We start from the raw sequence: 72,089 nt of genomic DNA, 5'->3' as shown, positions 1-72,089 counted from the left end.
TACTGAAACATTTTTTCTGCCTCCAATAAAACATGTCAGAGTCGATTAAGGACATTTTTCAATGAGGTATAATTCACAGATTTTAGTAGTGAATTCAAGAGCACTGAAGTATTAAAGAGGCTGTGAATACTTAATTACGGATACGTTGCCATCCTACCTTTTGCCTGAATTCCCTTAACGCTTTGGAGCTCTGCCTGAAAAGGCGCGTTTTGTCTGATGGCCGGGTCGGAGGAGCGGCAGGTACGATGGCCGGGGATGTGTCACATTGTATCTGGTGACAGGGCCATGAAAGATACGGCGGCTCAGAGCGTTTGGCGCTGCTTATCTGGTACATGAGTGCACATTACTTCCCAAAGCCCGGGATCGCTTTGGACAGTATCATTAAATGCCACGTCATTACCTGTTATGGAGGAGTGCTTTAGCTTCAAGGGCCTCTCGGGACCCGTGCAACAGTCGGAAGAATGATGGGCAAAGATGGAGCCGGCATTAAATTTTCAATGGAAGCAGTATTGGCTTTGACTTTTCAGAAGCCTTATCTGTTAGATGGTGTTTGTCACTGGGCCGCGGAGCTGTGGATGTTCGTCAGTTGGAAGTTGCCGGCAGTTGAACGATATGGACAGGTGAAGGCTCCGTGGGGACCGGCCCGGCTCGCGGAGAGCTGGAGGGGGTAAATTGAAGGTTTATTTATCCCATTCGCTGTCAAGGTCAGCTTGCTAGAGAGCTGTCCTATGGATGCTTACAAATGCCAAAATCCTGGCAAATTGTCGGAAAGAGGCTCTGAATCTCTGACCTTTGTACAGCTCCCATCAACGTGCCTGTGTCTCTGAGCAGGGTCCTTCGAGGGAGTTAAATGGTTGGTAAAATGAGGCTTATGCTGTTGCTGTAATGTCAACCGAGTGCTATATGTTTTTTATTTTTGTGTTTTCAGCAACAAGAATGGAGTTAAAGATAGGACTGATGAAAGAGGGAGGAGGAACTCTGCAAAATAATTACACGAGTGTGGGTTTCGGCAAACGAGCAGATCTGGAGTTCCACATTTGCGTGTATTTCGAGCTTCGAGGCTGAGGCATTTCAGTGTCTCCATTGTTGTGCTCCTTGTTGCAGAGGGAGATTTCACGGTTCCTTTTGTTCTCCCTGCTGCCCACCTAGGGTGCCTGATGTTGCCATAGGCTCTCACGGGCTGGCCGTTCTCAGTGATGGGTTCTCCCGCCGTCACTTCTGGTCTGACTTTGCCATGATGGCTAATTTAAGGAAGCAGGACAGAGCCGATCGGTTCTCTTCTTTCCATTTTGTTGAGAGTGGAAATTTACTAAGCAACATTTTGGTGACAGTTAACCAAGTGTAGAGGTAATCGCCTGGCGATCGGGGAACACTCACACCGTGGAATATTATGCATCCGTTAAAAAGAACGCAGTAGGGCTGTACCTGTTGACTTGGAGAGATACCCATGGGGTCCTAAGAGGGAAGAGTGAATACTGTGATCAGATTTTATAAAAGAATAAAACCAGCCTCTGCTCAGAGGTGCCAGATAAAATATAGGATGCTCAATAAATTTGAATTTCAGACAAACAGTAAATAATTTGAAAATGTTTAAAAAATAATTTGTCGTTTGAAACTCAAATTTCACTAGATTTTCTGTATTTTTATTTGTTAAATCTGGCAACTCTCTCCCCTCCTCCAGATATGTAATATGCGTGTCATGATGTATGCGTCTGTATGTACGTATGCATGTATGCTTGAGCGTGTGTATTTGTCTGTGGTTCCATAGGCATGGAGTGGATAAAGAAGAACACATCCTCGATAATTCACGGGGATTTTCAGGAGGGGCTGCACAGGGGTTGATACGAGGCCGTGATGGAGGGAGAGGTGGAGGGGAGAACGAAAGGGTGAGGGAAAGAGGACAAGCCACAGGCGGTGGCTCGTTCATTCAGCTGTTCACTCAACCAAAGGTTGTCTAGATTTCCTGCGTCAGGGTCTGGGACAGACCCCTAGGATTCCGAGAGGCTGTGGCCAGGGCCCCCCCTGAGGAGCTCTCCTTCCAGTGAGGAGGGCAGACAGCGAATAGGCTGTCGTGTGTGTGGTCCTGGCGAGGCCTGCCAGGGGCCTGGTGGGGCTCCCAGAGGGGCTCTGCCCCGGCTGCACAGTCAGCAGTTCCTCTTACGTTGCTGGTTTGGAATAAAAAATGGAAGGTTGCACCTCATTGGGCCTGTTTTCACTCTCTAGGAATTCCTTCTCATCGAGTCTTTCTCCTGAGCCCCCCGTGAGCTCAGGAATGATAAAGATGGCCTCCCCGTGTGCATTCAGGGATTTGGTGGGGTTGGGGGGCCGCCCCGGGGGAATACTGCGTTCCGTCTCTCGCTGTTCAATGCAGACGGCAGTCACGGTGGAGGCCCGTGCATCCAGTATTTACAAGACCATTCAAAACTCTCGTTCTTATTTCCAAATTCAATTAAAGAGCCGTTAATACGTCCCAGGTTTGTTGTAATGAGCCCATAACTGAAACTGACATCATTATCAATTTAAAGAACACACAGATGCTTCATCTTCTGCTTCCTCAGGGAAACCCCAGCTTCCCCGAGCCCGGCCCCTCCCTGGCCAGGGGGACGCTGGGAGCCTCGCCTGTATGTTCTGCGGAGGGCCCTCTCTCCCCACTCCACCCTACTCCCTTTGGTCAAAAGAGACTTAGATGATAGTGGTTCTGGAACGTTCTTTCTACAGCCGACGTCTCTTTTCAGATCCCCTTCAGGAGACGAGCAACCACATGAAGACTGGTGACTGGGAATTGTCTGCGTCCTAGTGTGGACAAGGCCCTGCTGTCCTGTGGCCCCGAACGTCAGCTCCCACGATGCAGACTTTGCAAGTCTCGTCATCCACTCTTCCAGAATGCGGACGAACCGGGCGGAGAACCCCACCCACGCAGGCATGCAGAGAGAGGGGGAGCCTGGGCTGGGGGTGGTGAGGGGCCAGGACAGAGGGCAGAGTGGGTGACCCGGGGATCGCCGGCCTTCAGCTGGGGCAGGACGTGTCCAGCTGTGTTCCTCCGTCAGACCCAGGACGCACTGGGTTTCGGTTGGACGGGGCACAGAGAGAGGCACAGCGGCGTTAGGGAGAAGCGGTGCGAAGAGACATGAATAGCACAAACCAAGGGCTGGGAATGGCCCCCGGCGTGGGGGCATGTTTGCCTTGTCTCAGTCGCTCAACAATCCTCAGACGGAGGCAGGGACAGCCTCGGAGTGTTAGATTAGGGCGGTGGGTCACTGAGGGGTCATGTCATTTGCCCAGGCTCACAAAACACTACTGGGTGGTTGAAACTGATCTCAGAGATCTTGTCTTTAAAGCTCTCTCTGGGCAGCTGAGAGGCGGGCGTACCTATAGACTCATTGCCCATGAGGGCCTCCTGGGAGCCATGAGCTCCTCCACTGGGGACCCAGGGCCCCCACTGCTGTCGCGTGAGGCAACCCCTCCTCTGGCCTCCTGGGCCTCAGCAGCTTAAACACAGAACGTGGCTTCTCCCGTAATGTCCTCTGCATCCTGAACAGCCTCCTCTTCTGAAGGGGCCCCATGGCACAGTCTCTCTGGAAGCTCTCGCGTGCACAGGAGTGCTGTCCCCTGGTGCTCACACTGGTGTGGGGTGTATGCCAGGTCTGAAGAGGCTGTGTGTCTGAGCCTGACCACGCTGAGATCCCACGTGCCGTGTGCCACAGGGCTGGTGCAATGGCCGGCAGCATGCCTCGGCCCTGGCTGCAGCCTGCCCTGCAAAACCACTGCACAACCTCCTTCTAATGCCTGTTTTCCAGAAGGACCCAGTGCCTGGAGCCCTGGCTGAAGACCCCACCTTCGATGCCCGGGCCGAGCGTTCTGCAGCCGTGTGCTGGAGGGAGCGTGGATTCCCTCTCCTTCCCGCCTAGCCGCCGGTGTGGGTCTGGAGGCCTCCAGTGTGGCTGACCAGTCCAAACCGGAGAATGACCAGTGCCTGCTGCACAGAGCCCCTTGCCTTTGCCCCGGTGGCTCCAAGCTCCCTGAGCTATGTTTCTCATGCTGCTTCCCAATAGAAAGGACGGACAGCCACAGATTCTAGTGATTGGTGCCCAGTCCATGAAGAGGCAAGCTACGCCTTTCCCTTCCTCACTCGCCTGGTAGTTCTTTAGCTATTGAGCGTTTACTGTCAGCAGACTCTGTCCCGCTCTGAAGATCGTGGACAAAACAGACAAGGTAGCTGCCTTCATGGAGTCGTGTTCTTTGGAGAAGCAGAAGATGAACAAGTAAACAAACAGGATAATTTCAGAGAGCAGGAAGTGCTATAAAGAAAATACCCCCGGTGAATATGATGGTCAGCTTTATTTAGGCTTTTGAGATCTGAAAGTCCGAGGGAGCCAACCAAGAGAAGGCCTTACAAAAGAGCCTTCCCGATACTGGGAAAGTCATGTGCAAAGGCCCTGGGGTAAGAGAAGCTGGTGTGACAGAAGCTTAGAGAACACAGAGGCACGTGGTTGGAGACGGGTTGGAGGGGTAGGCAGAACTGTGTCATGCAGGCCTTTGCCCCTGGAGCTAATGAGCGGGTTTTATTCTCAGCTCAGCCTCTCTTGGAGTGTCAGAAGAGTATGACTTCCTGTTGTCTCTGCAACTTTGCTTGTGCTGCTCCCTTCCTGGGGAGGTCTTCCCTTCTCTGCCTACTGAGCCGTCACTCGTCTGAGATGCCCCCTCTCACACATGGGATCCATCTCCCTCTCCCCCAGGCCCCCGTTGGACGTAGCACCCAGCCTGCAGCACTTCCGTGGTTTCCTCACGTTTCTGAGCCCTCGGGCCAGGTCGTGTGGACCCACAGGAGCTGGAGCACGCACGCCAGCAGGTGCCTTGCTCAGGAATGAGTCCCTGCCCTGGGAGTGGGGGGCCAGAGCCAGGCGTCCCACGTCCCTTCCAGCACTTTGGGGAGGCCCTGGGCTGGGGACCGGGGACCTGTTAGACATCTGCGCCTGTGTTTTAGGTTTGGGTGAGCTGCTGTGCGAGTGGTGGCTCAGACTGGTGAGCGAGGGGAGGAGGTTGTGGGCGGCAGCAATGTCCCAGGGTCCCGGGCTGTGGAACAGCATCTCAGGGACTGCCCAACAGGGCTTCAGAGACCAGGGCTGTCATAGACCAGCCAACGGTGAGATGTGTCTTTCTCAGCAAGGGCAATAAAAATTCATTAGTATTTGATCAGGAGTTGCTGGTGGAGGCAAGTTCCTGCAGGTCGGCACGGTTGTGGAGCGCTCTGTCCCCACCGACAGTGCCCAGCCCCCTGAGCAGACCCTTGGTCTGTGGTAGAATTTCTGCAGGGTGCAAGTTCTCTTTGAGTGCTGGCTGGTCTGGGTCATCTCTAAGCCGGGGGATGTTCCACACAGGGGCTGCATGGTGTGGTCTTTCTGTGAGAGCCACTCCACTTACCAGGTGCCCTTCCTGAGATGGGGGCTGGCTGGAATTTCCCCTGTGGGACCCCCTCCTTACCTCCAATGCCCTCACTGTGGACAGGCTCAGCTTCAGTCCGTAGGGAGGTGGCACATGGATTCACCATGTGGCATTTATTCTGCCAGAGCCACTGAGCACACGGCCTACTCTGATCGCTGGGCCATATGAGAACAGCGAGGTAGCACGCTCAGCCCCTCCTAAAGTCTGAGAGCACCGCGTCGTCCTGGGAGCGCCCTGCCTCTCTCGGGTTCCAGGGTCAGCCTCCTTCTCTGCCCACTCCCACCCCAGCCCACTGTCCCCTGGGCAGGAGGCAAGGACCAATGAGGCCCTCTTCCAGCCTATCCTATTATTGCCCACAGCTCTTTTCTCCCTCCAGAGACAAGGAGACTGTCTTCTCCCCAGGTGGCTTCCTTCTCCTGCACCTATTTTTGGCAGCAGGTGCAGTTAAATCAAATGACAGAGAACACATTATGGTTACAACTGTATGCCCTTAACTCATCTTGGACCAACAGCTAACAAATTGCCCCTGTGGATGATGGGTGCCCTTCCGCCCATGGTGAGGGGTGGGGCGGGGGTATTTGTCTCAGCTCCAGGTGTGGAATAATCATGCCATGTCCTCTCTCTGTTCCAGTGACTGACTCCTAATGGTGGCTGACCATTAGGACCAGGGTCCGGCAGCTCCAGCCAGCTCTGAAACCCTGAGCCGAGCACAGAGCCTGGCTCTGCGTCATTGCTGAAAGGACATGTGATTCTGTGGCTTTTGAGAGGAAATGTTCTCTGTCAGTAGCTGACTTTGCTGAGGGAAGTGAAATTGTGACCTTGACCTTGAGGCAGTGTCATTGTCAACAGAGCCGCCAGTCTGTGCTCTGGGCCGCCTATCTATGCCATGCCAAGTCGCAAAAAGTCCCAGGAATATTTACAGTTGGTCTTTAAACAGCAGTGGATAGGAATAAAAGAGCAATATCTCACATCATTAGTCCATAAATATGCAGTTTAGTTTTATTTGTCAAATAAAATAACCTCAGATTGAACTGCCTAGTTGAAAGACACGGACCTACATACACTGTCGCCTTGCCCTGCCCCCTTTCCGTCCTGCAGCCCCTCAGGCATGTTCTTTCCCTGGCTGTGTCCTCTCCCCTCTCTTTCCAGCGTCCCAGGGAGGAATCATTCGGTGGGTTTTCCTGCCCCTCCCTCTTGAGGGAAGCTGATCGATTGCCCGGACTGCCATTGAGGGCACCGGCTCAAGCTCCTCAGGGAAGGGACAGCTGGGACCCCCTCCCCTGCTTTCCTTCCTTAAGGGAGGCCGCTTTCATTCTGTAAAAGGCTTGCAGCCTGTGCTGGGCTGAGTGTTGGCTGGTTGTGGGGGACTGTGCTGTGCTCGAGTGGGGGGACTCTGCTGCAGCCCAGCCTGGAGTTCACGCTGTCCCTCCCACTCCAGACGGGGGTGTGTAAGCTGGCCAGGGTCCTGGGATGTGAGCAGGAGGGCAGGAACACACAGTCCCGGGGATCCGGACTTCAGACTGTAGAGTGAAGTTGCACCAGCCCCGTGTGCCCTGTTTCTGTCTGGCTCTGGGGGGGCAGGTGTGCACCAGGGTTTGGCTGGTGGAGCGGGCCCCTGTCCAGAGCTAGGTGTTGCAGAGGAATGAGCAGGGTGGGCTGGGTGGGGCCGGGACACCTGGTTGGGGGATGTGGCTGGGTGACGTGGCCCCGCTCTTGACAACGCTGCCTGCAGGTCATGAATCTCTTAAGAGGGGACTTGCACTCTATCTAACTTGGGTTCTGCTCAGCCAGGGGAAAAAACGTGTTCTGATCTGAACTTTCACAGTTGTTGGTAAGTTTTAAAGCAGAAATATTAAAGGCAGCTTCTCCTGTCAACACACAGAATCACCAAGACTCAGTATATTAAGTCTGAACTTTACCTCAGACTGTTAGCTCTTTTGCAAAAAGGACTTTGACTTTCAAATTAATGTTCACCTTGTAAGCTCAGAGGCTGCGCTCCATCAGGGAGCCTAAGGGACGGGATAGTGAAGCACGAGGGTCTTAGGTGGACCCAGCGACTGCCTAGTGCCCGCTCGCCCAATTCAAGGGGCCGCGGGGTCCACGCTGTTCATTTCACTTGTGTTCTCCTCATACCTTTTGCTTCTCCTCGTATTCTGATGGCGACTGTGGTAAAGTAGTCAAACATAGATCACACACTGCTATGTCATCAGCACCCTCTAAAAATGTAGGGCTCTGGTACGCAAATAAGTCACATTTTTCAGTGAATGGGACTTTTTCTGATTGTGTCTTTTTAAGAAATGTGTGTTTGTAGATGCCACCATGTTTTATTAAACTAAACTGTTCTATGTTTAGAAGGAAGTTGGTCACGTAATGAAATTCAAAACCATTGTATTTTTTCCCATCAAAATGCTCTCTCCAAAAGGTGCTCAAGAGGCATAAGGCTTTTCTGCTACCCACTAATAAAAGTGATCCCCTGAACTGAGCATTCGGTCTTCTTAGGGATCCAGAAGCAAACAGAATTTTTTAAATGATGAAAAGAAGAGAAAAGAACAAGGTCATACTGGGTCTGGCTGACCCAGGAGGTTAACCGTGGCCTTGGCCCGTGAGACGTGTGGAGCCGTCCATCCTCGCCCTGGGCCGGTGGTTGGTGTGGGCCGGGGGAAGATTATTAACACAGGACACTTCTGACGGGATTTGCAGGGTGGTCTTTGGGACGAGGAGGGGCTGGCTTTTCTACTGCGCGTCTCCCATGAAATCTTACTCTTTCGATGTCCTTGGGAGTTTCATCTGTTTAAGTGATGGTCATTTTCTTGGTGCCAAGATGCTGTTTCTGCGCTTGAGCAGTTGTCAGAAATTGTGACATAAGACAGAAACTTAGACTACTTGCCACGAACAAAAAGGAATGTGTCTTGTTAGCGGCACGGGCAGCGTACACAGCCCAGGCCGGTGGCTTTTATTGCTTTTCACAGGAGAGGAAAATATCCAGTTCATTGATGCTATATCCTTGAAGAAACAGGCAGGCTTTAACCGAAGCACCAGAACAATGGGTTTCTGATGGCCCGTCATGCCGACCCTGGACACGCGGTGCTGGGGAGCGTGCTCACTCTCGGAGTGAAGTCAACAGCCCCTGCGCTTTGTGGTGCCAGGTGTTCTATCCAGGGCTGAGGTCTTTCAAGCGCCATCCCCAGTGTAGCCCACTCAGTGAAGCCACTTTCAAGGCCAGGTCCACCCTGAGTTCTTCCTTCTGGGCTGGAACAGGCCTTGTTCACATTGGGCACTTAGGGAAGGGGCTACCATTGACGGTCAGACAGCTGCCTGAACGAAAATGATCTGGTATTCATTTCCTTGTTTCTCTAAGACACTGCGAGAGCGCTTTTCCTCCAATGCTTAGTCTGGGCTCACTCGCAGCACAGTGGGTTTGTCTGTCAGGAGAATAGCTAAATAGAAGTTCTGGGAAAGGATGCTCAAAAGCGGATGTTGACAATAAGTGAAAGTGCAGTAGAAGGTTTAAAACACAGACCTCCTCTCACCTGGGTTTGTCGTCCATAAGGCCCCTTCGGGGCAACTGACCTGTGTCCCCACCCCCAGTGGACAGGGGGCCCTTTCCCGGCAGGGAGCCAGGGCCTGTAACCAGCCCTGCTCCCTACAGGCCAGAGCCCAGGGCTGGCGTCGCAGAGAGAACAGAAGGATCGGTTCCTGGGAGGAGGGGGCCGGCGTCGCCTTTGAAGGATGCATTTAAAACATTTATAAAACATCCTTCAGCTTCTTCCAGGAACGAAAGTTTTAAATGAGGGAAAGAGCCTCGGCTATTCCAGGTCTTGGCTTTGTTCCCTTTCTGGCGGTCGTGAACAGCCCTGTGGACTGTGACGCTCCCTCGGACATGGAGGAGGATGGTTTCGGCCAGTGTGCAAAGAGTCCACGGGTGTGAACCCCTTTAGCCACTTTGAGGTAAAGCCCTTCTTCATAGGAGGCGAGCAGATGTGGTCCGATGGTGCTGGTCCAGCGCGGTGCATAGCGGTCTGCTGCGTCGGTTCCTACTGTGGCAGGCATTTAGGAAAGAGACCCCATAAAAATACGAGGGCCCACACTTGTCACCTGTGTTCTCCACCGTCCTGTGCTCCTCATAAGTTCCTCTTAGCATTCAGTACTTCCAGAATGACCACACAGTTAATATCTCTTGACCGTTCTGAGAGCTCCTTGAGAGCAGGCCGGTATCTTATTTTTGCATCTCCAGCCAATAGCTGGAGTGCTTGGCAATAAAAGTTGATTGATAGATGCTGATTGATTATTTGGTTTACATTTAGTTGGCTACCCCTTCCCTCTCCCCATCCCCCACAACAACACCGTGCAAAGATAGATGGGAGATACTGATGGTCGTTTCAAGAGCACCGAGCGTAATTTTCATGAGAACATCAGTGCTTTCTTCTCCTGTTTTCTGAGCAAGCTTCCCACGACGACTGCACTGCTGCGCGTGCCTTAATCTAGAGCCCGAATCGTGACCACCTGCTCTGGGAAGCCCTGTCTGTGGCCTGCAGGGTGCAGTCCATGCCAGGCTTAGTGCCACGACAGCCACGACAGACACGGCAGGAAGGAGACTGGTAGGGTGGGTCTGAAAAAGAGAGATGTGGGCGGCTGGAGGAAACGGCTAAGGGTTGGAGCAGCGTGTCTGTGGCAGAGTGGAAGGAGTACTCCATTCTGGAAAGACCAGTGGTGGTAAGTCGAGGGAAGAGCAGCGACAAGGAAAACGTCCTTGACGACTGAATTCCGGGATTACAGCCCCAAGTCTTCCGTGACCGGGGCAGCCAAGGCAGTGGGCTTACGGGTATCAGGCAGTTAAACTAGGAGCGAAGCTTCAAAGGAGAGTTGTTCCAGTAAATACTCAACAAGCTCAGGGCTGACTTTGAGGATGCGTGTGCAATCACAACAAAGCAAGTTTTTTCTGGGCTAAATTCTTTCAGTTCTTGGTGGGTGAGTGTTTGGCAGCAGGACAAACACTTAGTCCCTAAAGTTTGCACTTTTTCCCTAAAGATAGAGCCTGGAGTCACAGACAGCTCCTCTTGGAGAGAGAGAGTCACTGTCATGAAGCGGGAGGGCCAGGCCGGCGGGAGGACCTGGAGGAGGGGCCTCGGAGGGAGGGCGGCAGCTGGGTTAGGGGCTGTGCGAGCCACCAGTGCTGCATTCAAGATCTCCTTCTCTATGACGGAGAACGTCATCACGCGCACACAACTGGGCCAGAGAACAGGAGCAACCTCTCGACCACCAACACTGTCAAGTCTCAGTGAACCTTAGCTGGTTTTGGTTGAAGAGCAGAGTAATAAAAGCAAAGACGTCAGATACTATTGACAATGATAATAATACCAGAAGAACGCTCCACGCCGTGATTGGGTTCCCAGAGGACAACGTCTGCTGACGCAATCAACAACGCACTGTCATTCCAACAATTTCCTTTTTGTTCCAGAGACAGACAAAAAAGAGAAAAGAATCACGAACTGCCTATCCTCTGATAACACAAACACAACTGCAAATAAACATATCAGTTTCTACAGACAATGCGCATTTATGCAGAATCCATACTCTTAGCCATTCTTTAGTTATCTAGTAAAATGTCCTCTTGCGCCTAAGAGATGGTGCTGTTACTTCAGTCTTGGGGTTTGGGGTAAAGTTTGACTGTGAATAAAAAGGTGAGGCTAATTAAGGCGTTCACTGAGGGTTTGGAAAAAGAGAGGCTTCTTGTGGGAAGGTAATTATATCTTCATTGACCCTCACGTGGTTTCCCCAGCTTGGCGTCGGGGGCTCTCTGCCTGGCGATGTGACATCTCCTTTTGAGATGAGCTGCCGTCCCCTTGCCAAGGCCCCCTCTCCCGGATGCATTTTCTAATCACTTCACATGATTGAGCTTCCACCAAGTGATGCTTTACCTAATTCCTTTCCGCCTGTAGGGTGTGAGGCTTGGAGGCCCTCTCGTCAAAACTTCGGAGGGCTCTGTCAGTTTGAAAAGAACATGACCTTTAAATTGTATCAGTATGTTTGCTGGTGCATAAGGGAAAGGAAAAGGTTCGTCCTGATGGAAAACCACTGGGAGACCAAGGAGTAATTCAGAGGGAACCGGCCCAGGAAGTTAATTTGTTTATACATAATTCGCTAAGTGGGGCGAGATGGGGTCCCTGCACCTGCTGGCCACACAGGGCTGATAGTCCGAGTCTGGGGACACTCAGCCCATCTTAGGGTGTTTTTCTTTCCACTGCTTCTCCCGTCTGAGTCACAGATGTTGTTCTCAGAACAGGCAAGCCAGTAAACTCCTGTGAGTGCAATTGAGGGACAGCCTTTAAGAAAGAATTTTCTTCTCTACCACTGTCAGCTCTGGAGCTGAATTATTAACTTCCAGTGGCATTAGCAAGGGCCATCCTGGTTCTGTGCAACCGCAGCAGGAAGGTGAGGACTGGTTTTGAAAAAGTTCATTAAAAACTGCTTTGTAGAGATTGAGATCTGATTTTATTTTGAAAGTTTTATTAGAATAGAAAGAGTTCAGGAAGCCCATCTGTTTTACACACACACACAGACACACACACACACACACACGTGTGTATATCCTTTCTGTGTATTGTATATAATTTTCATTACGTTGATTTGTGTAATTTTCTTTTAAGTTGCATGGGTTTGAATTTAGAAAACCTTAAACTATGACCCTTCGTGTCAAGGTTTGTTACTACTCCTTTTGTCTAGTTAAAATATTTTGATTTATAATGCAGAAAAAAAGAAAGGTTAAGATAATGGACATTTCCTGGTTTAAGGAGGTGAACAAAAATAACAATTTGAACCTGGAGCAGACATACACTTACTTTTAATTTTTCGAATTTGTAACACATTTCTCTTTCAGAATCAACTGCCCACGTCATTCCTCCGCACTGAGGGGCGAAACGGCCCACACGGTGGAGTGGAGAGAGTCCACGTGGAGATGGGGAGCCAGGAAACGCACGTTTCCAGTTTGCTTGGCTACCACACTCGGAGAGAGCACTTTGCTTTCTTGTGGAAGGTTGTGTTGTTTCCAGGAATTAATAATTTTGGAGACAAAAAGGTGGTTTCCTGCAAAGTCACTCACGTTAGGAGCAACACGCATGGTGGTCTCTTTATATAAACATGTTGTGACTAGACGATATATTTGCTCTTTGCAGAGCGAAAGTTCCTGACTCGGAGTCCCATTCATCCTCGTGCTGTGAAGCCTACGCATTTGTCAGCTTAGGTGAAGCCCCTGTGCCGACCGCAAGCAGCGGTGCTGTGAAGTATTGACTGAGTCTGGGTTCCTAATGCAAAATGCAGAATGGGAATTGAAACATCCTTGATGGAATTAAAACATTAGTATTGGCTTTCAGCTCTCGGGTCTCTGGCTCCCGTAATAAATGCAGGGCATCTTAAAAATAAAAGCCAACAAAGCAACAGAAAACAGCAGATGCCTTTGCAAGACAGAGGAGGCACAAAGGCTCGCTGCGAGATTTGCGAATTGATTTTCTCCAGAGTGGACTCCAGCAACTGTTTCCTCTCTAACTTTGACATATACTTTTCATTTATTTTAAGTGGAATGCTTGTATTTTTACTATGGGTATAAGAAGACACTGCGACATGTCAGATAAATGAGATAATCCCAATGACCACATTAAGCCATATATAGGGAATCTTAGAAAGAAAGTGCCATAGAAAATCTAACATGTATGCGTTTACCCTCATATCCGTTTATAAGCCTGTGCATGCGCTGGGCCTCTCCACAACGGGGCAGCTTGGGGTTTGGTGTCTGCTTCCTTCCGAGGAAGGAAGGCGGGTTCCGTGGGGAATTCAGCATGAGACAGCCTCCTACAGTACATGGATCTGGGTGTGGGCCCTTGGAATCCTGTCCGTTATCAAATAGATTCAATATTCATGAAAATGGCAAGAACCACCGTGTGCAGTTGTCCCGCTCTGCTCCTGGAGGATGTTGAGGTCCATATTTAATCCCAGATCTTGGGATTCTGAGTATACTATGATGAACAGGCTTCTATGCCCCAATTAATCCAGGTCCAGGGCTTTAATGTCATTTCCTCAAGGCTTTGGGGAAATTTGTGTTTGGGTACTGCCCTGACGTTTACCAAGGGGTAGCATGCTTGGGATAGGGAAGTAAAATGCCCCAAAGGGCCAGGTCTGGGTTCCAGGCAAATCCACTCACTTACGCTTTTGACGTTTCCAGCAATCTCAACTGAAAGCCGAGAACGCCTCGGTAATATTTTCTAAAGGTCTTCCTTCTTCTCTCCATCTCAGAACCTGGTGTTGCAGCATCTGTCTGGCTTGGGGTCACTGGTCGTCAGTCTTGATTCCTGCTGCTCCGGTCCAGTGGATCCCCAGTCCTGGGAAGGTGAGAGGGGAATGGAGGAAGGTTAAGGGACAATGGAAACCTTCCTCTAGTCTGATCCATCTCTCAGCTACTAGTCATTGTTGGAAGCCTCTGGGGAGCCACCACTGCCCCAGTCCCCACCTCCCATGGTCTCAGGCTGGCTTGGGGATGGCTTATCCTGAGGTAAGCCAACGTCTTCTGGTTCCCTGTCATGTCACAAGTCTCTGTTGCACTGGTAGGCTGCCCCTCTGGGGAGCTGAAGGATTACACTGCTGGATTTGCTCTTTTGAATCAACACAATTTGCTTGACCTCAGAGTCTCATTCATTCCAGGCCCTGAACCCCCAAGTTTCCTGGATTGCATTTGGCGCCCCAGCCATCTCTCTCCAGAGTTTATTTCAAGGGCGTTGCAGGTGAAGCATGCAGGACGAGGAGGCCCTCTGACCTTGGCCTGCAGTTTCTTTAGTCGGAAGAGCTCAGGATAATTTCTGATGATTTCCCCACCAAGCGGTGGGGGCGGTGTGGGCTCCCGGGTTGGTGTCTGCAGGGGTTGGTGAGTGCATCCTTCTTTGAGTCCACAGTGAGCAGCTTGGCCTATCAAACAGAGAATATTGTCTTGGGGTCTGAAACTTTCTTGAGACTTAGGCCCGTTTGGGCGAGGTAAATCTGTGACTCTGCAGACACATTTTGAGTGAATTGGTTTCAGCTTTCACGTAATGCTAATGTTGATATTGTTTACGTCTGGTCTCATTGTTTCTCACTTTAAAATTACAGCTTTAGTACATTAAGCTAATTTCATAATACTGTATTAACTTAATATTCCATAAATCACACATGTCAGATTGCATTGTTACGGATGCACAAAACCCAAATTTACTACTCGGGCTCTCCAAACACATGTATTCATAATTTGGTCCGGCGAGCCCTGTGCCACCATATAGGGTTAAGGAATTACACATTCCAACGCCAGGCACAGATCAGGCTGCTCTCTCTCTCAATGCAATTGTTCTCCATACAAATTGAAACAATATATTTCCAGCCATTTTCATAGTTGTAATTACTAGCAAAAATCGTAATTCTGCGAACATATTTCAAACACCTGCGCTTTTGGTCCAACTCATTTTTTTTTAGCTGAGCGTTTCCGTTTGAATAAGGTTGAGAAAGCTCACCGGTGGTAGCAATCGGTGGCTGTGTTTTTTCTGGGGGAAGATTATAACTTTTGACTTAGAAGGAAGAGGTACCGAGACCGGTGGCAGGCACTCGGCTGGCACCCTCTCTCTCTGTTCCCCTCTCCTCTCTCTCTTTCTTTTCACCTTGGCTAAAGGGATTAGTTCTAGCTGGGCTGGCTTTTACATGCTGCCTGGCCCTCTTGCAAGAGTGCAAAGTTCTGTTCTGAAGCCTGGCTGGCTGGTTCCGGGAACAAAGGGACGCTCTCCGTGGGGGCATGGCGGTGGGCTGGGGCCGCGGAGGAGCCTCTGCAGGTTTTTAAGCACACACTGTCTAATCGGGCTCTGACAAGTCCATTGTAAATCAAAGGTCTGGTAAGTGGGGATGCCAGAAATGTTTGATCTCCTTCCAAGCCTTGAAACAACTTGCTTATTTTTTCTGCAGTTTGGCTCCTCGCTAAAATAAAACATTGCGAGATGAATGTTCTGACGGGTCATTGTGTGTCAAGCTGTCACTCTGTAATGGTTACATATTTCAGCTGGATTGAGGTGGTGCCGGTTGGGGGAGGACTGGGAGAAAGAGAGGCAGAGAGAGAGGGTAAGGAAGGAGACAAAGAGTAACAAGATTTCTGCTTTCTCCTTGTGGCTGATCTTCATTTAAACCAAACACTTGTCATGTTCAGGGGAAGTTTTATAAATTTTTAATGATATTGGGTACAACTGGTGCTTTGAAATTTGCTGTACTTTAATTTTTTCTTCGTTAGCAAAGGTTCACTAATGCATTGAAGTGCTAAGAGCGTATCCTTGGGATGCCACGATAATTGTGTTGTTAATAATATTGTGGCACTAGTAATGTTCTCCTGGTAATCAAGGCATGAGATTTTTTTTTAATATATTCAGTTATTACACTGCATCTCGTACAAATCATGTCAATTACAATTGCCAGCCTGTGACAGTTAAAATAATTGTATACGTTTTCTAGAATTTTCCATTGGCTTGGCTAATCAAGCTAAAAAAAAATCAACACATTATTTGCATTAATTTTGTTTCTAGTCTATTTCCACTCCTAAATCATTTGTCCATCTACTTCAAAAGGCAGAACAGTAAGTATTTTCATAATAAATATACAAACACATTCACACCAACCTAATTTAAGAATACTTCTATAGGTCTAGCAGGATGGAATCATCGGTAGGAATGTTTTGTGTGACTGGGTTTATGACTTTCCCTGGGCTACATGCATGCTGGTATTGACTTCACGTTGTATACACTCGGGATATGTGGATTCTATGTTTATATAGACAAACCCTGTAAGAACGTTCGCTTTAGCGTTTTCTATTTCTGTATTCCGTCCGTAGTTCTGTTTAGGTCAGAAAAATTGCATGATTTTGGTCTTTCCTTTCTGGCTTCACTGAAATAGCTCAATACTCCTCTGCACCGGGAAATGATGTATGTAATATTTTGCAGAATGGCGCTGCACATTTGCAGCTCAAACACCAGTCTTGTACTTCTGGGAGCTCTACCTCCTGACCGGCTCCGAAGCTTTCTTTATTTGGAACTAAAATAGCTAACACTCAAAAAGTACTGAACATGTGAGACCGGCTGCACACGGAGTTCCCCTGTGGTGTCTCAGCAAATTTCCCAAAGCCTGGCCTCTGTCTCTGCCACCCAGAGTCCCCCCCTGTCACGGAGGCGGACGGGGAGGGGTTTTGGTGGCACAGAAGCATTTTGAATGAGGACCCCAGGGTGCACAGGAGAATGGGAGGAGAGGCAGGAGGCTGCCAGAGAAGCCCTTTGCTGCCTGGCCACCAGCAGCCCCACTGCACATGGGGACAGGGGGTCAGCGGCAGGGTGACGTGTCTGCTCCAGGATGGCGCTCAGGCAGACCCTGAAGAGTGAGTCAGCTTGGCCTGTTTCATCTGTGGAAAAGAGGATCAGAAAGCAAGCAGGAGGGTAGCAATTTCCCAAGGAGCCTGCCAACAAGCAGGGACGGCTGCTTTTGCAAAATAACAGTGGCAGAAGGAGCTGAGGAACGACAGGTGGACTGACAGGAGTATTTGAGCAATTTTCGGGCAGCTCAGCGATGTTATTTGGAGAATAATAAATAAGCTCCCTAATTCCTGAGGTCTTCCCTCCCCGCGCCCTTGCTCTCTCCATACCCTTCTAGGCCATGTCTGTGGTGTCACGATTTGGCACGAGGGTCAGTGGCTGTGGGTTATGGGAGCCAGGGAAACAAAACATTTTTTCCCCTTTTTAATGCAATCATATTCTCTTAAACATGGCTTGAACAAATCATCTCTCAAAATGTAGAATTTATTTCTCAACTTTGCCTGGAGGTACAGTGGAGAGAACAGATTTTTTTCCTCTCTCTGGCCCTTTGAGTCCTGACCATGCAGAATGGATGGCTTTAGAACTGTACACAGACAGGAAAATCAATGCGTCATACCAGGAGGCTTCAGGGGTTAGGTTCCCATGTCCATGTCAACAAGGCGATTGGTTTTTTTAATGCTCCAAAGTTATCACTTCCCGCCTGCAAGAGCCACCACTGTGACTTGTGTGGTCAAACCTTAACAAAAGAATTTCCCTTCGCCCACCGCTCGGTGGCATGGTATTTAATTACTGTGCAGGGAGAATTTTTCCAAGTATGACAATCGAAAACAAACAGGCAGGTCTCCAACAGCACACGTTCCCAGGGCAACTGGCTGGTGTGTCACAGAGGGGCCTCATGATCTTGCTGGGGGCCTGGACACCACATATGTGGAGGCCTGAGCTCTGTGGTGGGATGGCGGGCACCCCTGTGGGTCTCTGTGACCTCTGGGAGCTCCTGGAATGCAGCCTGCTAGGAAGGAGGACAACTGGCCTTCTTTAGGAGGGTCATTGTGGTGTCCTTGTTGGAATTAGGGCTGTAGGGATCTGGCACTGTGAGCATCCCTCCTGCTGGAAACACCACTGCTCCGTTAAGGGTGCTTCAACCTGTCAATAGAATTATGTGCCATCAGGGGAAGACCACGTCACTTCAAACAATACTTGTCATTAGATTTTAAAATGAGTATCCAAAAATGTCGCCTTGGTTAAATCTTTGTTAGTTTAACCCATCCAACAACAGCCTTTGGTTTACTGAGCCAGGAGGAGTCCCCGGGCCCGACAGCAGCCCTGTATGCACACCTAGAATCTCTCAGATTCATCCAGCTTGCAGCACGCTAGGTCCAAACCCCGCCCGGATGCCAGGCCAGGCAGACCCTGTGCCCTGCTAAAGCAGCCCTTTGATCTGGTTTTCATCCTCGCCGCCCCCTCCCCCATCTGCTTCTCCCTGGGCTGTCCTGTCGGCGGTGACACAGTGCTAACACCACGGTGCTGGAGGCCACGGTGAGCATTGCTCACTCGCAGCAGGCGGATGAAAAGGCAGTGCAGATGTAATTTGTTTTCAATGGCTGTTTCAAAAGAATAATTGTGGTGACATTGCGGGATCAATATTATAGATTTTTGTTTTCAAGTACACTGTATGTGTGGTGCTAAGGGGAGGCAGGAAATACAACACTGCAGCCTGAATACAATAAAAATGGATTGAGGTCTGCGGGCATTTGTCGGCTGCTAGCCATCACGGGTTTGGAACATCATTGGTGGGATTACCGAGTTTGTCCTTTGGGTTGCTATTTCATGGCGCCCGTGTGCACATTTCCTGTAGTTTTCATCTTTTGCTTCTTTGGGGACCTGTTTCCTGGATCTGTGTAAAGTAAGTGGAGATGAGCTGCCGTAACTGGAGGCTTGGCTTTCCTCGCTGCCAAGCAGAGGGGTGACCGGGCTGGCATGTCTGTGTGTCCTGGACGGGGGCTAAGATCTGTGTAAGGGGATGGACACATCCACAAGAAAACAGCAGCTTCCAACCCAGAGCAGGGGAGACGGCTCGGGCGCAGCTGTCTGTTTCCTCCAGCTCTTCCTGGGGGGCTGAGAGAGGACAGGACAGGCTCCTCACAGTGTTTGTGGGGTCCGGGTGGAAGCAAGGACTTCTGTGATGGTGGGAGCCTGTCCCTGAGCTCCCCTTCAGAATGCCGTCGCCTGCAGCCGCGTCCTCGGGCAGCTTGCTCTTTAGAGAAGCACTCTGCTCAGGAGGCTTGTCCAGACATCAGGACCGTCGCTTTAAACTCCGCGAACACCAGAGGAAGTAATCAAGGCCTCCTGATTCAGGCGGGTTTTCCGACTTAGGGTAACTAGGCAAAAATGCAGATCCCAGGGTGAAAATTATATGAACAAAGAATTAGTAATAAAGCCAAATAAATGTAATGAGATGTGAAAGAGAGCATGGCGCGCGTTTTCCCTCTGTCTTTTGTAATTAGCCCCTGAAAGAAATGGAAATTCCGGCAAAATCTGTTTCTAGTGGCTAGCTTCACCCTGTAAATGAGCAGGACTTGCTGCGGAGTGAGACAATTGGCAGGTAGAGAGCCAGATCCAGAAGGACACCCGGGATATGAGGAATATGTCAGGCCCAGCTGACATATTTGACAGATGGAGAAACTGAGGCACGGATATCCCTAGGGCCCTGCCTTTTCTTCCAGTGTGTTCAAAGACCCTGTGTATTCTGACTTCCAACCCAAAGCTTCCCCAAATCCATGAACTGGGCTCTCGTGTGGGCATATTTTGTTTGGCTATCACAGTGTCTTTTTCATTTTCTTTTATAAAATTGAGGGCAAATATAAAATTGGGAGAGTTCAATAAAAATCCAGTTCTGGATTCTTTTGAAAAATCAAAATATCCAGCAGCATGGACCCATATCCTGCGTGGTGGTGTCTGGCTGGAGCGGTCCCTACTGCCCGCTTTGCATGGGACACTCGCTCACTCGTTCAGCTCAGCCCAGTAAGCGTTTGGCTGTCAGCCCTGTTATAGGGCGCACGGCAGCGTCTGTAGCATCTGAGACCGAACTGCAACATTTGTTTATTCAACAGAGTGGTAAATTCAGGGGCACATGTCCCGCAGAGATAGGCTTTCTTTAGTCCTACTATACGTGGAATAGGATTAGTAAATAGGAGCTGATCAGCACCCCGTGACCTCTAACACGCTATGTTAGCACTGTGGGTGCCCATGTGATACAAACTGACTGGAAGAAATAACAACTGTAGCATCTACACATTTCCAAATAGCCAGATGTTGACATTCACACTTCCTGAGGATTTAATTCAATAAACGTCGCCAAGCTCCTTGCTTGAAGTTCAGGCAAGAGTGAACTCCTTCTCTCAGGAGCGCACAGTCTAACAGGAAAAACCCATGCATTAATGCCCTAAGATGTAAATGCAGGGCTTGTTTCCCGAGAACCTACTGTGTGTTGGGCCCTGTGACTACCTTTGAAGTTATCAGACAAGGAAAATACCCACAAAAAACAGATTACAGCGAAAAAGGCAGTATTTATGTGCTGAGGGGTTTGAATCTAGTTTAAGAAGAAATTAGCATCTTAATTTAACAGATATTTATTGTCCGCTATGAGTTAGTCATTGTGCTAGGTGCTGGAGCTATAATGGTGAGCAAAATAAACATTATTCAAATAATGACACAAATATATAATTCAAACTGGTAAGTGTGATAGAGGAAGATTGCATAGTGCTGTGAGCACATACAACAGAGTAATCTGATCAACGCAAGATCAAGCACTTCTCTGAAGAAGGCATTTGGTCTGCAGGTTGAAGGATGAATAGAAAAGAAGACCTTTCTATGCAGCAGATCGGCATGTGCAAAGGCTATGGGGCCAGAGAAAGCATGTCATACCTGAGGAACTCGAGGAAGACCAGTGCAGCTGGAACAGAGCAAGCAAAAGGGGGAGGTGTGTGAAGAGGAACTGTGGCAACAGGTTGGTGGGTGCTGGACCAAGCCCAGGGTGAGACATTTGGTCTTTGTTCTCACAGGAATAGGAAGTGAGAAGCGTTGAGGCATATGTGTGTGTACAGGGGGTAACACAAGAAGATGTCTTTTAAAAGGAACATTTATCCTAAGATGGGTTTCCCAGGAAGCAGATTCCAAGATTTAGAGATTTGTGTGTAGAGCGGTCATTGGGAACGCTCCTTGGAACCACACTTGTGAAGAGTCGGAAGAGCAATATTGTTCGGAGAGTTAAACCATAATGAAGCTGCAACAGAGGCTTCAGGGAATCCTATGGAGCATTCTGGAGCTGGAATGGCTCTGCAGAAATGTCCAGCATTGAGGCAAAAGGGTCGGGCCTTATGCGGCTCCTGCCATCTCATCAACCAGTCATTGTATTTGGGCTGCTTCTGGGGAGAGGGTGTGATCTCGGGTAAGCCTGCTCTCTTCATCTAAGGACAGTTCTCAAAGAGGAGCTCAGCCGAGAGCTGTCAGCCACCAGTCCTCTCAGGAGCTGGGACGAGCAGCACACACGCCCACTACAGTCCACCCCTTGTAGCGCGTAGATCGACCTGTTTCGCATAATAAGTTTTGTGAGTGCTCTCCAAGGATCCTGGTTGGTCTGTTTTCCAGGGGATGCTTACAAGAGGAGAGTTAGTGGGACAAACCACAAGTCTCACCACTGAAGCTGGGCTTAGGCCACATCCGTTACTCATCATCTCTGTCCTCTACCAGCCATCATTCTCATCCTTGGCGAGCACTACTAATGGTCTGAGTGACTCACCCAGTGCCATGATCAGACTCTCATCTCTGAAGAGAATGGCCCCCTGGTCATCATGCCCTTTTCTAGCTATGGCTCCTGCATTCAGCCATTTCCAAGATAGGGCACTGGTGACAAGAGATGCTTTAGGGGATCAGCTGGCTGGCTCCATTATATAACAACAGCCCTATCTCCTCCTTTCCTTTCTTGCTAGACTCTTGGCATGGGAACCCAAAATGAACACGTGACAGCTTTAGCTAAAAATGTAATGAGACGTTTGCCAAGTCCCCTGGTGGAAGAGTTCCTCGTCTGAGAATCAGGACCTCTCAGTCCACAGGGCCTAGAGTCCCAGCGATAGCAAGCACAAATTCCCCAGGAGGATCATTAGGAGGGATGAATAGTGGGGCCACTCCTACTTCCATCTCTTTTCCTTACCCCATGTACTCTGTGTATTGGGGTATTTTTGTATCTACCTATTTTCATCACTTTAGAGCGTATACTGAGTCCTGGAGAGGGACATCCTGTTCTATTCTGTTGCTCTATCAAGCTGGCAGCTTCCTTTGTGGTGTGGTAAGTCATAGAACCAGTGGATCTCATGATCATATTCCCGCCGTCACCCTTTCTTTCTTATAAAGTAAGTCCCTCGGTATAATGCAACTCCAGTTTTTGTATAACCCCTTGGATAGCAGTGCTAGCTAAAGCCCTGTGGGCAGGAAAGGCAAACTCATATCCAGAGTACATGTCAATTCCAGTCAAGTTGAATCATGACCTTTGCCAGGGTGGAAGGTGTTCAATGTAATCAAGTTACCCCCAAGTGGATGGTTAGCTTTTTTGTGGTATGCTGCCTTGTCAAGGAATCAACGTTGGTCTCTGTTGCTGGTCAGTTGGACGTTTGGCAGTGGTAGTAGTTAGATTTGTCTTAGAGATATAGATCCCACGATATTGGGCCCATCCATAGGCTTTGTGCTACTATGTCTTTGCCCCATTCAAAGGTTGGCTGATATCAGCTGGCTGAGTCATTTGTTCTGGTGGATGGTTTAGGGCTTCTTCCTTGCTTCCTAGTGGGCATTATCATGCAATACCAAGAGCATCAAACTTTGTGCCCCCATAGATCCAGCCACATACCTCTTTCTCAGATCTCTTTGTCTGCAGTCTTCCAATTATTCTCCTTTCTAAGCCTCTTGACCAAACCGCCAAGCCATTTGCCTCTGCCCATGATTCTACACATATTCGTATGTCAGGCCGCTTCTTTATTCAGATGGAGTGAATTACCAGCTTCACCACCTGAAGCTTAGACTATGGGGAAGATGCTCCCTCACTGCCATCTTTCCAGGCCATCGCTGTGTGGGACTGGAGCGCAGCAGCAGTCTGTTTAAAGCTGATGTTCACAGACCGATCTGAGAACGGAGCTCAGCCTTTTTCCTTCTCCATCAGCTGGTCATAAGGGTACCTAGACATCACAGCTGGTGCACAGTGGGGGATGACACCGTGTCTGGGATACCAACTCGTGCAGATTTCTTGTTCCCTCTGGCCCTACTCATGCCAATCCTGGAGGAAATTCTTCTGTATTACAATAGATTGCTGCTGGATTTACCTGATCTTATGATCTGGTAGGTTGACAAAATCTAATTCACAATGGATAGCTATGACTGCTTGGTATCTTGGCCTTCCATGGGCAGACAACTTGTCTCCACCAGGAGTCCACCATGGTTGGTCTTCTTGTTTTTCAGATGGTGTGTAGCACTCTGCTGCATAAACTCTTCAGAGTCTTTTCCCACCTCAGTGATCCCTGAGAGCACTGGTGAATTAAATGGGATGTGACAGGAGCCACCACCCTTTCATCAAGCACATTTGCTATCTTGGCTGGGTGCAGGAGCAGTTTCAGAGACTTCTACTTGGCCTTCTGCGCTGTGATGCTTGCTACTCAAAGGCCCCAGGAGCCCACTTAGAGATTTGCCAACTTTCAAGCACGTCTGTTTGAATTATAGGTTTTGGAGATATCTCTAAGCAGAGATTACCTCCAGGTGGACCTACTCAGAGCTGGGTCTGGGCCAAGATTTCATCTTTTACCTGGCCTCCATGAATGCACACTCAGGTCAGTTTGCTAGGAAGCAGAGAGAGTGAGTATAGAGAGAAGCTGGAGATACGGAATGGAAGAGGCTGAGTCTGATTGAGAAGGTGGACAGAGAGTTTGATGAAGTGCCTGGGGCTTCCCAAAGTGTGGGGCATATGAACGGTATGAAGTAGTATATTTAATAAGTATACTAAATTAGAGTGAGTCATAAGGTAGGTAAGTTACTCCTTTTTCAATTCAACATTTTGAATGTTTGCTGTGGTTCCAAAATGGACAGGGCGAAGCCTCTTGGGAGGGAGTTGAGAGAAGAATAAATTTCACATATGAATGTGGCCTGACGATTGGCTGATTTCTGTAGGATTGTCTTCCTACACCTCTAAAGTAGGATTTCTTTTCTTATCTGGAGACAAGAAATAGTAGGACTGCTTCCTTCAGAGCAACTACTGAGCTCTGCTCTTTGCTTATTTCTCCTGCCGAGTCCCCACCCTGGATATAATGTTTCCACCTTCTGGGGCTTAATGACACGTGTGGACTGTGTGAGCTGTGAACGCAGGGGAGTCACCCAAATCTCTCCGATCTGAACAGAGGAAAAGGGTTCACCTTCTGGTTCTGGAAACGTTAACATATGTGTAGTAGAAAATACTTGCTAGGATTTAAATGGACACATATTGAACTCTCTTGAGTCGGAATGTCCCTTCTAACCTTGGCGGGTCCTGCTGTTGTTTTCAGCTACTTTGCCCAGTTTAGGGTAAGGACCTACCTCATTGGAACTCATTTATTCCATGCTGGAGGTCAAAAGAGGAATCACCTTGGAACTGAGAGTTTTCAGATAAAGTTTTTCTTTCATTTGGGCCAGAAATCATAAGACTGTGTATTAGTTTTCTATTGTTCCTGTAACTACTTACCACCAACTCAGTGGTTTGAACAATACGAATTTATCATCTTCCAGTTCTGTTGGTCAAAAGTCTGACACAGGTCTCAAATGGACTGAAATCAAGGTGTTCCTTTTGCAATCTTTAGGAAAGGATTCATTTCCCTGCATTTTTCAGTGTCTAGAGCCTGCCCTCATGCCACGCCTTGGCTCAAGATCCTCATTTTCAAAACCAAGAAATCGGCATCTCTCTGACACTTCTTTCGTCTTCGCGTCTTTCTGTTTGATCAAAGCCAGGAAAGCTTCTCCTTTTTTTCAAAGAATTCAAGTGGTTAGTTTGGGCCCACTTGGATAATCCAGGATAATCTCCCATCTCAAGGATTCGTATTCTTGATCACATCTGCAAAGCTCCTTTTGCCATGTAAGGTAGCATATTCTCAGGTTCTGGGCTGAGGGTGTGGACGTTTTTGGAAGCCATTGTTCTGTCTAGCACGGACCGTAATATTTAAAAGTTGTAAGGAATCTTAGATTCTAATCTCTGCCCTCCCACTCGCTTTGGAATTCCTTCTGAAGCATGCCGCATGGCTGCGCGGCCAGCCTCTGACTGAACGCCCGGTCCCAGGAAGCTCACGGCAGCTCGGAGGTATTTGCTCTGCGGAAGCTCTGTTCTCTATCCCCTTCAACATCTCTTTAGACTGGTTTATTTGTTTGTCTTTTCAGTCAAGCTTGAATCTGGAATTTTATAGAATGAACACAGGAAAAAGCTGCCTCAACAGGGCTTTTGACTGGCTGCCCAGGGCCATGTCACAAACGATGCTATATTTGCAAGTACGCTCCGAGTTTGAATCTGGATTCTTCCCACCAGATACGGGATGCAGAAGATGTCCCTTGGTGACGAGCCTCAGCTTTGAGTAGCCTCTTTACCTCGTGAGAGCCTGGGAGTTGACAGTTTTCTGTCCACATGCTCCGTTCATTCATTTATTTATTCACAAATATTTGTTGAGCCACTGCTGTGTGCAGGCATTGCTCCAGGTGCCAAGAAGCAGCAGGGAACAGGGCAAAGCCCTTTCTGTCAGGGAGCTGCCGTTCTAATGCTGGGGGCGGGGCGAGAAATAATAAGTCCACATTGTAGTGTCTCAGAGAAGTGGATGCTAAGAAGAAAAACACAGAAAAGAGCAGAGTAAGGGGAAGGGGAGAGACTGATGGGGCTGTTTGCCACGAGCTGGTCAGGAAGCCGTCTCTGGGGAGGAGGCACTGAACAATGGTGTGAATGCAGCCAGTGGTATCCCACCAAGGATTAGGGAGAATTGCGGAGTAAAATTCTGAGACTTTGACCAAGTCTGTTTCCATCCCTCATTTCCCTACATGCTCCCCTGGCCCCCCACAAGCCTTCCCTCAAGCCCAGGATCTGTGGCATCCTACCATCTTGCTTCCAGAAAAGGTCGCCAGGACAGACCAAAGGACAAGGAAAGCAATGCTTTCTAAAGTTTCAAAATAGATTCTAAAACTCATGGCAAAGGCTCTGCTTTGTCAGAGCCGGGCTTTGTGGATAACAAAGTCCCAAAGAGCTCAGGGTCTGAAGTTTATATCACAAACAATTGACCTGGAAGGAGAGATAAGCAGCCGTCTCCTGGGTCCCAGATGAACACTCCATGGGCTGTGTGAGAGAGTAGGGAGGGTGGAGAGGGTTGGAGTATGGCCCCAGCAGTCCATGACAATGACATGCAGTAGGTATTCGTACCTAAAATTTTGCATAGTACTAAGAAAGGAAATCCCTGCTGAAGGTGACATTGGCAGTATGTTATGTAAGGAAGACTCTGGTGCCATCCTCTCCTTGTCGCCAGTCTGTGATCCCAGCTCCCAGGCCTCCTTAGCTCTCCCCTCCTTTCTTCACTGAGTGTCTGCAGAGAGTTCTGTTCTCAACCTGGAGGACCCCACACGTCTGAAGCGCCCTAGTGGAAACAGCAAGGTTGACGTGAGCCGAGGGGATCAGGCAAACAAGGAGAACGAATTGGCCTCCCTAGTTATCTTATCACCTAGAACAGGATTCTGAGACATTTTCTTTGGACTGGTTAACTTTAAAAACGTGGGCCTCCCCAAATAGGAAATACCTGAATACTTCCAATTTGGCATGCTTCCCCTGGACTAGCCCAGGACCCCCAAGGCCCGGGCCGAGCCCCGAGGAGGCCACTCCTTATTCACCCGGCTTGGTCAGCTTCTCTCTCTCCTCGAGTGTGAGGTCAGCTTCGCCGGCAGCAGGCTGACCCGGGGTTGAGTGCTGGCGCATCAGCTAACGGTCGGGGCGGCGGGAGACTTTGCTCCACAGGGCAGTGTCTAACAACCAGCGAAGGCTGGGAGAGGCGGCCGCAGCCCTGACTAATCTGGATCGAACCCCAGTGTGGCCGTCAAGACGCTGGAAATGCCACACCCCCTGTTTGATGAGAAGTGGGCAGATGTCTTGACGCAGAAAAACTGCGTGTGCACCCTGGTAGAAATTATACTTTTATAGTTATTTTTACATCCAAACATTACTCTTTGAGTGCTGTCATATTTTATGAAAACTTTTATTAACATTTCAGAATGACCTTACCCTCCTGGTGGGGCCACCCGTCCCTGGAGCCGTAACCTATTTAAGACATTTTCATCTTTACAAACACAATAAAGTAAGCTGTCTTCAGCCTAGATTTGTAGATCTCATTAGAGATGCTTTTTAAAAAGGTAGTGCGTCTCTGGGGAACATAGTGACAGGTTGTAATCTTTGCATGCAAAGTTTTCAAACGCGAACACTTTGTGCAAATGGATTGTTTCATCTTTGGGCACCGTTGTCTCCAGATCTGCTTCGTAATTGTTCTAGAATTCGGTGTGGAAGGTTACAGCTCTGGCTGCCCTAACAGGGTAAGAAGCGTTGGATGGGCTGGAGCTGCTGGCTCCCACAGTGTGGCTCCCGACTTGCCCGTCCAAGGTGGGTCAGGGGCTGGGAACTGCTGGCTGGGAGAGCTCGCACAGAGACCAGAGAGAAACGGCGCCCGCCCTTTGAGCAAAGCCTGCCTGGTCTTCTGGGTCGTAAATGAGGCTTCTCCCTTGGGGAGTGACTGGCTTAGGTGGCAGCTGAGGGGGTAGTTTTTCAGAAATGCTACCTCTAGTGGGCCAGCGTTCTAAGGGCTGCCCGCTTAAATGGTCTTTTTATGCAGTGAGATAATGGCAGCTTGCACACTGCTAAATCAGGCCTATTTTCTGAGGACTGGTTGCATTCGGGGCACTTCTAATTTGTCAGAAGAAATGCAGACCATCTCTCCAGGAGCCTGCTGAAGAGGACATCATTTCTCCGCGAGCTCTGCCTTGGGTCAATGTGCAGCTCGGTTAGCATGCCATCCCCTGTTGCTTCCACCTCCCGGGGACACTCTGATTTATTAGGATTAAACAAGCCGTGTCCTCATCCTGACTCAACCCACAGGACGAACGGTCCCTCTTTGTCCCCTGCTCTCTTGCTTCTTCCCTCCAGAGCCATAAGGCAAGGGAAGGGTCACTTCACAAATGCTCCCTATGCGTTGTGGGACATGGTGCTGAGAAGTCCTACTCTGCTGGCCCCAGTGACGGCGGTTTAGGGGCACACTGGGCCCAGAAGGAGGGCCAGGCCACCGGGCAGCAGGCTCTGGGAGTGCCGGTCCTTCTGGTTTTCTAACTGCGAGACGACAGTGAGACCACAGGGTTTCGAAGGCTGGGGAGATGAAGCCAAAGCCATTGGTAATCGGATGCAATTACTTTCACCCCGTCTGACTGCGGGACGAAGCCCAGGTGAATCACACTGCTGAATGCCCCCGAACGTTTGCCTTGGAACCATTTAAATTGCATTGCCATTGGAGCCCCCTCTTTGTGAAGCTCACTTAATGTGCACTGGTCTGGCTTGCCATCCATTTGAAAGCTTTTTGTTTGCATGAACTTATTATATCTTTATTATTATTCTATAAATAATATAAACGTGGTCTGATTCCCATCTTGGGTCCACTCTCTGTCATCTCACCTCCTTCTGATGGCCTTTGTCCCTGAGGCCCCCAGCACCCCATTTAACAGCAGAGCACGGGGGGTCACTGGGTGTGACCCCTGCTGTGACTGCACAGGTGGGACTCTGCTTCTGTCCCTCAGCAGCTCTACGACTGTGGTCAAGTCACTGACCTCCCTGTGAGAGGGTAGCGGACCCCTCACATGAAGATTAAACGAGTTAGCACATGTCACCTCCAAGAATGCTGCTTGACACGTGGGAAACCCTCGAGAAGCAGAAGCCCTGTTATTGTGTTTTGCCATCTCCAACCCCGCTGACTTTTCTGCCCTAGCGGCCCTGCCTTCCTCCTCGGCCTCCAGCAGCTTCCATTTGCTGAGACCCCGGGGGCTTTCTTCACCACTCAGGCTATTTCACAGCAGCCCCTGTGCATGCCAGGACCTGGCCACAGGGCAGGGCGGGAGAGGACGTGGGGGTGGGACTTGGGGTGGAGAAGTCTTTGCCTGGCCTGCATTGGGCGTTCTCCCCTGCCCCATCAAGCCTGCTCTCCGAATAGGCCCCATCTGGCTGAGGAATGAGTTTGGAGTCATCCTGCCCAGAGGTCTGGGGCTGTTGGCCTTTGTGCTTGAGGCAGGCCAGGGTCTGGCTGCCTCTGATCCAGGGCTTGGTGTGCTGAGCAGCAGCACAGCACTGTGAGGGGAGGGCCTGTCAGCCCGCAGCCTGATGTGTTCTGAGTCTCTCCATGTGAGTGATGTTTCTTTTACCTCTTCTTGAGTCTATGTCCAACTTAGTCTTCCCAGTTCATCCATCCACGTATCATTGGCTTATCCAACCTCCACGTGCATTTTGAGCGCCTACTGTGAGTGCAAAGACTTGGGAGGCAATAGTCTGGCTTTCACTTTTTTGAGGTGGGGGCTGGCCAAGAACATGGGTTTGTTCATTTCAATCTCTCTTCCTCTGATTTTATTTATTTTGGTTAAGTAATGAATTTGGCTAAAGCTTCAGTCTTGTTAGGAAAGACTGGTCCAGTTAGAGAACAAGGCCTTGAGGCCCGAGTCTTAGGTTAAGTTCAGTAGAAAGAATACTAGAAAACAATTCTTTTTTTTTCTCCTAGCAGATTTTCCAATGGAGAAGCTGGATTGAAAAGTTTTTGACTTGGTTTTGTAATCCAGCAGCTGGAAATTGTTGCCCTCCCCAACCCAGATTCATTGTCAACCTCTGCATTTTGGATTCTGCTCCAGCATATCAGCCCTAATGCTACACAGACCACACAGGGTGGTCAGGGATGGCCCTGTCACGGCGTTGGAGACAAGAAAGATGTGTCCTCGCACCTGGTTGTGTGAACATAGAAGCTGTGACGATGGCACAGAAGGCAAGAGGCTGTCATCGTTCGCATCTTAAAGACCAGAGACATCTTTCCTGGGAAGAGTCCGGACAAAGTGTCGTCCTGTCAGGGAGGGCATCCTTGGGAAGCCACAGGATGCAAGGCACAAGCTTTCATTGACCGCGGACTTTATGATGCTCCCAGAATTGTGCTGTCTAGGAAACCATTTAAACTGGGGAGAAGAGAATACAGCATTTGACAATGGTTGTTTTGTTTTAAGACACATGCATTAAAAATACATCTGAAAACCAGGGCACAGAGAATCCAAATAATGTTATTAAATTTCTTGTTGCAGAAGGTCTCATGGGACAGCCGGCTCTGCTCTTCTACGAAAAACTTGCAGAACTCAACTTGTTGCCTGAACAAAGCATCTTCATTTCTTTATTCTTCACCCTTGTTCTCTCTTTTGCATTTTCCGCTTTCCTATTTCTCCTGAGGAGACAAACAGATCTCTGAAGGACTATTAAGTTGCAAATATACCGGAGCCAAAAATAGAAGATGGAGCCTTATAAACATTTTGCATATTTTGGTGTAATTTGTTGAAAATAGTACAAAATATGCTCACAGTTGGCATCTAGAATGCAAATATTAGGAATCCAGTCCCCTGATACATTATGGTTTTCAGCAGTATAGTGCAGGCTCGTCCAATAGCTATTGTGTGACTTTGTAGTTTGTGGGAGCGTGAATAATATCAGCGACTTGTTTCCACAGTATATTTGGGAGATACATGTCGCCAAGTGACATTAGCTCCTGTAGAGGGTCCAAGGCACAAAACCCGAGAGTGGAACTCAAGGAAAAACAGATGCACATACTTTTACCATGCTTGATGCTATTTGCTTTTCGGAGCTACTTCCTTAGAATAAAGACCAGGGTGGGGAGGAAAGTGTGCAGGGGGCTGTGGACACGTAGGCATCTCCCCTCCTGTTGCAGAAGGTGGGGGTGAAGTGGCCAGGCTTCAGTAAGGAAGTCGGCCGTTGGTGCGAGAGCTGGTGGAGTCTCCCACCCAGAGCTGAAATGAGGATGGCTGGTTTTACGACTGACGGTAAATTCGTCTTCCCTCTCCTCTGACAGGTGAGGAGCCGTCCTCCCGTGCACGGGGCTCCTGCTGTACAGCTGGCACCCACCTCACAGGTGAACCCTCCGCTCCTAAATGATGACTGGTAAGAAAAACAAGATGTCTTTCTTGGTTATAAATTTAACTCTTCTATGATTAGTCTGGGCAATTAGGACCCCCCTGGGGTTGAGTGTATGGCTGAGGCACAAGCTGGAAGTCTGATTAGCCCCAGTCTCCTGATGCTTGTTCCTGGTAGTAAATGCCTGGCACATAGAGTATTGATTTTCATTTAGATATCTTAATGTTTCCAGACAATCCCGGCAGATGTGGGCTGAGCTCAGATCTGCAGGAGCGCCGGGCTGCAATCTGCAAACATTTTTCTTGCCACTTTGTTTCATTTTTCCTAAACTTAACTGATTTGGAATCGGGAGATATAAATGAAAAATGCCGAGTCGGCCTATCAATCACGCATGCACAAACATCGCCACTGCCCTTTCCTAACATCCTATTACCACCGGGTAGTTGGCTAGTCAAACAGGAATAAAAATTACACTGCAAACATCATAAGTTAGGCTTGATTTGTTGAGCAAGTAGCCTGACAATTCGGTAAGAGTTATATACCTCAGCTTCGCTGAAAATCAGGCTTGTTATGGCTCTGGTACGTCTATAAAGATTGTTCATTTCATATAAAACAGCTACCTGCACTGAACGCTCTGGAAGGAAGAATGATGCTGGTTATAAATATAGAGGAAAATCTATTTGTCTGCCCCTTCACGCTGTTAGCAAGGCACATGCAGCGGCCCTTCGGTGCTTCTGGGCAGCAGGGGGAGTTCTCTGCAGCCACCTTCCCCTCTGCCAGCCTGGCCGGATAAAGCGCATCATCTCTCTTTGTCATATGAGATAAAGCAGTGAAGTGTGACCGGTGCCACCGCCTTGCTCTCTGCCCACCAGGGGGACGCTAATGATATTGAAAAACTAGACGGCATTGCATTTAAACCAAATGTGAGGGGAAGGCTGTCTGTTGGCCGGCTGGGCTGGATAACAGTTAACGTCAGAAAAGATAAATAGAAATTATTAGAATGGGTTTGGAAGGGATTTTTTATAGGGCAGGGTTGTATTCGTTTAAAGATACATTATTGGACTGTTATATCTGATTTCAAGCTGCTGGGTAATTAAAATGATTAACATCCCTTACTCATAGAGTTCAATTCATTAAAGTTTTAAGCACCCTTTGTGCTCAGAGTGGAAGGATGGGATGTCCGTGTTGACTCGCGCCAGGGATCACTCAGTCCGGCCCAAGGTTTATTTTCGTTGATCTTTCAAGCCGCTGTGTCCATTTCTAAGCTGTGGGAGCATATTGTGTAGAAAGCACGGCCGTAACCCCTCACCCCATAGGCTCCCTTGTTCAGAGAGGAGAAAGGGAAGGGAAATAGAGGAACCGGGAAATCCTGTGGAGGATGCTCCTCCAGCCTTTCTCACTGGCAAGGTTCTTTCCAGCGACTGGTGCTGGGGGAACCCTTCCTTTTAGGGGCTGAGCAGTTGTGACCCGAACACATGTCGCCATCAGGTACAGTGTCAGCAGAGGGTCTGAGCGGGGCACCTGCATCTCGCAAACCTGCTGGGACATGCAGCAGACACAGTTCTCATTATTATCCCTATTTCGCCGTGCTAAGAAATATTCTTTGCTGTGCCATATTTCTTCTTTTTGCATTTATAAAGTATCCGGCAGTGACTAAATGGGATGTTTGAAAGAGCCCACTCATGTGACAGAATAAAAATGCTGTTGTCTTAAGGGTGCACTCATTTTTGCCAGCTAGCTGCCCAATGTTAGAGGAGAGAGAATGACACAACCCTGTTTACTAGTCTCCTGTATAAACTTTAACCATCAGGAGCAGTGATTTGTAAGACTGCTTGAGACACACACTTATTTTTTAAGGTAAAGATATGGCTTGGAGGGGCTGGCCCCGTGGCCGAGTGGTTAAGTTCGCGCGCTCCGCTGCAGGCGGCCCAGTGTTTCGTTGGTTCGAATCCTGGGCACGGACATGGTACTGCTCATCAAACCACGCTGAGGCAGCGTCCCACATGCCACAACTAGAAGGACCCACAACGAAGAATATACAACTATGTACTGGGGGGCTTTGGGGAGAAAAAGGAAAAAAATGAAATCTTAAAAAAAAAAAAGATATGGCTTGGAATTTATCACCTTTTGGCAGATTCTGGGGGAAGTCAACACCAGCACTGTGCCTAGCTGTGGGGCCTTGAGCAAGACAGTTAACCTCTCTGAGCCTCAATGTCCTCATCTGTAGGATGGAGATAAATACATCTTTATAGGATTATAAGAGTTAGAGAGTGTTACAAGTAAGTGCCTAATATAATGCTTGGCCTAGAATGAGTGCTTCATGCATGACAGCTCATATTCTTAGCTAATAATATCCATTATGATGTGAGCCATTGCATTACTATTTGACGCACATCTGAACACTGTAGATACTGAGATCCTAAAGGGATCTGCAAAACGGAGCCAGGCGTTCCTAGCCGAGGGACTCAGCAGCGTGGCCCATCTCGTGAGCTGTCATTTTCTTAGCTGGTTGAGTTCCCCAGCCATCTCCTTGCCCAGATCATTAGTTGCTACGGGAACTTCTGGGAAAACTAGATGTGGTTTATGCTTCATTTGACTGATGTTAAGAAGCAAGAGACAGACAGACAGAAGACACAGAGACAGAGATCATAAATATTGCTATACAAGTGGGTTTCAGGTCCCTGCATGGGGAAGCTGACTGAGAGGAATGCCAGGGAGTGTGACAAGGGTCGGCCCCGTGTTCTGGGATCCCAGGCACAGTCTCCATGACTTTGTAATTACTCTGTGCTCCCTGGAGTGGGGGCACCCGAGGCCACTGCTGGCCCCCCTTGACTGATCCATCCCTGTCCTTTTTGCTGCGTGGTGACCCTGAGCAAAGAGGTCTCCACCAGCTTGGCAGAAAGAGAGCATACTACAGATGCTCCCACCTTTTTGTCAAGTAGGATGACTATACGTGACAATGGGCCCAGGTCAGTCAACGTTAATGCTAGTTTTCCTGGTGTAACAAGGCCCCTTTTAATCTGAGAAGTGGTTCAGTTGGTGTGATAAAATTATATAATCACCCTAGGCCAGCAGGATGCTTAGGGCGACAGGCATTTTAGTGTCGCCCCGAGTAACCTGGGAGAGCTCCTAACATTGCAGACCTGGAACAGTGAGATCAAGGAGTCTGTCCCAAGGTTATCTGTGCAAAGCCAAGGCCATGATCAGCTATTTGCTCAAAGGGCAGCAACAGTAAGGCGTTTGCTCCCAGGTGTGAAATCCATGCTCATCGCAAGGAAAAAAGAAATGTTATAGAAATGTCATTTTAAGTGTTTATGACAAGTGTTTACTTCTGGGGAAAAGCTCATTTTAACTCTTGAGACCAACTTATTGGTAAAGTTTAGAAAAAATGCAAGGCTCACATCCATTTTATGACTCGTTACTCGAGTGGTTTCTGCTCTGAAATCTTCACAATGGCTCTGGTGAGTGTCAGATCAAAGTCTGTAGTTACCACATCAGAATAACTGTTTTCATTTGGACTTGGCGGCAGTCTAAAAGAATATCAGAAATTAAGAAGAACGGAGGAGAAGTAAACAATGATTTTCTTTCACCCTTTGTTTGGAGGGTTTTCTTTTTGGTCCTGGGAAAGAATGTGGCTGTCCCAGATTGATGTCATTCTCATCAAAATCACAAAGTCTCATGTGTCGCGTTTCCAAGGTCAGATTTTCAAGTCCGGACCCAGTTGGGCCAAGGCTGCACGGGGTCGGGGGCGGGGGAGGGGTCGGACGTGGAGACGTTTGTTACCAGCAGCGTGAGGGACATTTTCCTGTGATATGCATCTCTACGTCTCTTTAGACACTCTTTTCCCACTTGTATTAGGGTTGCTTGTGGGTAGTAGGGTCCCTGCAGGTATTGTGGTAGCTGGCCCCTGGTTTCCTGAACATCGGAGGGTGCAAACTGGTGCCCCGCAGGTCAATTTCAATCAGAAAACAAACAAATTTGATTGTCCCCTACACACACACACACACACACATAGAATGGGCTATCTACATTTAAAAAAGATTTCAGATCAGACTGGAACTCTGTCTTCTTTGAGAAAAGATAAAAGAAAGAAGATGAGGGGATCGCAATATTGGGCCTGAGCTCTGCGAGCGGCAGTCAGGCGCTCCAGGTGGAGCTGCCCTCTCTGATGGGATGTGCTCTTCATTACGCTGGGGTCCCCCTGCCCTCTAGCTCCTCACACCAAGGCTGCTTTTCTTTGTGTACCTTCACTGCCTGAACCCTATAGGCATATGGGTTTAAAACCCTTCATTTACGTTTTAGGTGCTTAATGAATGTTTAACAAATGCACGAACACATGAATTGACAAGCGAATGCAAGCATAGCCTGAGTCACTTGCTGGTTCCTGGTATTCTGTGGTGCTAGGCAGGGACGATGGAGTCTGGGCTGGCTAGCGCTTTCAGAATGCATCACAGACGACACCAGCCTTGGGGCTCAATAGCTGAGAGGACTGGTACGCATGTTGAAAAGAATCTGTCTGCAGCCCCACCTGAATCCCTTAGTTAATGCTGTTGGTCACTAAGAGGGGAGTGAAGATGACCCAGGCCACCTTTTCCACCTCTCGAACTATAAACCAAATGAGTGGGCTATATCATTTTTGCTCCCTCATTTAACACAACTTCACAGAGCACAGGCTGCACACCCCAGTTGCTGATAGATACTGGGATACAGAAATGCAGAGCAATGGTATTACCCTCATAAGCTAGCGGGTGAGTTAAAACACAAAGGATTACTGTAAACAGTGGAAGAGGCAGAGTCTGCAGCTAGTTTCTTCTTTGCCCATCACATTCACTCTTCCCTTTCTTCCACCCTAAACGCAGCCCCAGGAGGCTGAAGTGTAGGCATTACATCAAGATGATCTGGGTCAACTGGATTCTGGTTGGGTTCGGAAAAAGGGGATCCCTGGCAGGAGATCGCAGGGGGCAGTGGCAGGGAGACCGAGGGCAGAGTGTTTTGTCTGCTGGGTCCCTCCCTTTGGTCGCTCTCTTGCCTGAAGATCTTTGCTCTTCTCAAGATAAGGCAGGATTCTCTCTTCCCAGGACCCAAGAGCCTCTCCTTCTCTCATTCCTTTAGGCCCAGATGCTGGTTCCTACACTCTCCCTTGAGGCTTCTTTCCAGCCACTTCTCACTTTGTAATTTGTCCCTCTGTAAACAAACCCTCCCTGGAGAGCCTCACTGGAGTGTGCCATCTGTTTCTGCTGGGACCCGACCGAGAGAAGGCCATGAGGGAGACGGAGAGGTGAAATGCCTATGGAACATCGCGGAAGGGGAGGGGAGAGGATGAGAGAGGACGCTCCGCCTGGAGAAGGCGTATGGTGCCAAGATGTGGGGCCAGGACAGGGAGAGCGCAGATATGGGTTAGTTTCTTCAAAAAATGAAGAGGATAAAGAATGATGGAGAAGGCAATTGGAAGGCGGGCTTGTTCTCAGAGGGCCCGATTTCTAAGGAAGAGTTTCCTGCTGGTCGGTCTGAGCTGGGGAGTCCCAGAAGGCTTTCGGGCAGAGAGGTGAAATAACCACAGCTTGCATTTTGGTACGGGAGAGAAGAATCAAAAAAACCTCATGTTAGATGTCCGTGTAGAGGTTTTTTTTTGGCATTTAGCATGAGGTTTTCCTTGAAATATGCAAAGACATGTAAATATAGGAGAAAATCTGCGTTCATACTGGAAACTAGGAAAGTTGGTTTCCACATTTTGAGAAAATTTCTGTGAAATGTAGAGCATAAAGCACTAGGCAGAAGGGAGGGTGTGTCCACGGCTGGCTGCATGCAAAGGAGCAGCTTACCTGGGAAGGAGTTTAGTAGGATCCCACTAGGGGATCCCTTAAGGGAGGGGGTGTCATGGGGTTGAGAGACAGGAAGTGTGGGGCCAGTCCCGGTTCTCAGCAGTGCAGAGAGCGAGGAGGAGGGGTCTGCCCACTCGATGTGCGTGTGGTTGGGCAAGTTACTTGTCTACTGGGAGCCTCAGTTTCATCATTTGTAAAGTGGAGTTAATCATAATTGCCACCTAATGGGTTTGATTGAAGATTGATGGAGAGAAGTAGGTGACCCTTGAACAGCACACAGAACAGAGCCTGGCCCGAGGAAAGAACTCAGCAAATGCCAGTGGGGTTGATAACATCTGTGCATCTGGTAGTGCACCAAGACAGAACATCCCATCCCATCCCAGTCTTTATTCCCCGGTCCAGGAGTGACAAACCAGTTTCTTATAAAAGGGATAAAGAGGTGAAAATGTTTGAGAGGACAATAAAGAGACAAATTCAGGAGATAAGTCCAGGAGATTCAAATCATGCATGATAGAAGCTCCAGAATAAAGTGGCATACAGACCACCCCCCCCCCCAAAAAAAGAAAGACTCTTTGAGCTCAATAAAAACTTCACCTTTCAGATGACAGCATTCCCTGATTACCAGTCATCATTAATGAACAGAGTCCCATGGAGATAGCACCTCATGACGTTTTTGAATTTCAAGGGTAGACAAGATAAGTTAGGAGGCAGTAGGATGGAAGGGGAAATCAGGTTGCCATCTGAATTTTCTTCTGCAGCATGAAATGACAGGAATGTTTACAGAGATTTGGAGAAAGAAGGTTGTGCCTCAGTAATGATACATGAGGAGGCGAGCGGACAAATCTAGAAGATAGGGAGTTTGTCCCAAACCATTCAACAGCCATCCTCCTGAAAAGGGGCCTATTCTCCCCTAGAACTAACTGAAGGGAGTAACCACCTGAATTGCACCTACTTGGGACAATCCATCTGTAAAGGACCCTTGGAGGATTTGAGCGCAGTCTGGACACTAGATGACATTACAATTTAACGCTGTGGAAAGGTGGACGTCTACTTACGGAATAAAAGCATGTTACAAACCAATGTGTCCAGTATGATCTTCCTTTGATGAACACACGCATACATATGAGTGCGTAGAAAAAGATCTGGGAAGATATAGTCTAGGGTGTTACCAGTGGGAAAATGATGATTTTATTTTCTTACTTTTACCTATCTAGATTTGCGAATTTTCTACAGTGTGCACATACGGCTTTTGCAATAAGGAGAGGCTTTTTGAATTGAAAACACAATTCTACATTCTCTCAAGCTATCGTTCCTGAGACAACCTTGCAGATTTTGAATTATGAAAGTACTTAGAAAGTATACCACCCATGTGCCCTTCATTTAAAAAATACTCAAAGAACTGCTCCAGCTGAATGAAGCCCATATAAATAAGAAGAAAGTCAAGAGCTGGGAAGACACAGTGTAAAAGAAAGGTTATAAAGCACTAAAAAGGAAACAACATTTATTCGGATTAATTGTTTAAAATTATGGCTACAGAGTTTATGACAAAGGAGAAAAGAAGTTATTTAATGGAAATATTTAAGCTCCAAATTACATCAGTAACATTGGGAGATACAGAGAAGATTGCAGAAAGAAAGTGTACACAGAATTTATCATTTTACACAGGGGATAGTATAGATATTGTATCATCTTCAATGTTGACAGAGAAAAATAAATTAAAATATATTTTCTCAAAATTTCGGCCCAACCAAGTGGGTATAAAAGTAAGACGTTTAACTTCCATATCATAAATTTCTCAAAAAAGAGCAAACAAAACTAGGTCCACAAACCAAAGAAAAAAACAAAACACAAGCAATAATGAGAAAACAATAAGTGAAGTGGAAGAAAGACCAAGATCAGAGATGACGAAAATCGTGAAGTGGTTATTCTTTCTATAAGAATCTCTCGAAAGATGTTTCCTGGTCAAATGAAAGGTGAATCAAAACCTGTTAAGTCAGGAATAGAGAATATGAGCTATATAAAGGCTAAAATAAGAATTGAAATCCAGGGGCCGCCCTCTGGCCAAGTGGTTAAGTTTGCATACGCTGCTTTGGTGGCCCAGGATTTCACCTGTTTGGATTCTGGGCGCGAACGTAGCACCACCCATCAAGCCATGCTGAGGCGGCGTCCCACATAGCAAAACTAGAAGGACCCACAACTGGAGTATACAACTATGTGCTGGGGGGCTTTGGGGAGAACAGAAAAAAAAAGGGAGAAGATTGGCAACAGATGTTAGCTCAGGGCCAATCTTTAGAAAAACAAAGAATTGAAATCCAGTCAAATACTTAATTAAGCCTATATAATTGCAATAAATGTACCTATAAAAAATGCAAAATGACAGAGAAAAATAAATTAAAATATATTTTCTCAAAATTTCAGCCCAACCAAGTGGGTATAAAAGTAAGACGTTTAACTTCCATATCACAAATTAACTTCCATATCAAAATACAAAATAATTTAACAATTACTAAAAACTCTACCAATAGTTTGAGTCTAAATATTTCTAATTGTATAAATAAAACCAGAAAGAGCGGAGGGAAACAATGTTAATATTCACATATTACAAAGAGGTACCAACAATTCTAAAAGTAAAGATGGCTAAGTTGTCTTTATTTCTTTTTTGCTTAACTTCATTGAAGTATAACACATATGCAGAAAAGTGCTGTATGTTCAGCTTAGTGAATTTTCACAAACGGAACTCAGCTATGTAACGACTGCCAAGATGATCATGAAGGGCATGGCTAGACCCCAGAGGCTTCCTCCTTCTCCTTCCAGACTGTCACTCCCCCAAAGGCTGTCACCGTGAGGACTTTACCTAACGTCAGTTGAGTCATATAGTATTCATTCTTTCTCCTGGCTTCTCTCTCTCAACATTTTGTCTTTCTGAGGTTTATTCAGAAAGCGTGGGTGTAGACGGCCCAGTTTCTTTACTATGTAGCATTCCATTGTGTGAATGCATCACAATTTACTTATCCTAATCTGTTGACGGCATTTGAAGAGTTTATAGTTTTTGACCAACATATATGGCACTCCCATGGATATTCGAACGCATAGTTTTTGTTAAAAATATGGAAGTGTTTTGATTGAGTATGTACTTAGGAAAGGAATTACTGGGTCAAAGGTGCACACACGTTCAGGTTTAAGGGATACTGCCAAAGAGTTATCCAAGCTGCCTGTGCTAATTTACACCATGAAGAGAAGCGCGTGAGAGCTCCGGTGGGTCTATGTCCATCGGTATTTCTCATCTTTTTCGTTTTAGCCATTCTGATGGTTAGTGCATTGCATTGTAGCTTGAATTTACTTTTCCCTGATGACTAGTTAGACAGATTTTCATGTGTTTATTGACCATTTAGGGGTCCCCTTTTGTGAAGTATCTTTTCATGTCTTTGATCCATTTTTTAATTTTAAAAATCTTTTTCTTATTAATTTGTAGGAGTTCTACATACATATTTTCATAAGAGATGTTTGCTGGAGATTGTGTGTATGTGTGTGTGTGTGTTTCTTCTATCATGCTGTGACTGACCTTTTTGCTCTCTTTTGTGTGTCCTGTTTAAGAATCCTTGTATACTCCGTGTCTACAAGATGCTTTCCTCTTCAAGTTTACTGTTTAACATCCCACGTTTAGAGCTGCAGGTCATCTGGAATTGAACTTTGTGTGTGGTATGAGACAGGGGTCAAGATGTATATTTTCTCATATAGATCTTCAAGAAACCCAGCATTGTTTATTGAAAAGACTGCGCTACAGTCAACTTTTCATAAATTAGGTGACTGAATGTTGTGTGGTTTCTAGACTCTATTCTATTCCGTTGAGTCTTTTGGTCTATCTTTGTACCAGCATCACACAGTTCTATTATTATGGCTTTATAATACGTCTTCATATCTGACAGTGTGACTCCTTCAGCTTCGTATTTGTTCTTTACAATTGCCTTGGCTGTTTGAATTTTCATAAACATTTAAGAATCAGCTTGTACACACACACACGCACCCCTGCTTGGATTTTGGTTGGGATTAGAACAAATTTACAGAGCAATCTTTGAAGATTTGTGTTTTTCCAAATCAAGTCTTCCATTTATTTAGATTTTCCTTTTTTTTCCTTAAAGATTGGCACCTGAGCTAATAATTGTTGCCAATCTTCTTCTTCTTCTTTTTTTTCTCCTTCTTCTCCCCAAAGCCCCCCAGTACATAGTTGTATATTCTAGTTGTGAGTGCCTCTGGCTGTGCTATGTGGGACACCGCCTCAGTGTAGCCTGATGAGCGGTGCCATGTCCGCGCCCGGGATCTGAACCAGCGAAACCCTGGGCCAACAAAGTGGAACACACAAACTTCACCATTCAGCCACGGGGCTGGTCCCCAGATTTTCTTTATTTTCTGTCAATAATATTTTATAGTTTTTAATTAGAGGTCTTGCATATTTTCCCTTAGATTTATTTCTGGGTATTTGTTGCTCTTTGATGCTAATATAAATGTTAATGACTTTTAAAATTTTATTTTCTATTTGTTTGTTGCTAATATCCAAAAATAAAATTGATTTTTGTATATTTCCTGGTATCCAGCACCTTTGCTAAGTTCTCTATTAATTTTTATTGTCTATAGATTCATTTGGATTTTCTTTGTACACAATTATGCCATCTGAAAAGAACAGTATTCTTTTCCTTTTTAATCTAGATGTCTCCTATTTATTTTTCATGCTTTATTGCACTGGCTAGAACCTCCAGTAAAATGTTGAGTAGAAGTGTGAAATTGGGCATCCTTTTCTTATTTCTGATTTCAAGGGGAAAACTTCTCAGTATTACCGTTGAGTATATATCTGCCATAGGCATGTTTTTATTTATTTATTTTATTTATTTAGTTTTTAAAATTTTTCCAGTTTTGTTGAGATATAATTGACATACAATGTATGTAAGTTTAAGAGGTACAACATGATTTGATGCATGTATATATTGTGAAATGAGTACCACAATAAGGTTAGTTAACACCTCCACTTCCTCACATAATTACCTTTTTTTGTGATGATAACATTTAAGATCTGCTCTCTTAACAACTTCCGAGTATATAATAGAATATTGTTAATTATAGTCACCGTGCTATACATTAGATCCTCAGAACTTATTTATCTTCTAACTGGAAGTTCGTAGCCATTGAAAACATCTCCCTATTTCTGCATCCCCCAACTCTTCGCAACAACCATTCTACTCTCTATTTCAGCTTTTTAGATTCCACATATAGGTGAGAACATACAGTATTTGTCTTTCTCTCTCTGACATTTCACTTAGCACAATGACCTCAAAGTCTATTCATGTTGTCACAAAAGGCAGAATTTTCTTTTTTTTTTTGAGGAAGATTAGTCTTGAGCTAATATCTGCCACCAACCCTCCTCTTTCTGCTGAGGAAGACTGGCCCTGAGCTAACATCTGTGCACATCTTCCTCTACTGGGAAGCTACAGATGTTAGCTGTGCCCATTAGAGGGACGCCTGTGTGGGACGCCTGCCACAGCATGGCTTGACAGCAGTGTGTAGGGCCATGCCAGGGATCCTCATGAACCCCAGGCTGCCAAAGCAGAACGTGCGAACTTAACCGCTGCACCACTGGGAAGGCTCCTTTCCTTCTTTTTTTTTTATGGCTGAGTAACATTCCATTGTATCTCTCTCTATATATATATTTTTATACATATAATATTTTCTTTATCCATTCATCCCTCTATGGATACTTAGGTTGTTTCCATGTCTTAGCTATTGTTAATAATGCTACAATAAATATGGGAGTGCAGACATCTCTTCAAGATAGTCATTTCATTTCCTTTGGATATAAACCCAGAAGTGGGATTGATGGATCATATGGTAGTTATATTTTTAATTTTTTGAGGAATCTCTAAACTGTTTTCCATAGTGGCTGCACCAATTTACATTCTCACCAATAGTGTACAAGGGTTCCCTTTTCTCCACAACCTCACCAAGACTTATTGTCTCTTGTTTTTTTGATAATAGCCATTCTAACAGCTGTGAGGTGATAGCTCATTGTATTACTTTGATACATTATATACTGTATAATGATTGCTGTTGTAGCAATATTTATTACATTTCATAATTACAGCACAGCATTGTTGTCTATGTTCAGTATACCATGCATTACATATCTATGGCCTATTTACTACTTGTTGGAAGTTTGTACCCTTAAACACTGTCAAACTTATCTGCCTCCCTCATCTCCTGGTAACCACCATTTTACTCTGTTTTTTACAGGTTTGACTTTTTTATATTCCATATATAAGTCTTTTTCTTTCTAACTTATCTTGCTTCCACAACGAGGTATCACCTCACAGCTGTTAGAATGGCTTCCATGAAAAAGACAAGGGACAACAGGTGCTGGAGAGAATGTGATAAAAAGGGCACCCTTACACACTGTTGATGGGAATGTAAATTGGTCCAACCACTGTGGAAAACAATATGGAGGTTCCTCAAAAAATTAAAAATAGATCTACCATACAATCCAGCAATTGCTCTTCTGGATGTATATCCATAGAAATGAAAACAGGATTTTGACAAGATATATGCACTCCCAGGGCCATCATAGCATTATTCACAAAAGCCAAGATGTGGGAACAACTCAAATGGCCATCAATGGATGAATGGATAAAAAAGATGTGGTACATATACACAATGGAATATTATTGCCATGAGAAAAGAGGCAATCCTGCCATCTGTGACAACAGGGATGGACCAGGATTGTTTGGTTTTTTGCTATTGAGTTGTATGAGTTCCTTTTGTATATATTTTGTATGTTAACACCTTATCAAATAGATGGGTTGCAAATATTTTCTCCCATTCTGTATCATTTTGTTGACTGTTTTTTTTACACTGCAGAAGCTTTTTAGTTTGATGTAGTCCCATTTGTTTATTTTTGCTTGTGTTGCTTATGGTTTTGGTGATTTTAGCAATAATCCAAAAAATTGTTGCTAAGACCAACATCAAGGAGCTTTTCCCATTTTTCTTCTAGTAGTTTTACAGTTTCAGTGTTACACTTAATTCTTTAATCCATTTCAAATTATTTTTTGTGAGTGGTGTAAGATAAGGGTACAATTTCATCTTTTGCATGTGGTTATCCAGTTTTCCCAGTACCATTTATTGAAGAGACTATCCTTTCCCCATTGCATCTTCTTGGCTCCCCTGTTAAATATTTGTTGACTGTATAAGCATAATTTATTTCTGGGCTCTTGATTCTCTTCCATTGGTCTATGTCTGTTTTTATGCCAGTATTACACTGTTTTGGTTACTATAGCTTTGTAACAGAGTCTGAAATCAGGAATTGTGATGCTTCTAGCTTTGTTCTTTATCAGGATTGCTTTAGTTATTTGAGGTCTTTCATGGTTCCATATGAATCTTAGGATTGTTTTTTCTATTTCTGTGAAAAATGCCATTGGAATTTTGATAGAAATTGTATTGAATGTATAGATGGCTTTGGGTATTATGGACATTTTAACAATATTGAATTTTCTAATCCATGAACATAGGATATTGTTCCATTTATTTGTGTCTTCCATTTTTTCATCAAAGTTTTTCAGTTTTCAGTATATAGATCTTTCACTCCTTGGTTAAATTCATTCCTAAATATTTTATTATGTCTGATGCTGTTGTGAATGGTGTTTTTTATTTATTTCTTTTTCAGATAATTCATTCTTAGTGTACAGCAATGTAACTGATTTTTTAATGTTGATTTTGTATCCTGCAACTTTACTGAATTTGTCGATTAGTTCTAACAGTTTTCTGTTAGATTTTCTTTAAGATTAGATTTCTTTAAGATTTTCTCTATATAAGATCATATCATCTTCAAACAGAGACCATTTTACCTCTTCCTTTCTGATCTGAATGCCTTTTACTTCTTTTGCTTGCCTAATTGCTCTGGTGGACTTCTGGTACTATGTTGAATAGATGTTGTGAGAGTGGGCACCCTTGTCTTGTTCCTGATCTTGGAGGAAAAACTTTCAACTTTTCACCATTTATAGGCATGTTTTTCAATTAATATTCTTTATTAGGTTAGGCAAGATCTACTCCTAGTTTGCTAAGAATATTTTTTTAATGATGAATACATATTGAATCCTTATATTTCTTATTTCCTCCTTTTTAAATCCAAAGCTAAGGACTTATAGAACAAACAGGTTGTATATCTAAATAGTTAGAGAAAATGAGATGCAAAAAAAATTATAATGGCTTGAACCATTGTGGCTTGAAACCAAGACATGTTTGTCCTGTTCACTTCTGAATATCAGATCTAATACATAGTAATTGCTCAATGAATATTTGTTGAATGGATGAATGGGATTAAAGTCCTTCATGGATCTGATCAAAAAAATAAATTGCAATTGAGACTTTTACTCCTCAGGATAAACACTAAGTTTTCAGAGAAAGGATAAGAATAAAGGGATGGGCAAGGATATGCTAAGAATATATATAAACCAAAAGAAACTTGCATTGACAGTATTAGTATCAGAAAAAGTAAAATGTAAGATAAAGTACAAATAGACTATAGTTGTCTTACCTTGATAAAGGTCCATTGTGAAGCTAGAGTAGTTGTCAACTTTTATGCTCCAAATGACAGCATCTAAATCTGTATATGTAATGCAATTTTTAAAGTTATTATTATAAAACCAAAATTGTAGTGAAAGATTTAAATAAATCATTCAGTCTTTGATAAATTAAGAAGCATATTAAATAGATATAGAAAAATTAATTATATAACTCAGCTTTGTTATTAAACTGATCTTGATTTACTTGACAAGTGTGTAGAACTTGTGAACAGAGAAATGGTTGTAGCGTCTTTGAAATGGTCAAAGAACATTCGAGATGTTTCGTCATAGGGACCTAACAGCGCTGTGGTGGTGGATTACGTTAGCAGAGTGATTTTGATGGGCAAAAGATGAAGGCTGAAGAGGACTTTTATTTTGAGAGAGCGGAGCGCATATTTATTTGCACTTTGTACTTTCTAAGATCCTATGGTGATGAGCAGATAGAAATACAAACAAATTAAAAACAAGCAAACAAAATTGTCCTATAGAATGTGGAATAAAAGCGAGCAGGTCTACAATCAGGGAGTAAAACAAATTCTGAGTGATCCAAGTGGATAGGAGTAGGTTTGTAGGTGACATAATTTGAGAACAGTGCAGACAAGAAGATGCAACAAGAAGGTTGCTGAGGAGGTGGGGGCCAGGTGGCCGTGGAGACGCCCGGCTCAGGATGGCTTGTCAGTCAGAGGACGGGGGAATGAAGTGGGTCCAGAAGCAGGTGCATTAGTTGGAGGTCAGTGCACAGCACAAGGATAGCGGTTGACACAATGATCCCTTCTCCGTTTCTACATGACGAGCTGTGTTCAGGTTGCTGGAATTTACTACTAGGGGAGGGGTGAAGGGGGCCTTTATGCCAAAGAACAATCAAACGAATAAAAGGAATATACGATCTGGGGAGTGCTAAGTCTTCTTTGAATGGTAATACCCGGGGCTGAGTAAATTCTTCTCATTTTAGTCGGTATTAGGGTCTTCTCTCCAACACCCTCTTCCTCTAATCCAAAGCCTGTCTCTCAAATTGCCTGCCATTTCCTGCCTCTCAAAGAACTCCCCGTCAGAACTCACTCAGCAGTGAGGCAACGAGGAACTTGTCTCGCTAATCCGACAACAGAGGAAACTTGCCCAGCTGTCCTAGCCCTCTTACACACGAATAGACAGCCATGGGTCACCAGGGGTGCCTGTGTGTGTGTGTGTGTGCGCACGCACGTAGCAGGTAAAAGAGAAAGACCAAGATAAAAAGCAGGACAAAAAAATATATTCTGAAAGCACGTTCAGTGACATCCAAGAAGTTGTGACATTCAAAGAACAAGAACAGTAGCCAAGGGAAAAAGATCACTGAGAACACAGGAAGAGTCCTGGAGATTACAAACATGATTGCCAGAATAAGAGAGGCAATACAAGGTCTGGAAAAATTGTAAGATAAGAGATAAGAGGAATAAAGGAGCCATCCCCAAGAGGTCTCATCCCTATCATCGGGCGTACTAGTAGTGGAGAACAGAAGATGCTGAGACAGGAAAAAAATGGCCAGGAAACAATATAAGAAACTTCCCCCAAAGGGTAGCAGCCTTTGTTGAAACGGTTCTCTGCGTTCTCAGAACAGCAATGAAAAAGACGTCACAACTGGAGTTATCGCTGAGAAATTTCAAGGCACCAGGAATACTGTGTGTACAACAGGACTTGGAAAACTATAAGCTCTCAGTAACGGTTTGTTAATATCATTATCACAAAAAAAGAAAAGAGAGATGAAAAAGTCACTTCATAGGCAAAGGCATCAGACTGTTACTCATGGTTTCATAAGGAGCACTGGATTCTAGAAAATAATGCCTTCAACATTTGGTGGAGAAAAAATGATATGACCTGAAATTCCATACTCGATTGAACCATCTCTTGAAAGTAGAGGTTGGTTTAAGGGCTAAGCAAAGTTGTCTCCTAGGCACCCTCTTAGAAAATTAGGTTTACTGAAGTAACATTTACATATAATCAAATCTTCCATATTTAATCTTATAGTTGATAAGTTTGACATATGCGTGATCATGATACAGAACATTTTTGTCACTCCAGAGAGCTCTCTCCTTCCCCTTTCTGGTCACTCTCCTTCCCTCCACTCCTTTTCTTTTCTAGAAGTTTATAGATATGGAAGCAGACAATACGTAGTCTTTCATGGCTTCTTTCCTTTAGCGTAATTCTTTTGAGATTCATCCATACTGTTTATTGTATGAGTAATGCATCCCTTTTTATTGCTGTGTAGTATTCTATTGTGTGAATGTAGCATATTGTGCTTATCTACTTACCAGACGAAGGACATTTGGGTTGTTTCCAGTTTTGGGATATTAAGAATAAAGCTTCTCTGAACATTTGTGTCCTAGTCTTTGTGAGAATGAATGTTTTCATTTCTCTTGAGTAAATATCTAGGAGTGTAATGGCTGCATCATATAGTAAGTGTATGTTCAACCTTATAAGAAACTGCCAAACTGTTTTCCAAAGTGGCTGTGCCATTTTGTATCCCCATCAGCAATACACGAGGATTCCAGTTGCTTCACATTCTTGGCAGCACTTGGTATGTTTTTCAAGCCATTCTAATAGGTGTGTAATGGTATCTCACTGTGGTTTTAATTAGCTTTCCCTTAAAGACTAATGATGTTGAGCATCTTTTCACATGCTTATTTGCCATCTGTATATCTTCTTTTGTAGAACAGCTATTAAAATCTTTGCTCATTTTTATTTTTTATGGCATTGTATGGGTTCTTCGTATACTCTGGATACAAGTCCTTTCTCAGATACCTTTTTGAAAAATTGCCTCCCGGTCCGTGCCTTGCCTTTTCATCTTCATAAAGGTGCCTTGTGAAGCACAAAGTTTCTAATTATAATGAAATCCAATTTATCAATTTTTTTCCTTTCTGGGTCTTCCTTTTTGTGTCTTACCTAAGAAATCTTTGCCTAGCCTGGGATCGCCATGACTTTCTTATGAAAGCATGTTTTCTTCCGGCAGCATGTAGAATTAGTTACATTTAGATCTATAACTCATTTTGGTTAATGTTTGTGTCTGGTGTGAGGTCCAGATTCTTTTTTTATGCATGTAGATGTTTAGTTTTTCCAGCCTATTTGTTGAAAAGACTATCCTTTCCCCATTGCCTTATCTTGATACTTCTGTCAAAAATCAGTTGACCATATTTGTGTGGGTATATTTCTGACCTTTCTTTTTCATTCTGTTGAGCGATAAGTTTATCCTTTCATCAACACACACTGTCTTAACTGCCGCAGCTTGATTGTAAGGCTTGAAATCAGGTAATAGAAGTGATCCAACATTGTTCTTCTGTTTCAAAATTGTTCTAGCTATTCTAGGTATTTGCATTTCCATATAAATAAATACATATTTACATATGTAAACATAAAAGGCTCATCAATTTCTACAAAAGCTCTGTTGGGATTTTGATAAGCATTGCATGGACTCTATTGATCGATTTGGAAAGAACTGATGACACCGTTGTGTAAACATAGAATGTTATAAACATGGAATCTGTCTCCAGATATTTAGATGTTTTTTTACCTTCTTATATTAATAGCTTGTAGTTTTTAGTTTGTGGGTCTTGCACATATTAAATTAACATATTTAACATACTATGTTAAGTTTATCCCTTAATAGTTCCCATTTTTAATGCTACTGTATTGCTAGTGGAAATAGAAAGTAGTGCAGCTGCTATGGAAAACAGCTTAGCAATTTCTCAAAGGTTAAGCATAGACCTACGTATAACCCAGTAATTTTACTCCAAACTATATAGCCAAGAGAACTGCAAACATATGTTCACATAAAAATGTGTAGACAAATGTTTATAGAAGCATTATTCATAATATTCCTACTACGAAAATAACCTAAATGTCCATGAATTGATAAATATAGAAATGAAACACGATATATCAACACAATGGAATATTACTCACCCATTAAAAGGAATGAAGTACTGATACTTGCAAAAAATATAGATGAAACTTAAAAACATTATGTTAAGTGAAAGAAGCTGAAAGCATTATGTTAAGTGGAAGAAGCTGGACACAAAAGGCCGCATATTATATGACTCTGTTTATATGAAATGTCCAGAATAGGCAAACTCATAGAGACAAGAGGTAGATTAGAGCCTGGGGCTGGGGTTTGAGTGGGGGTTAGAACTGACTACTGATGGGTTCGGGGCTTCTTTTTGAGGCAATGGAAATGTTCTGGAATTAGATAGTGGTGATGGCTGCACAACACTGTGACAATACTAACTCACTGAATTGTACACTTTCAAGAGGCAAATTTTATGTTATGTGAATTATATTTTAATAAAAAGTAATTTAAAAAGAGCAGAAATTCTGGGACCTGGGTTGAAGCATGCTTCTGGATTGCTCTCGGTGCGCCTAAGGCATATCTCTCTGTGCCTCAGTTCCGCATCTGTATAAGGGGTGTAATAATACCTACCTCATAGGTTGTGGGGATTAAATGAAATATTTGTAAGATGTCTGGCACAGACAGCACTATGCAAAGGTTGTTGTGTAAAGATTTAAAAAATAATGGGATACACCTATTAGAATGGCCAAAATCTGGAACTCTGACAACATCAAATGCTGGTGGGGATGCAAAATGGTGCAGCCACTTTGGAAGACAGTTTGGTGGTTTCTTACAAAGCTAAATGTGTTCCTACCATACCATCCAGCACTCCTTGGGTATCACACAAAAGTCTGCATACGGATGTTTATTGTAGCTTTATCTGTAATTACCAAAACCTGGAAGCAATGAAGATGTCCTTCAGTAGCTGAATGGATAAATAACCTGTGGTCCATTCAAGCAAGAATATTATTCAGCATTAAAAAGAAATGAGCTATGAAACTGTGCAAAGATATGGAAGACACTTAAATGCATATTACTAAGTGAAAAAATCCAATCTGAAAATGCTACATCCTGTATGATTCCAACTATATGACATTTGGGAAAATGCAAAACTGTAGAGACAATAGAAAGACCAGTGGTTGCCAGAGGTTGGGGAGGAGAGGATGGATAGGAGGAGCACGGAGAATTTTTAGGGCAGTGAAAATATTCTGTATGACATCATAACGATGAATACATGTTATTATACATTCATCCAAACCCACAGAATGGACAAGGCAGAGTGAACCATAGTGTAAACTATGACCTTTGGGTGATAATGATGTGTCAGTGTAGGGTCATCAATTGTAACAAACGTACTTCTGGTGGGAGATGTTGATAATGGGGGAGGCTACGCATGTGTTGGGGCACGGGTTATAAGGTAAACCTCTGTACCTTCATCTCAGTTTTGCTGTGAGCCTAAAACATCTAAAACAATAAAGTCTTAATTTAAAAAAAGGTTAAACAATAGTTGTAATGGGTCCCAGAGTGGTGCAAGACACAACTCAAAACAAACGAGTAACTCTTATGGATGGGTATGCACAAAATTACAAAGTTTTAAATTATACAAAGTCATAAGGAGAAATGAACAAACCCACAATTGTAATGATTGAGGTTAATGCACAGTTCTCAACCTTTGACTCACTAAACAAAGCGGAGAAGCATTCAGTCTGGACTTTGAGCCCTACACCCGTGCCTGGGCCTCTACACGGACTCCAGTCTCTTCTCACGGGACGTGAATTAGGCCATCAAAATATCAGTAGACTCAAAAAGTAGATACACTGCAAGTTACAATCTTTGACCATTTTAAGAATAGTATCAGATAGCAATAGACAAATGCTCCTTTTACTTAACCATTGAAAAATTAAAACAATAATACATGTCCTCAAAAACAAAACAAAACATAACCCGTAGGCTGAAGATAAAATCGAAACTGCCTTTACAAAATATCTCCTTCTCAGTACTGTACTAAGAGGAAAATTCATATTCTTTGTCCTTTGAGAATCAAACAAACAAAAAGGAAAATAAATTCATTAAAGATTCAACACAAAAAGTTGATTAAAAAGCAACAAATTAAACTGACATAAAATAGAAAAGGACATTAATAATGATAAAAGCTGAAATTTGATAAATTGAGGACCAGAAAAGCAATTGAGGTATAAAATAAAAGTAAGAGCTAGATTAGAATACAATAAAATAGGTAAATGTCTAAGAAAAACTAAGGTACAATATTAACAGGGAGAAAGGAAAAAACTGCAGACTCAGAGAATTGAAAGACTTAGACTAGAGCATTTTGTAGAATTCTGATTTAAAAACTTTAAGAATGTGGATGAAATGAATAATTTTTTGGGGAAATATGAAGATTAATCTTGATGAACAAAAAGAAAAGTTAAATGGACAAAGAATTGTGGTATGAATGGAAAACTTTGGTAAAGAACCACACTCATTGTGACATCAGCATGATGGCAGAGTGAGTTGTTCCTTTTGTCTCTCCCTTCTCAGTTAGAACCAGTCAGATATCCATCGATCAGCCACAGACTCCCTGCACAGCATGCCAGAATGCTGGAGAGATCCATGCACCTATACATCTGAAGGTGGGTGGACTGAACCTCCAGGAGACAGAGCAGCCCTCTCTCCCCTGGCAGCTGCAATCCATAATACAGATCCTAACCCCAGTGTTGGCACTCATGGCTTAGCCTCTGCCCCCACAGTGGGCAGGTGGTACACACATGCTGAAGACTCAGGACAGAGGGCAGAGCCAGTGACCCAGCCCCCTGCCCCTTGTGGCACTGGTATTTCCAGCAGTGGGAATAGTATCCAAAACATGAATTTTCCTGGCTGGGGAAGGGGGCCCTGCCCAGAGGTTTCAAAGCAAACCAGCATATGCCAGGGACCCAGAGATGGCAGAAGCAGAAGTGCTCACAGCCTGGTGACCCCAGTGGTGGCACCCGTGACTGTAGTGACATCATAAGCAGCAAGGCACCAGGAACCTTGGAGAAACAAGCAGCACAACGAGGGCACTGACAAGGCCTCTGGCAGAGGCAACAGAGGGTGGAAAGTGCAGCTCTCAAACACAACCAGAAGCAGCTCAGACCAAACTAACCAAAGCCTCACCCAAATAAGAAAGGTGGTTCCTACCACAAATGCACTGGCAGAGGATCAACTCATCAAGTGCCATGAATTACTACAGTAACACATCAGAACAGAAAGAAGATGGCAACTCTCCAGGCACCAAACTTGAGTCACAGAATATAACCTAACTGACAGAGAATTCACAATAGCTGTCATGAAGAAACTTAGAGAATTATAAGAAAACTAGGAAAGACAGTTCAATGAACTCAGGAATAAAATTAATGAACAGGAAGAGTATTTCACCAAAGAGATTGAAGCTATGAATAAAAACCAAACAAAAATTCTGTAGGTGAAGAACATAATTAATGAGATGAAAAATAAATTTGAAAGCATTGAAAACAAAGCTGGCCATTGGGAAGAGAGAATTAGTGAGCTCAAAGATGGAAATCTAGAAATGATTCAGGTGGAAGTGGAGGGAGAACTAAGATTTTTTTTAAAAATGAAGAAATTCTACAAGAAATATCTGACTCAATTAGGAAAAATAAAATAAGGATTATGGATACCCCAGAAGGAGAAGAGAGGAGAAAGGAGCAGAGAGCTTTTTCAAAGAAATAATAGCTGAGACCTTCCCAAACCTAGGGAAGGAACTGGATATACAAGTACTTGAAGCTAATAGAACTCCTAATGATCTCAATCCAAAAAGGCCATCTCCAGGGCATATTCTATTAAAACTGTTAAAAGTCAATGACAAAGAAAGGATATCAAGGGCGACCAGAGAGAAGAAAATAACTTACAAAGGAACTCCCATCAGGCTATCAGCAGATATCTCAGCAGAAACTCTAACAGGCTCAGAGAGAGTGGAATGATACTTTCAAAATATCAAAAGACAAAAACTATCAGCCAAGAATACTCTATCTAACAAAGTTACTTTTCATTTAAGAAGGAGACATAAAGGCTTTCTCAGACAAACAAAAGCAGAAGGAGTTCATTGTCACTGGACATGTCTTACAAGAAATGTTGAAAGAAGTCCTCCTACCTGAAGCCAAAAGGCAAAGATTTATGAAGCTTTGAGCGAGGAGATAAATAGACGGAATCAGAAAACTGAAACTCTATATCAGAATAGGTTAGTAAATGCTTAATTATAACATAAAAACTAAAGGGATATAAAGCATAAAAAAATGACAGTAACCACTTCATTTTGGTTTCAAAATCATAACACAAAAATGGATAATTTGTGACAACAAAAACAGAAGGAGAAGAGGGAAAAGGTAGAATCTGCATAGACTAATGGAGACAAGATGCTCTCAGCAGCAAAAGGACCATCTCATCTACAAGATCCTTTATACAATCCTCATATAACCACAAAACAAAAATCAGAGCAGATTTAAAAATCATAAGTAAAGAGAAAACTGAGAAAAACATTACAGAAAACTACCAACTGAAATGGCAGACAGAAATACAAGGAAAAAGAAACAATTGAAATATAGAACAAGCAGAAAACAAAAGATAAACTGGCAGTCTTAAGCCCTCATATATCAATAACCGCTTTAAATGTAAATGGATTGAATTCACCAATCAAAGGACACAGAATGACTGGATGGATTAAAAACAACAAAATCCAACAATATGCTGCCTCCAGGAAACACATCTCAGCTCTAAAGACAGACATAAGCTCAGAGTGAAGGGATAGAAAATGATACTCCAAGCAAATGGCAACCTGAAAAAACCAGGTGTAGCCATACTTATATCAGACAAAACAGACTTCAAACCAAAAAAGATATCAAGAGACAAAGATCATTACATAATGATAAAAAAGACATTCTACCAAGGGGACGTAACTCTTATTAATATATATACACTTAACATAGTATCTAAGTATATAAAGCAACTGTTAACAGACTCAAAGGGAGAAATTGACAGCAGCACAATAACAGTAGGGACTTCAACACTCCACTAACATCAATGGACAGATCATCCAGACAGAAAGTCAGCAAAGAATCAGTGGCCTTAAACAAAACACTAGACCAGGTGGGCTTAATAGATACATATAGAACATTCCATGCAAAAGCAGGAGAATACACGTTCTTCTCAAGTGCACATGGAACGTTCTCAAAGATAGACCATCTGTTGGGAAACAAAACAAGCCTCAATAAATTTAAGAAGAATGAAATCATATCAACCATCTTTTCTGACCACAATGGTATGAACTAGAAATCAAGTATAAGAAGAGAGCTGGAAAAGTCACAAATATGTGGAGACTAAACAACATGCTACTAAAAAACTATTGGATCAAGGAAGAAATCAAAGGACAAGTTAAAAAATACCTATAGACAAGTGAAAATGAAAATACAACATACCAAAACTTATGGGATGCAGCAGAAGTGATAATAAGAGGAAAATTTATAGCAATTTATACAGGCCTATCTCAAGAAGCAGGGAGGTTATGTACCTCTCAAAACTGAATCAAGAAGAAATAGAGAATCTCAGTAGACCAATCACACGTAAAGAGACTAAAACAGTAATCAAAAATCTCCCAAAACCAAAACTCGAGGACCAGACAGCTTCTCTGATGAATTTTACCATTCACAGAAGATCTAATACCTTTCTCAAATTATTCCAAAAAATTGAAGAGGATGAGATGCTTTCTAACTTATTTTACACATTACCCTGATACCAAACCGGACAATGACAACACAAAAAGAGAAAATTACAGGCCAATATCACTGATGGACATAGATGAAAAAATTCTCAACAAAACATTAGCAAATCGAATACAACACATTAAAAGGATTGCACACCATGATCAAGTGGGATTTATTCTAGGGATGCAGGGATGGTTCAACATCTGCACATCAATCAGTGTGATACACCACACTAACAAAATGAATAAGAATCACATTAGCATCTCAAAAGACTCAGAGAAAGCAGTTAACAAGATCCAACGTTCATTTGTGATAAAAACTCTCAATAAAATAGATATAGAAGGAAAGCACCTCAACATAATAAAGGCCTTTATGACAAACCCACAGCCAATATCATACTCAATAGTGAAAACCTGAAAGCTATTCTTCTACTAACAAGAGCAAGACAAGGATGCCCATTCTTGCTACTCTTATTCAACACAGTATTGGAAACTTTAGCCAGAGCAATTAGGCAAGAAAAAGAAAGAAAAGAGATCCAAATTGGAAAGGAAGAAGTAAAACTGTTAATATTTGTGGATGATATGATTCAATATATAGAAAATCCTAAAGGATCCACCAAAAAACTATTAGAAATAATAAATGAGTATGGTAAATTTGCAGGGCACAAAATCAACATACAAAAATCAATTGCATTTCTATACACTAGCAATGAACTAGCAGAAAGAGAAATCAAGAATACAATCCCATTCACAATTGCAACAAAAAGAATAAAATGACAGGAACAAATTTAACCAAGAAGGTGAAAGACCTATACATTGAAAACTATAAGACATTATTGAATGAAACTGAAGAAGACATGAAGAAATGGAAAGATATTCTGTGCTCATGGATTGGGAGAATAAACATAGCTAAAATATCTGTATTACCTAAAGCAATCTACACATTCAGTGCAATCCCAGTCAGAATCTCAATGACATTTTTTACAGAAATAGAACAAAGAATCCTAAAATTTATATGGAACAACAACAGACCCTGAATAGCCAAAGGAATCCTGAGAAAAAAGAACAAAGCTGGAGGTATCACACTCCCTGAATGCAAATTATACTGCAAAGCTATAGTAACCAAAACAGCATGATACTGGCAGAAAAAACAGACACACAGATCAGTGGAACAAAATCGTGATCCTAGAAATAAAGATACACATCTATGGACAGTGGATCTTTGACAAATGAGCCAAGAACATACAATGGAGAAAGGAAAGTCTCTTCAATAAACGGTATTGGGAAAACTGGACAGCCACATGCAAAAGAATGAAAGTAGACCATTATCTTACAACACAAACAAAAATTAACTCAAAATGGATTAAAGACTTGAAGGTAAGACCTGAAACCATAAAACTCCTAGAAGAAAACATAGGCAGTACACTCTTTGACATCAGTCTCAGCAGTATCTTTTTGAGTACCATGTGTCACTAGGCAAGGGAAACAAAAGAAAAAATAAACAAATGAGACTACATCAGACTAAGGAGCTTCTGCAAGCCAAAGGAAGCCATCAACAAAACAAAAAGACAACCCACCAACTGGGAGAAAATATTTGCAAATCATATATTCAATAAGGGATTAATTTTCAAAATATGTAGAGAACTCATTCAATTCAACAGCAAAAAATGAACAATCCAATCAAAAAATGGGCAGAGCATCTGAACAGACATTTTTCCAAACAAGATATACAGATGGCCAATAGGCACATGAAAAGATGTCCAACATCACTGATTGTTAGGCAAATGGAAATCAAAACTACAATGAGATATCATCTCACACCTGTCAGAATGGTTATTATCAAAAATGAAGAAATAACAAGTGTTGGAGAGGATGTGGAGAAAAGGAAACCCTCGGACACTGCTGGTGGGAATGCAAACTGGTGCAGCCACTGTGGAAAACAGTATAGAGATCTCTCAAAAAATTAAAAATAGAACTAGCATATCATCCAGCTCTTCCACTTCTGCGTATTTTTCCAGAAAACATGAAAACACTAATGTGAAAAGATATATACCCCTAGGTTCATTGCAGCATTATTCACAATAGCCAATATATACACAGTGGAACACTACTCAACCATTAAAAGGTGAAATCATGTCATTTGCCACAACATGGATGGACCTTGAGGGTATTATGCTAAGCGAAATGTCAGATAGAGAAAGATAAATACTGTGTGATTTTACTCATATGTGGACGATAAACAAACAAACAAACACATAGATAAGGGGAACAGATTGGTGGTTTCCAAAGGGGAAGGGGTTGGGGGAGGGCAAAATGGGTAAAGGGGCATATATATACGGTAACGGATGGAAACTAGACTTTTGGTGATGTAATCTATACAGAAGCCAAAATATAATGATGTATACCTAAAATTAACACAATGTTATAAACCAATGTGACCTCAATAAAATAATCTAAAAAAAAGAACCACCCGTGAGTAGTCATAGACCTAGACACTCTCCTTTCTTTTCAACCTTCAAGGAACTTCCATGAAATCAAGACTACTCTCAAAACACAACGAACATAAATATACGTTCCAAAAACAATAGCTGACATTGGGCTTAATGGCAAAACAATCAAAACATTTACAATAAAATGAGTAAGAAGACAAGGGGGCCTTCTATCACTGCTATTATTTAACATTTAACAAAATTTAAAATGCTTCTCCTGGATTTTCTCAGTAAAATAGGTAAAGAAATATCCTTCCTTAACATGATTAACAAATATGTCTATCTCAAATGACAGACAGCACCGCGTGAGATACTGAAAACATTCTTTAAAATCAGTAACACAATAAGTATGTACTCAATCATTGCTATTATTTAGCATAATTCTGGAATTGTTAGTTAATGTAATTAGATAGGAAAATGACATGAGAATAAAAGTTGAGCAGGAAGAAGGATGCATCACTGTTTGCAGATGATATGATTATGTACCTGAAAAACCTAAGAGAATCAACTCAAAAACTATGAGCACCAAGCACTTGATTAAAGAAATGTTGGTTGAGTACATACCTCATGCCTGGCGCTGAAGATACAGTGATGAGCAGCAGACGGTCCCTCTGCTTGTGGAGCATATATTCCAGCTGGGAGATGGACCATAAACAGCATATGAAACCAACAAGTGTATCATAGAGTGTCGGGTATTGACAGAGACTACAGAGAAAACCAACCAGGGGAAGAATGGGGATGATGGGAGGCCACACGAGGTGAGGAGGGCAGGGAAGTCTGCTCCCCTAAACGGCTTTCAACAGGAACACAAAGCCAGTCAAAACTGACGCAATTCCTTCCTTTCCCCGTCTCTCCCCTCCTTGGCTCCTTTTTGAAATTGACAAAATAACCTAGAAAGACAAAACTGGAAGGATAAAACCAAAACTGTGGACAAAGACACATGTGGGTGGGGGAGAGGGAAGCAAGTGTATTCTATCGACATATTTTATAAATTATATTATTAAGTGACAAATATCAAAATGGTGTATTCTTAACATAAAGACAAGGTGAGACCAATAAAATCAAATATGAGGTCCAAGTTTATAAACGAGCTGAGTATATAAAAATCTTGGTGTATTAACTGTAGCAGGGTTAACGTACTCTATGTCATTTCAGCAGAACTCAAGATGCTAGTATGTATTAACACATTTTATTTATCCACATATTTCATTTTAAGCAAAATTGACAACTTCCTGTTTTTCAGGTACTGCAGTGATCGAAGCCTTGAATGAAGAACACAGAGCTTTTTGAATTTAAATACAAGTTTTGGGAGGTGTGAACAGATTTTTTTAAGACAGCCGTACTCAGAGAAATATGTAATTATCATGCACACTCATGTATTATTTTAAGGTAAAAATTGATGACACATGCTTAATAATACACACTGTGGAAATTGTGAATTTAATTAAAAAATTCTCAGTAAATAAATTCGGAGAAATTGTGATGATTCTTATAAAAAGAAACTTTGTACGCCATGCCATGATACTATTAACATGTTAATGAACGGACAGAATTTTCAAGAAACCGCTAGAGTTTTATGGTTTCTTTGGCTAAAAGGATTGAATGAAACTGTGGTGAGCTAAATTTTGGGTGGGGGAGTACATAAATGTTTTCTATGGAGAAGACTGATAGATTTGACCTCCTACATTTTTAGGAATATACATCAAATTGCTCTTAAAATTAAAACATAAATGACAAATCACAACAAAAATGTTTTCACAGTATACTATAAAGCACTAGTGAAATTGCTATATTTTTAATCAATAAGAAAAAGACAACATTAATACAAAAATGGGCCAAGGGCATAAACGAGTTGTACTGAATCATCTTCGGTTCTTTTCTTTTATTTGCGTTGGTTAATTGAATGTTTAAAAGCAGAGAATTAGAAATATTGACTGGTGCTCTGTTTATATTCTGTGCTTATTTTTCTAAATTTGTGTTAATTTTTTTTCTCCTTGATTAAGTAAGCTCTTTGTCAAATGTTACAAAATCTTCATAACTGTCCTTTTTAAAACTTAGTTCATCATGTCATTTGCTGTAGAGAAATTTTTATTTTTTATGTGGTTAAAACTATCATTAAGGGGGCCGGCCCCGTGGCCGAGTGGTTAAGTTTGTGTGCTCCGCTTCGGTGGCCCAGGGTTCCACTGGTTTGGATCTTGGGTGTGGACATGGCACTGCTCATCAGGCCTTGCTGAGGTGGCGTCCTAGACAGCACAACCAGAAGGACCCACAACTAGAATGTACAACTGTGTGCTGGGGGGCTTCAGGGGGAAAGGAAAAAAAAGAAAAAGAAGATTGACAACAGATGTTGGCTCAGGTGCCATTCTTTAAAAGAAAAAACCCAACCCCCCCCCAAAAACCCCCCCAAAAAACCATATCATTAATTTGTGATCTTCTCATTTTAATTGTAGGCACTTTTCTATATTAAATTTACTTACAAAATACAGTCATTACCTTTACTTAGAAGAAATAAAATTAAATAATTAAAATAGGAAAAAATGTTGGTTGTGCAATTTTTGATGGTTTAAAAGTTTTTCTTGTAAATATGGATTGAAATTATAGTAAGCAGAATATAAAATAATGACGAAGAGATCACTAAGAGGCAAAACTCATGGGATGCTAGCAAGGCTGAATTTAGGAAAATTCATAGTCTGTGTACTTTCATTATTAAATCTAAAAGGATAAATGTAAAGAGATTATTAAATGTAAGATATTAGAAAAGAAACTGCAAATGTAGAGGAAAAAGAAAATATAATAAAGTGAAATGCCTTAATATATAGTAAACATTTAATATATATAATGAATATTTAACATATTTAATTTAAAAGCTTTTAGGTATATGATATATAAGTATATATACAAATATAATATGTAATTTGCATATATATTGTATATTGTATATACAAAAATTTGTATATGTATAAATATACACTTAGAAAAATAAAGGATATAAATAGTCCACAAGTCAATATTATGATATTAGTAATTCTTTGTTTTAATTATTAAATTGACCAAAGTAAACTATTTTTGAGAGCAAAAATAAATAAGCAGCAGGACTAATAAATCTAAGTCTGGCTTCTTGAAAACTATAGGTCAATTTCCGATATTTTTAGCAAGAAAATGAGGAGAAAATTCTCTCTCAAACATGTAAAGAAATTATGAGAAAAATGTGAATAATTAAATCGTTTTTAAAATAGTATTTTTATAATAATTTAGTTAGAGAATGTGTATATGAATTGTTCTTTTGTTTGTTTTTTGCTGAGGAAGATTAGCCCTGTTGCCAATCTTCCTTTTTTTCTTCCTGCTTGAGGAAGACTAGCCCTGAACTAATACTCGTGCCAATCTTCCTCCCCTTTGTATCTGGGATGCTGCCACAGTGTGGCTTACACGTGGTGCAGGTCTGCGCCTGGGATCCAAACCTGCGAACCCAGGCTGCCGAAGCAGAACATGCCAAACTTAACTGCTACACCAGGGGGCCGACGCCCATTGGTTGCTTTTTAAGAAAAAAACCCTCAAGACTATAGGAATCTTGCACAAATATTTAAGATAAAAATGCTTAAAAGTTATCAAAAATTTACTTTCAACAAAAGAGCAAATACCAGATGCTTTTATCAAAAGTGTATTTTTTATATAAACAGTTTATAGCATAAGTAACCCCTAAACACACTACCCAATTCACTTTTTTGTTTATTTTATTTATTTGTTTTTTATTGAAGTAACATTGGTTTGTCACATTATATAAGTTTTAGGTGTACATCATTATATCTCAACTTTTGCCCACATACCTCATGTGTACATTGCCAAAAGTCTAGTTTCCATCCATCACAAAATACATAAAGAACTCATACAACTCAACCACATATAAACAATTTGATTAAAAAACGGGCAGAGGATCTGAAGAGACATTTTTCCAAACAAGATACACAGATGGCCAACAGGCACATGAAAAATGTTTAATATCACTAATTATTAGGGAAATGCAAATCAAAACCACAATTAGATATCATCTCATACCCATTGGAATGGCTATTATCAAAAGTAAAGAAATAGCAGATGTTGGAGAGGATGTGGAGAAACGGGAAGCCTCGCACGCTGGTGGGAACGCAAACTGGTGCAGCCACTGTGGAAAACAGTACGGCGATCTCTCAAGACATTAAAAATAGAAATACCAAATGATCCCGATATTCCACTTCTGCGTATTTTTCCAAAGAAAACAAAAACATTATTATGAAAAGATATATGTACTCCTGTGCTCACTGCAGCATTACTCACAATAGCCAAGATGTGGAAGCAACCCAAGTGCCCATCAACTGAGGAATGGATAAAGAAGATGTGGTATATATCTATCTATATATATGTACAGAGGGTTACTATCCAGCCATGAAAAAGGATGAAATGGTGTTTGCGACCACATCGATAGAGCTTGAGGGGATTATGCTGAGCTAAAGTACTCAGACAGCGAAAGACAAATCCTGTATGATTTTACTCATATGTGGAAGACAGACAAAAGAGCCTGCCGAATTCGTTTCATGAAGCTGTGGGAACTCTACTATCATAGCTGGGCACAGATAGTTCAAAAAGAGTAACTCACTTGTGAACGTAACATGAAAATATTAAATAAAATATGATGAAAAAAATCTGGCAGGGGAATAAAAGAATAATATTATCTAGCTAAATAAGTTTTTTCCTTAAAAGATACAAGGATAATTAATATATCTGAATATATTAATACATCAAGACAGAAAATTTTTACATATCTCCTATTGAAATGGTTTATAATAAAATTCAGCACCCACGCCCAGGAAATGAAATCCAAAACCTAACACCTATTATATGATAGAATTAAACCTTCTTGATCAAGAATGATGCTCCCAGTTTCAAAACAACAGCTGAACCACGGTCTAGAATGAAAACTGGAGGCATTTCTGTCTAAAAATGAACAGATTCTCACGGTCTCTGCCACATTCAACACGGTCCTTCAAGTCCAGCCAATGGAATAAAACAAGAATAAAAAATAAGAAGGGGGACTATTTGAAAGGAACTGACACACTTACTGTCATTTACATGCGATAGAATTGCCTACTTGGAGAACCCAAGGGAATAAACTGAAAAATCAGTATGCTGTTAAGTGAATTCAGAAAGAAAACTTGGTCAAAATGAACACATAAATAAAAAATTATAGTTTTTCTACATGCTGGTGATATAATGATATTTAAAAAATACCATTCACTATTGCCAAAAAAAACCCCATAAAATATCTAGGATAAAGTTCTCAAGAAATGTATAGAAAGATGATGAAAGGGGAATAAAGAGTGTGACTGGGAACATGTGTCATGTTACTGAATTAAAATAAAGAAGAAATATAAAGTTATCAATTCTCTCTATAGTCCTCAGAAGTTCAATTAAGGGATCCAAGTCAAAATACCAGTGGGACTTTGGAGAGAGTGATGCTTTATAAAATTATCCTAAAATTCATCTGGAACTTTAGAATTGCCATCAACATTTTGAAAAAATATAAGGATGAGGAGGAGCTTGCACTGCCAAGGACGCACCATGCAGTGATGTACTCGGAGCTTTGTATATATTCAAACGGTCTGGTTTAATTGCAAGAATGGACAGATAAATCAATGAAACTGTACAAAGAGAGCAGAAGCAGGCTCATGTAAATACGAATTTCATATAAGATAAATGTGGCATTTCAAACCAGTGGGGAAAAGATGAAGAATTCAGTGAGTCAAATTGGGTCAATCTGCGGACCATGTGGAAAGAGAAAAATATTTTTACAGCACAACATTCACTAACAAATTTCAGATTGATAAGATATTTAAATATGAACTTTGAAATCATAGAAAGATTTCAAGAAAAATACATGAATATTTATCTGATGTCATGGTGTGCAAGTACTTTCTAGGAGTATACATAAAGGCATAATCCATAAAATAAAAGACTGATAGATTTGAATACTTACAAAATGGCAAAATTCTTTATGTCAAAATGGTCATAAACAAAACTAAATGTTAGACCACAAACTGGGGGAAAACATTTTTGCAACAAAAGTGTTTAATATCCTTATTATGTAAGAGTGCTTACAAACCAATAATTAAATGACAATCATACAAGAGAAAGTGGGTGAAGAAAATTAGCGGGAAATTCTATAATGAAGGATCACAGTGGCCAATGAGTTTCAGAAAAAAAAACTCAACCTCACTAGAAATTAAGGAATTACCATTAAAAGGGATAATATATGTAATGCATTTACCTCAGCGCCAGGAACATAAAAAGGTCTCAATAAGTATTAACTGTTTGTAACATGATGATGATGATGATGATGACGGAGATGGCGGAGATGATTATGAAGGAGATAATAATGATGATGTTTCCTTCAAACGACAATACTATTAGCACATGGAATAGTGCTATAGGGACTATTTTGTTGGCGGAAGAATAAAACAATGCCTTTCCAAATGTGATTTTGCAATGCATAAACAATGAAAAAGCAAATTTCTTTTGGTAGGTTATTCTCATTCATATATTTATTCTAATGACAGTGAATGAAATCTTCTTCAAGGATTTATTTCCAGGATGTCCATTACAATATTTATTATAATAGTTGCCATAAAATTGTGTACTATAAGGGGTTGGCCCCGTGGCCGAGTGGTTAAGTTCACGTGCTCTGCTTTGGCAGCCCAGAGTTTTGCTAGTTTGGATCCCGGGCATGGACCTAGCACCGCTCATCAGACCATGCTGAGGCGGCATCCCACATAGCAGAACCAGAAGGACCCACAACTAGAATGTACAACTATGTCCTAGGGGGCTTTGGGGAGAAAAAGAAGAAGAAAAAAAGAAGATTGGCAACAGATGTTAGCTGGGTGCCAATATTTAAAAAGAAAAAAGAAATTGCATACTTTAGAAGACTGGTGGACATGGACATGGTAGAAAACCATGTGATGATTAACAGTGACATTGTAGAGAATTACTGACACGAACTCAATCCTGCCTAATAAGGTGAAAATGGATATTATAGTTAAAGCATGTGTGGCATACCCAGAAGAAAGCTGCATATGCATTTAAAAGTCGTCAGTGTGAGGCCTGGCCCGGTGGCCCAGCCGTTAAGTTTGAGGGCTCCACTGTGGAGGCCAGGGGTTTGCCAGTGTAGATCCGGTCTCGGACCTACTCACTGCTCATCAAGCCACGCTCTGGTGGCGTCCCACATGTAAGATAGAGGAAGATGGGCACAGATGTTAGCTCAGGGCTAATCTTCCTCAAAAAAAAAAAAAAAAAAAAAGAGAAGTCAATGTTTTGTCTGAATGGAGGGATAACGGGTAATTTTGATTTTCTTTTGTGTGTGTGTGTCTGTGTATTTTTCGACATTTCCTAAGGAGTGGGTAGTAATTCTGTAAGCATAAAGATGAAAACTCCACTGGTAAATATTGCTTTTCAATTTTCAGAAGAAGACTCCTGAGAATTTGAGAGCTGAGATTTGGGGCAAGTATTTGGGATTTGCTATGTGACCTCCCCCTGCCATAGTCCTTAACTGACGGAGCTGATGGAAAGCGCCTCCCAGGCTGAGCGGCAAGAGCCAGGCAGCTGCCAGGCACTGAAGAGGGTCAGGAAGCTTAATCTATCTGGGACACATGATGTGTTGTGTAGTGGAGGAGCCTGGAGCGTCCCTCCTCATTGGCATTGTGTCAATAGGAACAGAGCCATTTAGCTGTCTAAACACAGGCCTTGAGCAGCAGCACCCTACATGCTTAGCTGATAGATCGAAACACAGACCCACAGACTAGAGCTGGAACCCTGTCTAGGGGGCAGGCGGCCCAGCTCCCCACAGCTGCAGAGCCTTCATTGTGACGCAGAGTTTGTGCTGCCCCCTACAGACCTACCTCCCCTGCCATCCCAGTGATCTGCTCCTGGGTAGGAGATGCAGAGCCCCACACAGCCCTTTCTGCATGGAGGGAGGCGTCACTATCTTAGAGGGCACGGAAGGTACACGGAGATATCTGAAGGAAATGGATTCTCCTTAAAGGCTGCCCAGAGAGGTGGCACCCAAGACAGGCGCGTGTGGGCTCAAACATGTGTGTCTTGAGTAGTAGGGTGAGGAAAACCCTGGAAGGTACCACCTGGGCACCTGCCCATTTTGCTTTTACCTCCCTTAGCTTAGTGTAACAGGGAGCAGCTGGGATGTGCCAGGCTCTGTGCTCAGATTGGTCACGCCCTACCCCGAGTCCTGACTCCAGTCCTGCTCTGCTCCAGTCTCGGGCTTCAAGCCTTCAATGACTTCCTTTGCCTCTGAGATGACAGTCCTGCAAAGCCCGTCGTAGCTCAGCCAGGCTTGTTTCTCCTGCCGCTCTCTAATTCTTCCTCCATCACCGCCCTGTCCCCAGAGACAGTTAACTTTTATCTTCTTTAATATCTACTCACGCTTTTTTCGGGAAGCCTTCTTTGATTTCTTACGATTGGATAGGTCTCCTTGCCACATGTTATAGCACTTTGCTTATGGCCTAAACCCCAAGGTTTTGCTTTGTAATTTCTCATTTAGTCGTCTCTTTCTCTTAGTTGACTCAGTCCTGCGATGGCGTGTCCATCTTGGCCGGTACCTAGGATGGTTCATGGCCTATCATAGGTACTCAGTTTATTGAACAAACGAATGTGAGATTGAACTTAAAATGAGGGAGATGCAGCCCCTCTTTGCAAGAAGCTTATAGAGGAGACAGACTTATGAAAGTGCATTCAAGGGATGGTCTCGAATGGATGTCCATCCAAGGGACAGTCATAGGAGAGGAGATGTGATTGATTAATGCTGTCTGTGGGCAGCGGTTCTGGGTCATTTTCAGAGAGATGGAGGCTGGTGAGCAGGTCCCTGGACAGAAGACTAGAGAGTGTTCTGTTAGCAAATGCCCAGTGCGGAGGGCCTGGGAGTCAGAACACACCCAGCAGGAGTGAGTCCTGGAACGCGTGGCCGCCATTCAGACTGAGCTGGCAATTGTGGCGCTCCTACTGCGTGTCTGGTCCTGGGCACCGTGCAGCCATGGCCGGGCCCCAGCCCTCCCCACACCTGCACTGCACCCTGGGGGCCCCGTGATCTCTTTCACAGCCTACTGACAGTCAGACGTGAGGATGCAGGCTGAACTTGGGCAGCCTCGGAGGGAGGGGCGGGCGGCCCTGCCCACCAGCAGCACCATATGGCCACGCCTTAGCCTATTCCAGTCATGTCCCTCGGCTGCCCAGCTGTCGCTGACATAATTACCGCAGCCATGGCTGAGGGAAGTGTGTGGTTGTGGAGACCCTCTGGTCTCCTTAGAACTTTACTACTGTTGTTATAGCTTATCAGGACATGGTCTGCCTTCTGTTGGTCTCTTGAAAATGGCTATAATTCCCATCCATCATGGGGAAAAGCCAGCTGCTGCGGGGCCAGCTGTCAGGGAGACAGCTCTGTGTGCTCCCTGACACGCTGGCCCTGACCTTGGGGAGGTGGCAGCTCCAAGCCAAGTGCCTTTCTTGGGATGGCACTTGGGCAATCTCTTTTCTCTTAATCTGGGGGTGATCAGTTTGTGCTGTGGCCCTGACCTGCTTGTCCATAGCCTTGTGTGCGCCCTGGACCATGAGCTTCTTAAGTGAAGGGACACTGTATAGGCAACAGGCAATCTTTGCTGTTAAAGGCTTTATCCTGGGTTTTAAAATATCCTTCATTCCCACATTATAAAAATGAATATACAATGATCATTGCAATAAAAATAGATAACATTTATTGGCTGTTGACTATGGTTCAGGCATTACACTTATAACTTCACGATGATCTTCTAATTTACTACTCAGAAAAACAGCATGAGCTAGGCATAGGATTTCCATTTTTTTCAGATAAGGAACCCTGTCCAGACAGCTTAGGTAACTTGTCCAGGGTCACATAGATAAGGAGTTGGGGGCTGGGATTCAGGACTGAAGTCTCCTTCCAGGGTCCACGTGTGTACCTCATTTTAGGAAATTTGGAAAACAAAAATCAAAATCCCCCATGAATTGACTTTCCAAATACAACTTCATGATCTTGATATATTTCTTTCATGATTTTTCTAGAATTGTGATTATATTGTGTAATCAATTTTGTCTTATTCCTTCAGAGTTAAAATTTATTATCCCGTGAACATTTTCTCCTGATTGTATAATATCCATTTGGTGTATACCATCCTTTACTATTCCCTTTTGTTACTCATTGGGTTGTATCCAATTTTCACTAGTGTAACTAACAGAGTGACGTTGTGACTGTGTGTTTGTGTGTGTGAGTACGTGTGTTACTTATTATATTTGTAACCTCTTGTTAAAGTTGATACACATAGTATCTAATTTATCCTTGAGGTAACACTTCCTGGAGGTAAGGTAATATTTACTCCTCCACCTTACAGACCAAGAAACTAAGGTTTAGACAGTTTAAATGAATCACCCAAGGTTACACAGCCGGCAAGGGGCAATGACCGAATTCAAACTGATGTCGGTTTGACAAAGGCCATGCTATTGGCCGTTAGTCTATACTTTGACTATAAAGCTTTTTCCTTTTGATGTTTTTACTTTTTTGGATATACTCCCATAAGTGGAATTCTTGAGTCAGAGGAGGTAACCATTCTTTAAATGAGTTAGAGGAATTTACATTCTGTTCCTGCTCTATCTTTCTCTTGCCAGCGTTGAGAATTATCATTGAATCCATTGGTAGGGTTATTAACAACTCCCAATTCTTAATGGCTTGTGACAACCCCAGTTTACGTCTTGCTCCTGCTCCATGTCCGTCCTGTGTCAGCTGGGCTCTGCTCCAGGTGTCCTCACTCTGCGCCGACTGGGTGAGCAGTCGCCATCTGGAATGCTGCTTGGGCACGGTTGCAGATGCAAAGAGAGCTCTGGGCGTCTCCCACTGGCAGCTCAGCGATCTGGCCCAGAAGCGACAAATATCCCTTCTGTTCAGAACTCATTGGCTCAATCCGGTTACACGGCTCCACCCCTGTGGAGCCAGGAAGTGCAGTCCTTCACATGTCCTTGAGGAACAGAGTGCTGGAAATATCTGGTGAAGGCCCCAATGACTAACACAAGTCATAAAAATTGCTCATTTGATAGTTGAAAATAGTAACACATTGTTGCTTTATTTGACATTATTTTTCTTGGTGAGTCTTAGTATTTCTTCATATTTTCTTGGCCAGTTGGACCTCCTCTTTTGTAACTTGTTTGTCTTGTTCTTAGCCCATTTATCTGTGATATCTTAATGCTTTTCACAAATGGTTTCCTGATGTGGTGATGTCCCTAAATGGGTCTTTGATGAGTGAAAACACATGGTGTCTCAAAAGCCAATTTCCCAGAGATATTTTTTAAATCTGTATATATAAATTACCCTATTAATGTACTTCAGTTTTCCCAAAGAAGTGGTCCAGAATTTACATTAATTTCAAGTTGAGTTAATTTATGTTAACTTCAGCTTTTCAGTTAACCGTGAAAACTGAGGGAGTTTCCTGAATTTCAATGGGTTTTAGCATCTGCATTTCAAAAACCTCGGTGTCTTCTGGGGCTCCTTCCTCTCCCTGGCCCCACACATCCCACTGGGCACCTGGCTCTGAGTGTCCATTGTATAGCCGTATTGATCATTGGGTGCACCTTTTCCTCCCCATTCCCACTCCTCTGGCCCCAGGTTCGGGGGGACACCTGGACAATTGAAATAGCTTCCTAACTGGTATTGTAGCTGGTGTACCAGAGGAGAGGCCACTCTTACTGCGTTACCCCTCCCCTTGAAACCCTTCACAGTGCCCCCCTTACCCCATGGGACCCATCTACCACGGTCATACACAACAGATTTCTAGGTGGGACACAAAGGAATAGTTTTTATAGATATAATTTTCATGTGCATTAGAAAGGTAATTATCTAGCATAGTAAACTTGCACATTGACAGATATTATTGCTTATGATAAGACCATGAGTAAAAGTGAGTAAAATGTAAACATTGAAAGGCAATTAAGTTGGTAATGTAATAGGGAGCACGTGGCTTTGGCAAAGATAATGAGATAGTGTATGAATGACAGAAGTTTGGGAAAGACCTCTCTGTGATCTAACATCCAAACTATAGTGTCCATGAACCAGCCCCAACCTAGCTTTCTAGCCCCTGCCCCTCTCCCACTATTTTCTGTTCCTGGATATGCAAATACTGACCATTCCCCGAGGCTCCTTGACCGTAAAGACTGCCCCTTTGCTCCTGGCAAAGGTAGAGTTCCTCCATTTGTCCTTTTTTGGGTCTTGGCTCCCTTTTTACCTTGTGTTTTCCTTAATTGGAAAGGTCTCACTTTCCCATCCAGATGTTTATTTAGAAGCACAGCCTGGGCTTTCTTGCAGTGGCCAGCTTTAGCCCACAGAAAGTACATTACTGCGTAGAAGGGTCCTTTGTGTTTACGATGTAATGGCTCCTCACAACAGCCCCTTGAGGTCAGCATCTCCATCTCATAGATGAATCAATCAAGGCCCAGACATTGCCGAATGCCATTCAGCTAGTCATCGTGTGGATTCAGACTAAGGAGTGTGACCTAACAACCATGCTACCCTGCTCCGTCACATGGTACCCTGCCTCCCCCAGTGCTTAGCATGGTGTCTGCATATGGTAGGTGCTCATAAAAGGTTTGTGGAGTGAATGATTGAGGAGCACATTTTTATTTCTATGACTCCTGTTCATTTTACACATGACAATACTTCCACAAACTAATCTTTGAGACGTGTTGCATACTGAGGACTGGGAGTTCCTGGGCTGTTTCCTAAAGGCTGAAAATCCATGCATTTTCTGGTGTCTTCCCCAGAGAAGCTTGTGTCACTACTGAGCAGTGGTGCTCTTTCCTCCTCCCCAAGTACTCGTTGGAGAGTGGCTGTTTGCAGACACACACATCCCTGTCGCAGTAAGCATGGCTTCATTGTAGGTGCAGGTGGGAGCAGAATAGTGCTTCCCAGCCGGTATTCTGAACTATGGTTTGAGAGCCTTTGAATGGGTTCAGCTATGTCTTCAGAGATACTCAAGAGCACCTGTTATGTGGAAGACAGAAAGCTGAAGAATTAACCCATTTTTAAGGTGAATGTCATTACCACTGATGCCTTCCAAACTAACCGAGGCACGCCAAATGCTTAGAATCAGTGAAGTGGGGCACAGTCTTTCTGGGCAGTCATGTACGAAAGAGAGCAGTGGATTCTACTGAGGGCTTTGCTACTTACTCCTGTGAAATCTTGCATAAGGAACCGAGGTGGGATGTGCTGGCCTGATAAAAGGAAGAAAGGGACTGTGTATGTGACAATTTAGGCAGCATGTCCCCACAGGGGCTGGAGGAACGAAACAGGGCTTAGGTTCCGAGCGGGGGTGGGGATAAGGTGGCCAGATTAGTAGGTTTAATAAGGGAGAGTTTTTTCAATATTGGAGCACTCTCCCACGCATGCCAAAATGCCTCTCCTTGACCCAGACCCCAGGAGGTGGAAAAGGTGACATTGAAATGCCAGAATTTTGATGGAAAGTGGTGATAGAGAGAAATAAAAAAAATTGGAGAAGTGGGCATGATCAGAGCATGGACTATGAAGGGGATTATATTCCATGGGAAGACCCAGAAAGCACACAGTTTTCCAAGGCCATCAGGAAGGTGCCAGTGGGAAGAGTACCAGCATCACCAAGAAGTCCAATGGTGGCACATCTTTGTTGGCCAATGCTGACTTTAGGAAAAGCATTATAAAACTAGGCTCATTGATAGCAACAGGGGTGATAAGATCTCTCAAAACAATCAGAAGCCAGGTAGATGTAATTTTTTTAATGGGTAGTCATGATGGTGGGGCGGCGAGATTGGCCCCAAGAGAGATATAGAGATGGTTAATAGAATAGAGCTGTCCCTAGGAGCTACTCAATGGGTACTACTCAATAGTACTACTCAGTCTTTCTTGATTTCTCTTGAAATCAAGAATTATTGATCAAGATATTGCAATGAAATGACACAATACCATGCCATGTTTTTGGACCTGAGCTGTTTTTTGGACCTGGAACCCTTGGACTGAGGGAAAGACCATACACCAAGGAGGAAGGACCCTGAAGCATTGTGGAAAGTGCCCATGGTTATGAGTTCCCCAAAGAGAACTTTGGCCATATGCTTGGGTAAAAATGTCCTAGGAAAAGGGCTATTGCCAAACATTTCAAAGAATGTGGGACACAGGGTCTATAGTGACACTGACATTTGGAGGCTTCTAGATGAGAAAGGGACAAGGAACTAGGAAATAAATGGAGTCCAAGTCAAAGACCACCCACCCAGTAGTTATTTCTTTGATCCCTGGGTGTATAATCAGAATAGACATACTTGGTAGTTGGCAAAACTCCCATGCTGGACCCCTTTGGCCATAGAGTCAGAGCTATTGATGTGGGAAAACCAAGGGGAGACTCAGAAACTGGCCCTCACACCAGCTGCTGCCAAGATACTAAAAATAGTATTGTTCAAGGGGCATGGACACGGTGAAGATTAGTTCCG

The 72,089-nt window shown here is 43.8% G+C and overlaps 1 long non-coding RNA gene across 1 annotated transcript; it reads left to right on the top strand.

Annotated features, from left to right (window-relative positions):
- Positions 1-13,725: 13,725 nt before the first annotated feature.
- LOC139042169 (uncharacterized) lies at positions 13,726-59,174 on the top strand. The gene is made up of 3 exons (XR_011498527.1): positions 13,726-13,822; positions 30,968-31,056; positions 58,789-59,174. It is a non-coding gene; the product is annotated as an uncharacterized lncRNA (long non-coding RNA).
- Positions 59,175-72,089: the final 12,915 nt, after the last annotated feature.

The sequence above is a fragment of the Equus asinus genome, chromosome 26 (assembly GCF_041296235.1).
Source record: "Equus asinus isolate D_3611 breed Donkey chromosome 26, EquAss-T2T_v2, whole genome shotgun sequence".
NCBI lineage: Eukaryota > Metazoa > Chordata > Mammalia > Perissodactyla > Equidae > Equus > Equus asinus.
The sequence above is the reverse complement of the archived record's forward strand: the minus strand, read 5'-3'. Positions and strand labels throughout refer to the sequence as shown.